The sequence below is a fragment of the Triticum urartu genome, chromosome 3 (genome assembly GCF_003073215.2).
Source record: "Triticum urartu cultivar G1812 chromosome 3, Tu2.1, whole genome shotgun sequence".
NCBI classification, from domain to species: Eukaryota; Viridiplantae; Streptophyta; class Magnoliopsida; order Poales; family Poaceae; genus Triticum; species Triticum urartu.
In genome coordinates this window covers 72327640-72398713 of record NC_053024.1, presented here as the reverse complement: position 1 = coordinate 72398713, position 71074 = coordinate 72327640, and the positions used below count along the sequence as shown (strand labels likewise).

General features: G+C 44.9%; 2 protein-coding genes, 1 long non-coding RNA gene and 5 other non-coding genes across 26 annotated transcripts; 2 read left to right on the top strand and 6 right to left on the bottom strand.

Annotated features, from left to right (window-relative positions):
• Positions 1–23447: 23447 nt before the first annotated feature.
• On the top strand, positions 23448–38271 carry LOC125542939 (ATP-dependent RNA helicase DEAH11, chloroplastic-like). Of its 2 annotated transcripts, XM_048706162.1 has the most exons (6): positions 23448–24401; positions 24811–27964; positions 31121–32669; positions 32765–32880; positions 36054–36194; positions 37144–38271. In XM_048706162.1, exons 1-3 carry the CDS (start codon positions 23595–23597, stop codon positions 32401–32403), a joined length of 5244 nt encoding a protein of 1747 aa, XP_048562119.1. In that variant the 5' UTR covers positions 23448–23594; the 3' UTR covers positions 32404–32669; positions 32765–32880; positions 36054–36194; positions 37144–38271. The 2 variants fall into 2 exon arrangements, with proteins under 2 accessions (XP_048562119.1, XP_048562120.1); XM_048706163.1 differs by lacking the exon at positions 32765–32880.
• An 828-nt stretch (positions 38272–39099) lies between these two features.
• Positions 39100–43666, top strand: LOC125542936. 16 transcript variants are annotated; one of them, XR_007298200.1, is made up of 8 exons: positions 39101–39437; positions 39665–40139; positions 40253–40513; positions 40618–40667; positions 40950–41106; positions 41182–41263; positions 41901–42730; positions 42820–43123. XR_007298200.1 is itself a non-coding variant. In XM_048706159.1 (7 exons), exons 2-6 carry the CDS (start codon positions 39766–39768, stop codon positions 41018–41020), a joined length of 558 nt encoding a protein of 185 aa, XP_048562116.1. In that variant the 5' UTR covers positions 39100–39437; positions 39665–39765; the 3' UTR covers positions 41021–41106; positions 43260–43666. The 16 variants fall into 16 exon arrangements, 5 of the variants coding, with proteins under 5 accessions (XP_048562116.1, XP_048562115.1, XP_048562117.1 ...); XR_007298198.1 differs by having other exon boundaries at positions 39100–39437; positions 39665–39697; positions 39765–40139; positions 40950–42730; XR_007298199.1 differs by having other exon boundaries at positions 39100–39437; positions 39665–39938; positions 40036–40139; positions 40950–42730.
• Positions 43667–56455: 12789 nt separating this feature from the next.
• LOC125542935 lies at positions 56456–60348 on the bottom strand. 3 transcript variants are annotated; one of them, XR_007298187.1, is made up of 3 exons: positions 59724–60348; positions 57950–58998; positions 56456–56875 (listed from the first exon to the last, which is right to left on the bottom strand). It is a non-coding gene; the product is annotated as an uncharacterized LOC125542935 (long non-coding RNA). The 3 variants fall into 3 exon arrangements; XR_007298188.1 differs by having other exon boundaries at positions 58167–58998; XR_007298189.1 differs by having other exon boundaries at positions 59729–60348.
• Positions 60349–69376: 9028 nt separating this feature from the next.
• LOC125549800 lies at positions 69377–69497 on the bottom strand. Its single transcript, XR_007301514.1, has one exon. It is a non-coding gene; the product is annotated as a small nucleolar RNA SNORD14 (small nucleolar RNA).
• A 43-nt stretch (positions 69498–69540) lies between these two features.
• On the bottom strand, positions 69541–69677 carry LOC125549773. The gene has a single exon (XR_007301494.1). It is a non-coding gene; the product is annotated as a small nucleolar RNA snoR2/U65 (small nucleolar RNA).
• A 45-nt stretch (positions 69678–69722) lies between these two features.
• Positions 69723–69902, bottom strand: LOC125549717. The gene has a single exon (XR_007301444.1). It is a non-coding gene; the product is annotated as a small nucleolar RNA Z112 (small nucleolar RNA).
• Positions 69903–69945: 43 nt separating this feature from the next.
• Positions 69946–70039, bottom strand: LOC125549726. Its single transcript, XR_007301452.1, has one exon. It is a non-coding gene; the product is annotated as a small nucleolar RNA Z152/R70/R12 (small nucleolar RNA).
• Positions 70040–70094: 55 nt separating this feature from the next.
• LOC125549725 lies at positions 70095–70193 on the bottom strand. Its single transcript, XR_007301451.1, has one exon. It is a non-coding gene; the product is annotated as a small nucleolar RNA R11/Z151 (small nucleolar RNA).
• Between the last annotated feature and the right edge of the window lie 881 nt (positions 70194–71074).

Genomic DNA, 71074 nt, shown 5'->3' with positions numbered 1-71074 from the left:
GTTGAAGCCAAAAGATGCAGAGTTGATAATGATAGTGCAACTTATTTGTGGCACTGCCGTTTAGGTCATATCGGTGTAAAGCGCATGAAGAAACTCCATACCGATGGACTTTTGGAACCTCTTGATTATGAATCACTTGGTACTTGCGAACCGTGCCTTATGGGCAAGATGACTAAAACACCGTTCTCCGGTACAATGGAGAGAGCAACAGATTTGTTGGAAATCATACATACAGATGTATGTGGTCCGATGAATGTTGAGGCTCGTGACGGATATCGTTATTTTCTCACCTTCACAGATGATTTAAGCAGATATGGGTATATCTACTTAATGAAGCATAAGTCTGAAACATTTGAAAAGTTCAAAGAATTTCAGACTGAAGTTGAAAATCATCGTAACAAGAAAATAAAGTTTCTGCGATCTGATCGTGGAGGAGAATATTTGAGTTACGAGTTTGGTCTACATCTAAAACAATGCGGAATAGTTTCGCAACTCACGCCACCCGGAACACCTCAGCGTAATGGTGTGTCCGAACGTCGTAATCGTACTTTACTTGACATGGTGCGATCTATGATGTCCCTTACAAATTTACCGCTATCATTTTGGGGTTATGCTTTAGAGACGGCCACATTCACGTTAAATAGGGCACCATCAAAATCCGTTGAGACGACACCTTATGAACTATGGTTTGGCAAGAAACCAAAGTTGTCGTTTCTTAAAGTTTGGGGCTGCGATGCTTATGTGAAAAAGCTTCAACCTGATAAGCTCGAACCCAAATCGGAGAAATGTGTGTTCATAGGATACCCAAAGGAGACTGTTGGGTACACCTTCTATCACAGATCCGAAGGCAAGACATTCGTTGCTAAGAATGGATCCTTTCTAGAGAAGGAGTTTCTCTCGAAAGAAGTGAGTGGGAGGAAAGTAGAACTTGACGAGGTAACTGTACCTGCTCCCTTATTGGAAAGTAGTACATCACAGAAACCTGTTTCTGCGACACCTACACCAATTAGTGAGGAAGCTAATGATAATGATCATGAAACTTCAGAACAAGATACTACTGAACCTCGTAGATCAACCAGAGTAAGATCTGCACCAGAGTGGTATGGTAATCTTGTTCTGGAAGTCACGCTACTAGATCATGATGAACCTACGAACTATGAAGAAGCGATGGTGAGCCCAGATTCCGAAAAATGGCTTGAAGCCATGAAATCTGAGATGGGATCCATGTATGAGAACAAAGTATGGACTTTGGTTGACTTGCCCGATGATCGGCAAGCAATTGAGAATAAATGGATCTTCAAGAAGAAGACTGACGCTGACGGTAATATTACTGTCTACAAAGCTCGACTTGTCGCAAAAGGTTTTCGAAAAGTTCAAGGGGTTGACTACGATGAGACCTTCTCACCCGTAGCGATGCTTAAGTCTGTCCGAATCATGTTAGCAATTGCCGCATTTTATGATTATGAAATTTGGCAGATGGATGTCAAAACTGCATTCCTGAATGGATTTCTGGAAGAAGAGTTGTATATGATGCAACCGGAAGGTTTTGTCGATCCAAAGGGATCTAACAAAGTGTGCAAGCTCCAGCGATCCATTTATGGACTGGTGCAAGCCTCTCGGAGTTGGAATAAACGCTTTGATAGTGTGATCAAAGCATTTGATTTTATACAGACCTTTGGAGAAGCCTGTATTTACAAGAAAGTGAGTGGGAGCTCTGTAGCATTTCTGATATTATATGTGGATGACATATTACTGATTGGAAATGATATAGAATTTCTGGATAGCATAAAGGGATACTTGAATAAGAGTTTTTCAATGAAAGACCTCGGTGAAGCTGCTTACATATTAGGCATAAAGATCTATAGAGATAGATCAAGACGCTTAATTGGACTTTCACAAAGCACATACCTTGACAAGATTTTGAAGAAGTTCAAAATGGATCAAGCAAAGAAAGGGTTCTTGCCTGTGTTACAAGGTGTGAAGTTGAGTCAGACTCAATGCCCGACCACTGCAGAAGATAGAGAGAAAATGAAAGATGTTCTGTATGCAATGCTGTGTACCAGACCTGATGTGTGCCTTGCTATAAGTCTAGCAGGGAGGTACCAAAGTAATCTAGGAGCGGTCAAGAACATCCTGAAGTACCTGAAAAAGACTAAGGATATGTTTCTCGTATATGGAGGTGACAAAGAGCTCATCGTAAACGGTTACGTTGATGCAAGCTTTGACACTGATCCGGATGATTCTAAATCGCAAACCGGATACGTGTTTACATTAAACGGTGGAGCTGTCAGTTGGTGCAGTTCTAAACAGAGCGTCGTGGCGGGATCTACGTGTGAAGCGGAATACATAGCTGCTTCGGAAGCAGCGAATGAAGGAGTTCATATCCGATCTAGGTGTCATACCTAGTGCATCGGGTCCAATGAAAATCTTTTGTGACAATACTGGTGCAATTGCCTTGGCAAAGGAATCCAGATTTCACAAGAGAACCAAGCACATCAAGAGACGCTTCAATTCCATCCGGGATCTAGTCCAGGTGGGAGACATAGAGATTTGCAAGATACATACGGATCTGAATGTAGCAGACCCGTTGACTAAGCCTCTTCCATGAGCCAAACATGATCAGCACCAAGGCTCCATGGGTGTTAGAATCATTACTGTGTAATCTAGATTATTGACTCTAGTGCAAGTGGGAGACTGAAGGAAATATGCCCTAGAGGCAATAATAAAGTTATTATTTATTTCCTTATATATCATGATAAAAGTTTATTATTCATGCTAGAATTGTATTAACGAGAAACATAATACATGTGTGAATACATAAACAAACAGAGTGTCACTAGTATGCCTCTACTAGACTAGCTTGTTAATCAAAGATGGTTGTGTTTCCTAACCATGGACAAAGAGTTGTCATTTGATTAACAGGATCACATCATTAGATGAATGATCTGATTGACATGACCCATTCCATTAGCTTAGCACCCGATCGTTTAGTATGTTGCTATTGCTTTCTTCATGACTTATACATGTTCCTATGACTATGAGATTATGCAACTCCCGTTTGCCGGAGGAACCCTTTATGTGCTACCAAACGTCACAACGTAACTGGGTGATTATAAAGGAGCTCTAAAGGTGTCTCCAAAGGTACATGTTGGGTTGGCGTATTTCAAGATTAGGATTTGTCACTCCGATTGTCGGAGAGGTATCTCTGGGCCCTCTCGGTAATGCACATCACATAAGCCTTGCAAGCATTGCAACTAATGAGTTAGTTGTGAGATGATGTATTACGGAACGAGTAAAGAGACTTGACGGTAACGAGATTGAACTAGGTATTGAGATACCGATGATCGAATCTCGGGCAAGTAACATACCGATGACAAAGGGAACAACGTATGTTGTTATGCGGTCTGACCGATAAAGATCTTCATAGAATATGTAGGAGCCAATATGAGCATCCAGGTTCCGCTATTGGTTATTGACCGGAGACGTGTCTCGGTCATGTCTACATTGTTCTCGAACCCGTAGGGTCCGCACGCTTAAGGTTTCGATGACAGTTATATTATGAGTTTATGAGTTTTGATGTACCGAAGTTAGTTCGGAGTCCCGGATATGATCATGGAAATGACGAGGAGTCTCGAAATGGTCGAGACATAAAGATTGATATATTAGACGGCTATATTCGGACACCGGAAATGTTCCGTGTGATTTCGGAGAAAACCGGAGAGCCGGAGGGTTACCGGAACCCTACCGGGAGAAGTAATGGGCCATATGGGCCTTAGTGGAGAGAGAGGGGCAGCCAGGGTGGGCCGCGCACCTCCTCCCCCCTGGTCCGAATTGGACTAGGAGAGGGGGGGCGGCGCCCCCCTTTCCCTCTCCCTCCCCACTTCTTTCCCCCTCCTAGTAGGAGTCCTACTCCTACTAGGAGGAGGACTCCTCCTTGGCGCGCCTATAGGGCCGGCCGGCCTCCTCCCCTTGCTCCTTTACATACGGGGGCAGGGGGCACCCCTAGACACACAAGTTGATCTTCGTGATCGTTCCTTAGCCGTGTGCGGTGCCCCCCTCCACCATATTCCACCTCGGTCATATTGTAGCGGTGCTTAGGCGAAGCCCTACGACGGTAGAACATCAAGATCGTCACCACGCCGTCGTGCTGACGGAACTCTTCCCCGACACTTTGCTGGATCGGAGTCCGGGGATCGTCATCGAGCTGAACGTGTGCTAGAACTCAGAGGTGCCGTAGTTTCGGTGCTTGATCGGTCGGGCTGTGGAGACGTACGACTACATCAACCAAACGCTTCTGTTGTCGATCTACAAGGGTACGTAGATCACACTCTCCCCTCTCGTTGCTATGCATCACCATGATCTTGCGTGTGCGTAGGAATTTTTTTGAAATTACTACGTTCCCCAACACCTCTTATGTTCACCTTGATGATTACATCAAGTGGAATCCACCGAGGATGGTTCCTCAGGGTTTCCCTTGGTGTTGGACACACAGTTACTATGGTTACTATGACTTTACAATGAACCATGTTACTAAAGACGGGTTGGCCCTGAGGGGTACCCGCGCGAGCATAATTGCGAGTGATGCGGAGTCAGGTTGACCCGGAAGGTGCCCGCGAGATACTTACGAGGCGTGGCCAGGCATTCTTAGTCCTTGCCGCAAGTACTCGAGACGGGGCGATGGGGTCACATCTTTTGTGAGTCTCTGCTCGTTACCACGTGCTCCTAATCCACTACGATTTGGATATTTGATCTGAGGGGCCTCTGGCCTGATAGCACTAACCATGGTGTGGGATAGTATGGGCGTTTTGCGTCGTATGCATCAGCCGAAGCTTAATAGACGTCATGCGACTAAGCGACACGCTCCAGGTTGGACTGCGTAAGCACCTGCCTTTTAAGGAGGTAGCTAGGTCTGCTCACAGGCCGCCCACACAACGTGCAGGACTTCCCGGGGTGATGGCCCAAGACCCCTGGGGGCATAGGTTTAGTCCGGCATGCTGACCTCTCTATTAAGCCTAGGTCGGGTTGCGGCGTATCATTTGGCCGAGGCCGGGCATGACCCAGTAAAGTGTGTCTAGCCGAAGTTAATCGAGCGTGGTGTGTAAGTTGGTGCACCCCTGCAAGGAAGAAAACATCTATCGATAGCCTGTCCTATGGTAACAGACACTTGGAGTTGTATCCCGATCAATACAACTAGAACTGGATAATTGTGATGAGAAATTGATAGTATGGCTCTAGGATTGCTTTCTCGCAGGGGGTCGAGGAAGGATCTCTGGGCGAGGTTGATATCACTACTACTTTACATTATGTTGATATGTACTCTTCTAAATGCTGCAAGATGCTTGAAGATGCTAGTCTTCGATAGGCTAGGCTTTCCCCTTCTCTTATGGCATTCTGCAGTTTAGTCCACAGATACAGCCCATTCCTTTGATACAGATGCATACTTAGTTTAGATCTGATGTAAGTCTTGCGAGTACTTTGGATGAGTACTCACGGTTGCTTTGCTACCTCTTTTTCTCCCATACCTGATTGTTGCGACCAGATGACGGATCCCAGGAGCCAAACGACACCACTGATGACTACTACTACCCCGAGGGTGCCTACTACTACGTGACGATCGCTGAGGACCTGGAGTATTTAGGAGGCTCCCAGGCAAGAGGCCTTGCCTTTTCGATCGATGTTGCTTTTTTCTAGCCTTCTTAAGGAAAACTTGTCTAACTTATGTCTGTACTCAGATTTTGTTGCTTCCGCTGACTCTTGGGTTTTCGAGCTTATGTATTCGAGCCCTCAAGGCCCCTGGCTTGTAATATAAAGCTTGTATTATTTTAATTTGTGTCTAGAGTTGTGTTGTGATATCTTCCTGTGAGTCCTTGATCTTGATCGTACACCTTTGCGTGTATGATAAGTGTACGATTGAATCGAGGGCATCACAAATACAATACGTGCCTTGCTGCCCCTAGTATCACTAGGAAAGGACACCGCAAGATTTAACCCAAAGCTAAGCACTTCTCCTATTGCAAGAAAGATCAATCTAGTAGGCCAAACTAAACTGATAATTCGAAGAGACTTGCAAAGATATAAAATCATGCATATAAGAATTCAGAGAAGAACCAAATAATATTCATAGATAATCTTGTTCGTAAACCCACAATTCATCGGATCTCGGCAAACACACCACAAAAGAGTATTACATCGAATAGATCTCCAAGAACATCGAGGAGAACTTCGTATTGAGAAACAAAGAGAGAGAAGAAGCCATCTAGCTAATAACTATGGACCCGAAGGTCTATGGTAAACTACTCACGCTTCATCGGAGAGGCTATGGTGTTGATGTAGAAGCCCTCCGTGATCGATTCCCCCTCCGGCAGATCGCCGGAAAAGGCCCCAAGATGGGATCTCACGGGTACAGAAGGTTGCGGCGGTGGAAAAGTGGTTCTGTGGCTCTCTGTGATCGATCTAGGGTATAAGAGTATATATAGGCGAAAGAAGTACGTCGGTGGAGCTTCGTGGGGCCCACGAGGGTGGGGGCGTGCCTACCCCCTGGGCGCACCCTCCTGCCTCATGGCCGCCTCACGGAGTTCCAGACTTCAACTCCAAGTCTTCTGGTTTGCTTTCGGTCCAAGAAAGATCATCGCGAAGGTTTCATTCCGTTTGGTATTCCTTTTCTGTGAAACTCTAAAATAGGCAAAAAAAACAGAAACTGGCACTGGGCCTCCAGTTAATAGGTTAGTCCCAAAAATAATATAAAAGAGCATATTAAAGCCCATTAAACATCCAAAACAGATAATATAATAGAATGGAACAATAAAAAATTGTAGATACGTTGGAGACATATCACAGTGCCACAAATAAGTTGCACTATCATTATTAAACTTATATCTTTTGGCTTCAATACTATGAATATGTGTATCACTACTATCAAGATTTATAAAAAATAGACCACTCATCAAGGGTGCATGACCATAAAAGATATTACTCATATAAATAGAACAACCATTATTCTCTGATTTAAATGAATAACCGTCTTGCATCAAACAAGATCCAGATATAATGTTCATGCTTAACGCTGGCACCAAATGACAATTATTCAGGTCTAAAACTAATCCCGAAGATAGATGTAGAGGTAGCGTGCCGACGGCGATCACATCGACTTTGGAACCATTTCTCATGCGCATCATCACCTCGTCCTTACCCAATCTTTGCTTAATCCGTAGCCCCTGTTTCGAGTTGCAAATATTAGCAACAGAACCAGTATCAAATACCCAGGCGCTACTGCGAGTATTAGTAAGGTACACATCAATAATATGTATATCAAATATACCTTTCACTTTGCCATCCTTCTTATCCACCAAATACTTAGGGCAGTTCCGCTTCCAGTGACCAGTCCCTTTACAGTAGAAGCACTCAGTCTCAGGCTTAGGTCCAAACTTGGGCTTCTTAACTTGAGCAACAACTTGCTTGTCGTTCTTTTTGAAGTTCCCCTTCTTCCCTTTGCCCTTCTTTTTTAAACTAGTGGTCTTGTTGACCATCAACACTTGATGCTCCTTCTTGATTTCTACCTCCGCAGCTTTTAGCATCGCGAAGAGCTCAGGAATTGTCTTATCAATCCCTTGCATATTATAGTTCATCACGAAGCTTTTGTAGCTTGCTGGCAGTGATTGAAGAACTCTGTCAATGACACTATCATTAGGAAGATTAACTCCCAGTTGAGTCAAGTGGTTGTGGTACCCAGACATTCTGAGTATATGTTCACTGACAGAACTATTCTCCTCCATCTTGCAGTTGTAGAACTTATTGGAGACTTCATATCTCCCAATCCGGGCATTTTCTTGAAATATTAACTTCAACTCCTGGAACATCTCATATGCTCCATGACGTTCAAAACGTCGTTGAAGTCCCGATTCTAAGCCGTAAAGCATGGCACACTAAACTATCGAGTAGTCATCAGCTTTGCTCTGTCAGACGTTCATAACATCTGGTGTTGCTCCTGCAACGGGCTTTGCACCTAGCGGTGCTTCCAGGACGTAATTCTTCTGTGTAGCAATGAGGATAATCCTCAAGCTACAGACCCAGTCCGTGTAGTTGCTACCATCATCTTTCAACTTATCTTTCTCTAGGAACGCATTAAAATTCAACGGAACAACAACACATGCCATTTATCTACAACAAAATAGACATGGAAAATACTATCAGGTACTAAGTTCATGATAAATTAAAGTTTAATTAATCATATTACTTAAGTACTTCCACTTAGATAGACATCCCTCTAGTCATCTAAATGATCACGTGATCCATATCAACTAAACCATGTCCGATCATCACGTGAGATGGAGTAGTTTTCAATGGTGAACATCACTATGTTGATCATATCTATTATATGATTCACGTTCGACCTTTCGCTCTCAGTGTTCCGAGGCCATATCTGCATATGTTAGGCTCGTCAAGTTTAACCCGAGTATTCTGCTTGTGCAAAACTAGATTGCACCCGTTGTATGTGAACGTAGAGCTTATCACACCCGATCATCACGTGGTGTCTCGGCACGACGAACTGTAGCAACGGTGCATACTCGGGGAGAACACTTATACCTTGAAATTTAGTGAGAGATCATCTTATAATGCTACCGTCGTACTAAGAAAAATAAGATGCATACAGGATAAACATCACATGCAATCAATATAAGTGATATGATATGGCCATCATCATCTTGTGCCTTTGATCTCCATCTCCAAAGCACCGTCATGATCACCATCGTCACCGGCTTGACACCTTGATCTCCATCGTAGCATCATTGTCATCTCACCAACTATTGCTTCTACGACTATCGCTTAGTGATAAAGTAAAGCAATTACATGGCGATTGCAATTCATACAATAAAGCGACAACCATATGGCTCCTGCCAGTTGCCGATAACTGTGTTACAAGACATGATCATATCATACAACAATTTATATAATCGCGTCTTGACTATATCAATCACAACATGCCATGCAAAAACAAGTTAGACGTCCTCTACTTTGTTGTTGCAAGTTTTACATGGCTGCTACGGGCTTTAGCAAGAACCGTTCTTACCTACGCATAAAAACCACAACATGGTATAGTGATTGCTTTTTGATCTTCAGAAAGAACCCTGTTCATTGAATACTATGCAACTAAAGTTGGAGAAACATACACCCGATAGCCACTTGTGTGCAAAGCACGTCGGTAGAAACCAGTCTCATGAACGCGGTCATGTAATGTCGGTCCAGGCCACTTCATTCAACAATATTGATAACCCACAAGTATAGGGGATCGCAAGAGTTTTCGATAAGTAAGAGTGTCGAACCCAATGAGGAGCTAAAGGTAGAACAAATATTCCCTCAAGTTCTATCGACCACCGATACAACTCTACGCACGCTTGATGTTCGCTTTACCTAGAACAAGTATGAAACTAGAAGTACTTTGTAGGTGTTGTTGGATAGGTTTACAAGGTAATAAAGATTATGTAAATAAAAAGTAGGGGCTGTTTAGGTAAAGACACAACTAAGTTAGTTTTAGTAAAGAGCTTTTTGTTACGAGAAAGTTATTTGTCCCTAGGCAATCGATAACTAGACCGGTAATCATTATTGCAATTTTATATGAGGGGGAGGCATAAGCTAACATACTTTCTCTACTTGGATCATATGCACTTATGATTGGAACTCTAGCAAGCATCCGCAACTACTAAAGATCATTAAGGTAAAACCCAACCATAGCATTAAAGCATCAAGTCCTCTTTATCCCATACGCAACAACCCCCTTACTCGGGTTTGTGTTTCAGTCACTCACGCAACCCACGATAAGCGAATCATGAACGTATTGCAACACCCTACAGCGGGGATCCCTCACGCTTGCGCGACACGGAGAGCACCATAGGACAGCACCAATAATAAAACATGCAACTCAAACCAATCACGATCATCAAATAACCATTAGGACAAAACGGATCTACTCAAACATCATAGGATAGCCATACATCATTGGGAAATAATATATAGCGTTGAGCACCATGTTTAAGTAGATATTACAGCGGGTAAGAGAGAGGTTACACCGATGCATAGAGGGGGGAGAGTTGGTGATGATGACGGTGAAGTTGTTGGTGAAGATTGCGGTGATGATGATGGCCACGGCAGCGTTCCGGCGCCACCGGAAGAGAAGGGGAGAGGGGGCCCCTCCGTCTTCTTCTTCCTTGACCTCCTCCCTGGATGGGAGAAGGGTTTCCCCTCTGGTCCTTGGCCTCCATGGCGTGGGAGGGGTGAGAGCCCCTCCGAGATTGGATCTGTCTCTTTGTCTCTCTCTGTTTCTGCTTTCTTAGATTATACCCTTTCACCGTTTCTTATATTCCCGGAGATCCGTAACTCTGATTGGGCTGAAATTTTAACACGATCTCTATCCGGATATTAGCTTTCTTGCGGCGAAAGGAGGGCATCAAACACCTTACGGGGTGGCCACGAGGGTCAGGGGCACGCCTGCCCCCCTAGGGCGCGCCCCCCTGCCTCGTGGCCCCCTCAGGCATCGTCTCGCGTGGATTTTTCTTCCCAAAAATCATATATATTCCAAAAAAAATCTCCGTCAGTTTTTATCCCGTTTGGACTCCGTTTGATATGGATATTCTGCGAAACAAAAAAACATGCAACAAACAAGAACTGGCACTGGGCACTGGATCAATATGTTAGTCCCAAAAATAGTATAAAAAGTTGCCAAAAGTATATGGAAGTTGTAGAATATTGGCATGGAACAATCAAAAATTATAGATACGACGGAGACGTATCAGCATCCCCAAGCTTAATTCCTGCTCGTCCTCGAGTAGGTAAATGATAAAAAGATAATTTTTGATGTGGAATGCTACCTAGCATAATCTTGATCACATATCTAATCATGGCATGAATATTAAGATACGAGTGATTCAAAGCAATAGTCTATCATTTGACATAAAAACAATAATACTTCAAGCCTACTAATAAAGCAATCATGTCTTTTCAAAATAACATGGCCAAAGAAAGTTATCCCTACAAAATCATATAGTCTGGCTATACTCCATCTTCACCACACAAAATATTCACATCATGCACAACCCCGATGACAAGCCAAGCAATTGTACTTTTTGACGTTCTCAAACCTTTTCAACTTTCACGCAATACATGAGCGTGAGCCATGGACATAGCACTATATGGTGGTTTTGGAGAAGACAAAAAGGAGAATATAGTCGCACATCAACTAGGCGTATCAACGGGCTATGGAGATGCCCATCAATAGATATCAATGTGAGTGAGTAGGGATTGCCATGCAACGGATGCACTAAGAGCTATAAGTGTATGAAAGCTCAGACTAAAAACTAAGTGGGTGTGCATCCAACTTGCTTGCTCATGAAGACCTCGGGCATTTGAGGAAGCCCATCATCGGAATATACAAGCCAAGTTCTATAATGAAAATTCCCACTAGTATATGAAAGTGATAACTCAAGAGACTCTCTATATGAAGAACATGGTGCTACTTTGAAGCACAAGTGTGGTAAAAGGATAGTAACATTGCCCCTTCTCTCTTTTTCTCTCATTTGGGGGGGGGGGGCTTCTCCTTTTTTTGGCCTTTCTCTTTTTTTCTTTTTCTTTTCTTTTTTCCGTCCGGAGTCTCATCCCGACTTGTGGGGGAATCATAGTCTCCATCATCCTTTCCTCACTGGGGTAATGCTCTAATAATGATGATCATCACACTTTTATTTACTTACAACTCGATACTAGAACAAAGATATGACTCTATATGAATGCCTCCGGCGGTGTACCGGGATGTGCAATGATCTAGCGTAGCAATGACGTCAAAAACGGACAAGCCATGAAAACATCATGCTAGCTATCTTACGATCATGCAAAGCAATATGACAATGAATGCTCAAGTCATGTATATGATGATGATGGAAGTTGCATGGCAATATATCTCGGAATGGCTATGTAAATACCATGATAGGTAGGTATGGTGGCTGTTTTGAGGAAGGTATATGGTGGGTTTAGGTACCGGCGAAAGTTGCGTGATACTAGAGAGGCTAGCAATGGTGGAAGGGTGAGAGTGTGTATAATCCATGGACTCAACATTAGTCATAAAGAACTCACATACTTATTGCAAAAATCTATTAGTCATCGAAACAAAGTACTACGCGCATGCTCCTAGGGGGGATAGATTGGTAGGAAAAGATCATTGCTCGTGCCCGACCGCCACTCATAAGGAAGACAATAAATAAATAAATCATGCTCCGACTTCGTTACATAACAGTTCACCATACGTGCATGCTACGGGAATCACAAACTTCAACACAAGTATTTCTACAATCCACAACTACCCACTAGCATGACTCTAATATCACCATCTTTATATCGCAAAACTATTACAAGGAATCAAACATATCATATTCAGTGATCTACAAGTTTTATGTAGGATTTTATGACTAACTATGTGAATGACCAATTCCTGTCATCTCTCTAAATAGATATGAGTGAAGCAAGAGAGTTTAATTCTTTCTACAAAAGATATGCTCGTGCGCTAACTAATATAAGTGAAGCACATGAAGCATTCTATAAAGCCATACTCAAAAGATATAAGTGAAGTGCATAGAGCATTATATAAATCAACTAAGGACTTCTCATACCATCATGGTGCATAAAAGAAAAGTGAAAACTAAGTGCAAAATACGCTCCAAGATTGCACATATCGCATGAACGAAACGAATCCGAAAACATACCGATACTTGTTGAAGAAAGAGGGGATGCCTTCCGGGGTATCCCCAAGCTTAGACGCTTGAGTCTCCTTGAATATTTACTTGGGGTGCCTCGGGCATATCCAAGCTTGAGCTCTTGCCTCTCTTCCTTCTTCTCACATCGATACCTTCTCGATCATCGAACACTTCATCCACACAAAACTTCAACAGAAAACTCGGTAAGATCCGTTAGTATAATAAAGCAAATCACTACTCTAAGTACTGTTGCAAACCAATTCATATTTTGTTTTTGCATTGTGTCTACTGTAATATAACTTTTTCATGTCTTAATCCACTGATATAAATTTGATAGTTTCATCAAAACAAGCAAACTATGTATCAAAAACAGAATCTGTCTAAAACAGAACAGTCTGTAATAATCTGAACATTCACCATACTTATGATACTTGAAAAATTCTGCCAAAATTAGGAAAAATAAAAAATTTCTATAGAAAGACATTTCAAAAAGAATCAGAACCATTTGACGTTTCAGCTAAAAATGTAAAATCGCGCACTACAGCCAAAGTTTCTGTCCTGCACCGTACAAACCATCAAGCAAATGTAAACATCCTAAAGGAAAACCTTGGCACATTATTTTTATAATACAATGGAATTGTACAAGGGGATAATTATTTTTGTTGAAAATTTTCTGTAATCAAGATTCACAAAGTTGCCGTGAGCATGAACAAAGTTCAAGGAGCTCTCCCACTTCAACAATGCTTGTCTTTCTCACTTTCACTTTCCTTTTTGAAAAAGTTTTGGGTTCCCCTCTTTATTTTATTTTGTTTTTAAACTATATAAAATCACTCAACAGAAATAAATGACTCTCTAAAACTTCCAGATTGTCTCCCTGGCAGCGCTTTCTTTAAAGCCATTAAGCTAGGCATATAGTGCTCAAGTAATGGATCCATCCGGATCCCAAGGTATATCAAAGCCAATTTGAATTAGCAATGATTTGGCATTTAGTAGTGAGCACAAAGCAACATATATCATGTAATGACGAAGTCTAACTCTCTTCCTATGCATCGGCATGTCATAAAAGAACAATTCATGCACACAAAGTAAAGGCCAATGCATAGTATAAACAGTTTCTTGCAATTTTATCATGTGGGAAACATAGAGAGGTGGAGATGTAGTTCCTCTCTCATAATAATTGCAAGTAGGAGCAGCAAGCACATGCATATTATATCTATCAAAATCATCATGTGTAATAGTAAAACACAACCCATCAATGTAATCCTTAATAAGTGCAAACTTCTCCGATATAGTGTAGTCGGGAGAATTCAAAAAGATAATAGGTCTATCATGCATGGGTGCAATAGCAACAATTTCATGTTTAACATAAGAAACTATAGCAATTTCATCTCCATAAGCATAATTCATATTGGCATCTTGCCCACAAGCATAGCAAGCATCATCAAAAAGGGATATTTCAAAAGAATCAACGGGATCATAGCAATTATCATAGCATTCATCCTTCGGTAAGCACAAAGGGAAATTAAACAATGTATGAGTTGAAGATTTACACTCATTAGAAGGTGGGCACGGGTGATCAATCCGCTCTTCCTCCTTTTGTTCTTCGCTCTCCTCCTCATCTTTTTCATCCAATGAGCTCACAGTTTCATCAACTTCTTCTTTCATAGATTCCTGCAAAATATTAGTCTCTTCTTGGACAGCGGAGACTTTCTCAATAAGTGCATTAATATCGGAATTGTATTCATAATTCTCGTAGCAAGATTTAAGGATAGCTAAATTTTCAGGTCTATAAACCGAATCATCAAAATCTTTAAACTCTTTAAACATAGATTCAATTTCATAAGCACCCATAAAAGCAACAAATTCTTCTACTTGTTCCACATCATAGTAATCATATATACCATTAGCATAAGAAGCTAAGGTTTTATTATCATTAAATTCGCATAAAAAGGGAAGGTGTGGAGCCTTCATCCTAGAGCAACAAGTATAATCATATCTCAAGCATAGTTGCCTAGCATACCAATTCAATATATGAATTTGATCCCATAATAGTTTCCCTTTTTGTGTCAAGCGATAATCCCTAAAGTATTTGCGTTGATCCAATGTTACTCCCATTACATAATTGAATGGGGTTTTCTCAGGATTATTAAAGTAGTACATAATATCTTTCACATAACCAGCATCGAGGGTTTTAGGAGGTTCCCCATCTCCATGAGCAGAAAGTACACCTAATTTTTTTGGTATTTCGTGTTCCATATCCATAACTAAAGATAAGGAACAACTAAGAACAGCAAATAAAAATTACTTAGTGATAAAGCAAACAAGCACACATGAGAATATTCACCCCACGCTATTGCTCCCCGGCAACGGCGCCAGAAAAAGGTCTTGATAACCCACAAGTATAGGGGATCGCAATAGTTTTCGATAAGTAAGAGTGTCGAACCCAACGAGGAGCTAAAGGTAGAACAAATATTCCCTCAAGTTCTATCGACCACCGATACAACTCTACGCACGCTTGATGTTCGCTTTACCTAGAACAAGTATGAAACTAGAAGTACTTTGTAGGTGTTGTTGGATAGGTTTGCAAAGTAATAAAGATTACGTAAATAAAAAGTAGGGGCTGTTTAGGTAAAGACACAACTAAGTTAGTTTTAGTAAAGAGCTTTTTGTTACGAGAAAGTTATTTGTCCCTAGGCAATCGATAACTAGATCGGTAATCATTATTGCAATTTTATATGAGGGAGAGGCATAAGCTAACATACTTTCTCTACTTGGATCATATGCACTTATGATTGGAACTCTAGCAAGCATCCGCAACTACTAAAGATCATTAAGGTAAAACCCAACCATAGCATTAAAAAGCATCAAGTCCTCTTTATCTCATACGCAACAACCCCCTTACTCGGGTTTGTGTTTCAGTCACTCACGCAACCCACTATAAGCGAATCATGAACGTATTGCAACACCCTACAGCGGGGATCCCTCATGCTTGCGCGACACGGAGAGCACCATAGGACAGCACCAATAATAAAACATGCAACTCAAACCAATCACGATCATCAAATAACCATTAGGACAAAACGGATCTACTCAAACATCATAGGATAGCCATACATCATTGGGAAATAATATATAGCGTTGAACACCATGATAAGTAGAGATTACAGCGGGTAAGAGAGAGGTTACACCGCTGCATAGAGGGGGGAAGAGTTGGTGATGATGGCGGTGAAGTTGTTGGTGAAGATTGCGGTGATGATGATGGCCACGGCAGCGTTCCGGCGCCACCAGAACAGAAGGTGAGGGGGGGCCCTTCGTATTCTTCTTCCTTGACCTCCTCCCTAGATGGGAGAAGGGTTTCCCCTCTGGTCCTTGGCCTCCATGGCGTGGGAGGGGCGAGAGCCCCTCCGAGATTGGATCTGTCTCTCTCTGTTTCTGCGTTCTCAGATTCTACCCTTTCACCGTTTCTTATATTCCCGGAGATCCGTAAATCCGATTGGGCTAAAATTTTAACATGATCTCTATCCGGATATTAGCTTTCTTGCGGCGAAAGAAGGGCATCAACCACCTTACGGGGTGGCCACGAGGGTCAGGGGGCGCCTACCCCCCTCGGGCGCGCCCCCTGCCTCGTGGCCCCCTCAGGCATCGTCTCGCGTGGATTTTTCTTCCCAAAAATCATATATATTCCAAAAAAAATATCCGCCAGTTTTTATCCCGTTTGGACTCCGTTTGATATGGATATTCCGCGAAACAAAAAAATGCAACAAACAGGAACTGACACTGGGCACTGGATCAATATGTTAGTCCCAAAAATAGTATAAAAAGTTGCCAAAAGTATATGGAAGTTGTAGAATATTGGCATGGAACAATAAAAAATTATAGATACGACAGAGACGTATCAAATATTGTCGAATCAATAAACAACTAGTGACGGCAAGCAATATGTATATACCCACGCCCACAACTCCTTTGTGTTCTACTCGTGCATATAACATCTACGCATAGACCTGGCTCTGATGTCACTGTTGGGGAACGCAGTATTTCAATTTTTTTCCTATGATCACGCAAGATCTATCTAGGAGATGCATAGCAACGAGAGGGGAGAGTGTGTCTACGTACCCTCATAGACCGAAAGCGGAAGCGTTGAGTAACGTTGTTGATGTAGTCGAACGTCTTCGCGATCCAATCGATCAAGTTCCGAACGTACGGCACCTCCGTGATCTGGTGACGTCCCTCGAACTCTAGATCTAGTTGAGGCCGAGGAAGAGTTTCGTCAGCACGACAGCATGGTGACGGTGATGATGAAGTTACCGACGCAGGGCTTCGTCTAAGCACTACGACAATATGACCGATGTGGAAAACTGTGGAGGAGGGCACCGCACACGGCTAAGACAAATCTTGGAGTGCCTTTGGGATGACCCCTTCCCACGTATATAAAGGAGGGGGGAAGAGGAGGCCGGCCTAGGAGGGGAGCGCCTATAGGGGGAGTCCAACTAGGATTCCCAATCCTAGTTGGAGTACCCTTCCTTTTCCAAGAGGGGAGAGAGGGAAGGAGTAGGAGAGGGAGAAGGAGAGGGGGGGCGCCGCCCCCTTCCTAGTCCAATTCGGACTTGCCATGGGGGGCGCGCGGCCACCCCTTGAGGCCCTTCTCTCATTTCCCATATGGCCCATTAAGGCCCACTACTTCCCCCGGCGAATTCCCGTAACTCTCTGGTACTCTGAAAAATACCCGAATCTATCGAAACCTTTCCGATGTCTGAATTGTAACACCCCGGATGTAACTTACCCAATATGTACTCCAACTCTTGCCATTTCCAACGTTAAGTTATTTTATTTTCTCGGGTTCGGGTTTTTGTCTCCATGTGTTGTTATCGTTGTCATGCATCTCATTTCATGTCTTCATGTGCATTGCATTTGCATATGTGTTCATCTCATGCATTCGAGCATTTTCCCCGTTGTCCGTTTTGCATTCCGGCGCTTCGTTCTCCTCCGGTGGTCAATTCTACCTTTCTTTCGTGTGTGGGGATTAAACATTTTCGGATTGGACCGAGACTTTCCAAGCGGCCTTGGTTTACTACCGGTAGACCGCCTGTCAAGTTTCGTATCATTTGGACTTCGTTTGATACTCCAACGGTTAACCGAGGGACCGAAAAGGCCTCGTGTGTGTTGCAGCCCAACACCCCTCCAAGTTGGCCCAAAACCCACCAAAACCCTCTCCATCATCTAGAGCGTTCGATCACGGTCGCGTGGCCTAAAACCGCACCTCATTTGGACTCTCCTAGCTCCCTCTATGCCTATATATAGAACCCCCCCTCCTCAAATTCCGGTTCAAGCCACCCCTAACCCTAGATCCACTGCTCCTCGCCGCACCGGACACGTCCGGCCCGGCCGGACAGCGTCCGCCGCCATCTCCGGCCAACCAGGGCACGCCACGCAGCAAGCCCGCGCCCCACTTCCCCGCCGACAGCCGCGGCCCGCCGAAGCCCGCCGCCGGCCTGCGCGGCCCGCGCGTCCCCGCGGTCGCCCGAGTCCCCCGCGCCTGGAGCCCGACGCCATCGCCTCGCTCTGGCGCCGCCGCGCCGCTGCGCCCGCCATCGACGCCCGATGCCGCCGCCTCGCTCCGGCACCGCCCCGCCGCGCCGCTCCCGCCGGCCGACGCCGCGGCTCCGTCCGCGCCCCCCTCCGCCGGCTGGATCCGGCGACCCGGTCCTCTCCGGCGTTCCCCACGCTCCGACCGACTCCTCCTCCGGCGAACCCAGCCGGCGAACCTCGGTTCGCGCGCCGCCCCGATCCGGATCTGGGAGGTTGACTTTTTCCCCTCGAGATTTCACTAAGTCCCCGAAATTTACTAGTTCATATGCTCCTGTTCATCGCATCGTAACTCCTCATCCGTAACTCCGTTTTGGGCATATAGCATATCAAAATGTTTGTCTCAGAGAGTACATCATTTCATTCCATTGCATCATTTTCATTTGGGTTCTTCTTGATGCCCGAAATGCTGTTAGAAGAGTGCTACTTGAGATAATTGTCAGATCTGCTACTCCATTTAGATATTTGTCATTTTTGCCATGATTATTGTGTGCATGATATGTCCCTGAGTTCTACATATGTTTTGTTAAGAGTTTTTCCATCTTTCCAGAGGTGCAACCCATGTATTTTTGTGATGTGTGTGGTGACTAGCACAAACTTGCAAAGTGAGGCACTTGGTAATGCTGATTTCAGGGACTTGGCATTTCCACTAAGTCCTTGACCTGTTTATCTCATATTGCCATATGTTCATGTTGTTTCCTAGTGATCCATGCCTTTTTTCAGGATGATCAGTAAGGGTGTTTTGTTAATCTTGTAGTGATCTATCCATCCATGTCTTTGTTTGCAATTATGGAGCACCCTAGCTTGAGTCAATCGAGCTCTACTTTTACTACTTCGTGAATCTGGGCAGATTGTCTACTTGTTAGCGATTTTGCCGAGGATGTTGTAGTTGATCCGTGCATGCTATGCTATTGTTATTGCCATTTCTAGCTTTCATTTTGTGTATTCTTGATGGATGTATGCTTAGTTTATCATGACATGCTTTCTAGTGAGTGCATCGAGCTCGTAAACATGCCTACTTGATATCTGTTTTCAGTATGCTCCAGTTTTCACTAAGTCTGAGAACTGATTATGTTTTTGCCATGTTCACATGCTTGCAATTGTATTTTCTGATCCCTTTTGGCTCAAGGTCACTAAGGGACTTTTGTTAAGATCTTTGAGTAGCTCCATGCCATACTTTACTTTGCCCTGTTCAGGTCCTGTAGCATATAGTTTTGTTGCTCCGAAGAGTGCTATCTGATCTGAAATTCCAGACAAGTGTTAATTTCACTAAGTCTGAAATCTGTTTGTCATATGCATTTTTGACATACTTGTTTGAACCTGTTAATGGATGAATTGGCCGTAGCTCAGTGCTAGACTTTTGTTAAGCATCATGAATACATCCCTTCCATGTATTTTTTTGCCATGTTTGGATGCTGTAGTATGTTCATCTTATTGCATTTAGATGGCTACTTGCTGTAAATCGCAGAACGTGGTCATATTTGAATTGCTTGCCATTTCCAAACCGTAACTCCGATTCCGGCGTTCTTTATATCGTTTTTAAGCGATTTCATCTCATCTCTCCAGTGGCACACTTGGATTTCCAAGTTGAGTCCAGGTTCATGTATCCCTTGTCAAATCTTGCATATGCATCCCGCATCGCATCCCGCATAGCATACCATCATTGCATCATATTGTTTGAGCTTTGCACATGGTTGATTGTGTTCCGTTTGCTTGTTTGTATTGTTTGGGTAGAGCCGGGAGACAAGTTCTCTAACGAGTATCCCGTTGAGTTTGCTTTCGAGGATCCAGTCAACTCTGACAACTTTGCAGGCAAGATGATCATACCCTCGAAATCACTACTATCTTTGCTATGATAGATTGCTCGCTCTTTTGCTATGCCAATGCTACGATGCCTACCACTTGCTTTCAAGCCTCCTAAATTGCCATGTCAAACCTCTAACCCACCATGTCCTAGCAAACCGTTGTTTGGCTATGTTACCGCTTTGCTCAGCCCCTCTTATAGTGTTGCTAGTTGCAGGTGAAGATTGGAGGCCGATCCTTGTTGGAACATTTATTTACTTGTTGGGATATCATTATATTGCCATGTTATCTTAATGCATCTATACACTTGGTAAAGGGTGGAAGGCTCGGCCTCTCGCCTAGTGTTTTGTTCCACTCTTGCCGCCCTAGTTTCCGTCATATCGGTGTTATGTTCCCGGATTTTGCGTTCCTTACGCGGTTGGGTTATAATGGGAACCCCTTGATAGTTCACCTTGATTAAAGCTTTTCCAGCAATGCCCAACCTTGGTTTTACCATTTGCCACCTAGCCTCTTTTCCCTTGGGTTTCCGGAGCCCGAGGGTCATCTTATTTTAACACCCCCCCCCCGGGCCAGTGCTCCTCTGAGTGTTGGTCCGAACCAGGCAGCCTGCGGGGCCACCTCGGGGAAACTCGAGGGTTGGTTTTACTCGTAGCTTGACCTATCTGAGTGTGCCCTGAGAACGAGATATGTGCAGCTCCTATCGGGATTTGTCGGCACATTCGGGCGGTGTTGTTGGTTTTGTTTTAACCTGTCGAAGTGTCTTGAAGAACCGAGATACCGAGTCTGATCGGAACGTCTCGGGAGGAGGTCTATTCCTTTGTTGTCCGTGAGAGCTTGTCATGGGCTAAGTTGGGACTCCCCCGCAGGGATTTGAACTTTCGAAAGCCGTGCCTGCGGTTATGGGCAGATGGGAATTTGTTAATGTCCGGTTGTAGATAACTTGAACATTAACTTAATTAAAATGAATCAACAGTGGGAGTTACCGTGATGGCCTCTTCTCGGCGGAGTCCGGGAAGTGGACACGGTGTTGGAGTAATGCTTGCGCAGGTTGTCCTCTAGTTTCTTGCCCGCGCTTTGCCTCCTCTTCTCGCTCTCTTTTGCGAACAGGATAGCCACCATATATGCTAGTCGCTTGCTGCATCTCCACACATATTTATCTTGCCTTACCTATAATCTTAAATAGTCTTGATCGCGAGGGTGCGAGATTGCTGAGTCCCTGTGGCTCACAGATTACTATTACACCAGATGCAGGGCCTGATGATTCCACTCCAGGTGACGCGCTTGAGCTCAAGTGGGAGTTCAACGAGGACTCTCAACGTTACTATGTTTCCTTTCCTGATGATCAGTAGTGGTGCCCAGTTGGGGGTGATCGGGACCGTGTCGCATGTGGGTATCTTTTATTTTGGCGCCGTAGTCGGGCCATGAGTGTTTGAATGATATAATGTTATTTATGTACTTGATTGACGTGGCGAGTGTAAGCCAACTATGTTATCTCCCCTTTTATTATCTATATATTACATGGGATGTTGTGAAGATTGCCTAACTTGTGACATATGCCTTCAATGCGATTATGCCTCTAAGTCGTGCCTCGACACATGGGAGATATAGTCGCATCGAGGGTGTTACACGAATATAGCCTTCCAATATATCGATCTTTACGTCTCGACCATTTCGAGACTCCTCGTCATGTCCGTAATCTCATCCGGGACTCCGAACAACCTTCGGTGCATCAAATCACATAACTCATAATACAAATCGTTATCGAACGTTAAGCGTGCGGACCCTACGGGTTCGAGAACTATGTAGACATAACCGAGACTCATCTCCGGTCAATAACCAATAGCGGAACCTGGATGCTCATATTGGCTCCTACATATTCTACGAAGATCTTTAACGGTCAAACCGCATAACAACATACGTTGTTCCCTTTGTCATCGGTATATTACTTGCTCGAGATTCGATCAACGGTATCATCATACCTAGTTCAATCTCGTTACCGGCAAGTCTCTTTACTCGTTCCGTAATGCATCATCCCGTAATTAACTCATTAATTACATTGTTTGCAAGGCTTATAGTGATGTTCATTACCGAGAGGGCCCAGAGATACCTCTCCGAAACACTGAGTGACAAATCCTGATCTCGATCTATGCCAACTCAACAAACACCATCAGAGACACTTGTGGAGCATCTTTATAATCACTCAGTTATGTTGTGATGTTTAATAGCACACAAGTTGTTCCTCCGGTATTCGGGAGTTGCATAATCTCATAGTCGTAGGAACATGTATAAGTCATGAAAAAGGCAATAGCAATAAACTAAACGATTATAGTGCTAAGCTAACGGATGGGTCTTGCCCATCACATCATTCTCTAATGATGTGATCCCGTTCATCAAATGACAACACATGTCCATGGTTAGGAAATTTAACCATCTTTGATTAACAAGTTAGTCAAATAGAGGCATACTAGGAACACTTTATTTGTCTATGTATCCACACATATACTAAGTTTCCAGTTAATACAATTCTAGCATGAATAATAAACATTTATCATGATATAAGAAAATATAAATAACAACTTTATTATTGCCTCTAGAGCATATTTTCTTCAGTAGTCACTTGTTAAAATCTCTAGAAAGACAAATATTTAGGAAAACGCAGAGAGTATATACTTTTAAAACTTCCCATATACCTAAATAAATTTTCGCATAATATCTTTGCCATCTAGTAGTAAAATAGAAAAAAAGAACTAGGATTCAAACTCAGGTCAGTCATGTGGACGCTTGAGGTGCTAGCTAGTGCAGTGGGCAGGTGTATTTGGACAGAGAAGCGTTTATGTCATTTTCGTTCTCGGCAAACGAGTTTCCAAAGCTGATGTGTCTTCTCTCTGTGCTTCAAGATCCGTGCGACACATCTGATGGCAACGAGCAGGTTCGCCGGAAGGGACGAAAATTCTGACGTTCGCCGGATATGATTTCTATTTTTTTCTTTTTCTTTTGAAGTATATATAAAATAATCTCAATGTACTCCCTCTCTCTTAGTTTACCGGGCGTGCGTGTACTTCTAGGTTGTCAATTTGACCAACCTAATACAAGTTATATATTATAAAAAATATACCAATATAAACTTTTGATATTCTATTTTCAAACGGTATAATTTTTGTGTTATATACATTATATTAAGATGATAAAATTGACAATCTAGATATACGCATAAGACTTGTAAACTGAAACGAAGATGATAAGATCAATGACATAGGACTTAAATGTGCAATACTTATGATCTAGATGTGTTTTAGCATAACTGTCGAAGCGGAGGAGACGAGGAGTAGTCGAGTTCGAACCAGAATCTCGCCCCGTCCCCTGGAAGAGCGACCGCACCGACTCCGGCGACCCAGGGCAGGGCTCCCCCCGCGACCTCGATTCTAACCATCGCCGAAACCCTCCAAAACCCTCGGAGCGCACGCCGACGCCATGCGTCCGTCTCAGGACCGCCGCCCCTTCCGCCCGCCGGACCGAGTCTCGCCGCCTCCCCACCTGCACCGCCAGCAGCGGCCCCGCCAGCCGCCCCCGCACGCGCGGCAGTTCGCGGTGATCCTCCTCCGCGCGGGCCCCAGCTCCTCCTCCCCGCCGGCCACGGAGGTCGACGCCCTCGTCGCGGGCCTCCAGTCGCCGCCCCCCGACAGCCTATCCGCCTGCTCCTCCGGCCGCCAGGCCGCCCGACTCCTCTTCCGCTCCCTCCCCGCCGCCGCGGCCGCCGCGCGCGAGCTCTGGTCGCTCCGCCTCGACGGCCTCCACCTCCTCACCCCGCACCTCCCCGACGCCGCCCTCGCCTCCCACGCCTACCCCCTCGTCGCCTCCCTCTTCGCCTCCCACGCGTCCCGCCTCCTCGACTCCGGCCTCGTCTCCCGCTCCGCTGAGCTCGCGGTCTCCATCCAGTCTGTGAAACGCCGCCTGCGCGGTCACAATAACTTCCGCGACTTCGATCAGTTCAATCTCCAGAAGAGAACACTGGAGGCTGAGAAGGAATTGATAGATGCCAAAATTGCCGAGTACAAAGCAGCCATGAGTTCGATAAGGCGTGCCATGTTACATGGGACGGATGACGAGGAGGAAGTGAATGAGGAAGAAGGGGTGGATGTGTTTGGGATTGGGGAAGGAGAGGATGTGGACTTTGTGAGGTTGCACATGATGATGCTGCGTGAGTGCAGGAGGCTCAACGAGGGGCTACCAATCTACGCATACCGCAGAAAGATTCTCAATCACATTTTCAATAATCAGGTGACTTATCTGCAGTTCTATTTGTGATGGCATTGCAAATTTGCAATGCAGTGCGAGCCATTTGACAATTTATGATTATTCACAAAGTTAAAGAAAACGCTAGGCGTTTGTGCGTTTTGCCACCGCCTTGTGCTTTTCTGACTGTAGCGCACGCTTAATTAGCGTAATAAAGCGCCAGAAGTTTTTCTATAATGTAGGCACGCTTAAGCGCCTGCCTCAGTGTGCATTTTCAGCTATGGATTTGCATGCTTAGAATCAAGGAGAAAGAGCCGTGCCTGTGGAGCTTTGTCATGTGCATGTTATTATATTGCAGTGCACCATTTAGTTTCACTTGTTTATTTGAATTTGTCGGCCGTAACATGCTGATGCAAAAGTCAAGGTTTAATTATACGAGCTTTCTTCTCTACAGGTTATGATCTTAATTGGGGAAACTGGTTCTGGGAAAAGCACACAACTAGTTCAGTTTCTTGCTGACTCGGGTCTTTCTGGTAATGATTCAATTGTCTGTACGCAACCTCGGAAAATTGCTGCTTTATCATTGGCACACAGAGTAGATGAAGAAAGCAAGGGCTGCTATGCGGACAATTTTGTGTCGTCATATTCAAGCTTTTGGAATGATCAAAATTTCAGTTCGAAGATTATATTTTGCACAGATAGTTGTCTTTTATATCACTGTATGAATGATGCGGACCTGAATGGCATTTCCTATATCATTGTTGATGAAGCTCATGAAAGAAGCTTGAACACCGATCTTCTCTTAGCTTTGATCAAAAAGAAGCTGCTTGATAGGTTGGATTTGCGACTCATTATAATGTCTGCCACTGCTGATGCTAATAGACTTGCTGAATACTTTTATGGCTGCCAAACATTCCATGTGAAAGGGAGAAATTTTCCTGTTGAAATTAAATATGTACCTGATGTATCAGTTGATGCTTCTTTCAATATTGTGCCAAACTCTTTGCGTGGTCCTTGTGCTGCTGCTTCTTATGTCAATGATGTTATAAGGCAGGTAAGCATCATCCACAAGAATGAAGAAGAGGGTGCCATCCTTGCTTTCTTGACATCCCAGCTAGAAGTTGAATGGGCCTGTGAAAATTTCACCGATGCAAGTGCGGTGGTACTTCCTATGCATGGAAAGCTTTCCCCTGTGGAACAGAGTCGTGTTTTCAAAAGCTATTCTGGAATGAGAAAAATTATCTTCTGCACCAATATAGCTGAAACATCACTTACTATAAAAGAAGTGAAGTATGTTGTTGATTCTGGACTGGTCAAGGACAGCAGATTTGTGCCTAGCAGTGGTCTTAATGTTCTGAAAGTCAATTGGATTTCCCAAAGTTCAGCTAATCAACGCGCTGGCCGGGCAGGTCGAACGGGAGTGGGGAAGTGTTATAGGCTTTACTCCGAAGCCGACTTCAGTATGATGGAACTGCATCAAGAACCTGAAATCCAAAAAGTTCATCTTGGCACTGCTGTTCTAAGAATACTTGCTTTGGGTGTTAAAGATGCACAGAATTTTGAGTTTGTTGATGCCCCAAATCCAGAAGCGATCAATATGGCTGTGAAGAACCTTGAACAGTTGGGTGCTGTCAAATGTAATTGTAATTGCTATGAGCTGACTGATACTGGACGCCACTTGGTCAAATTGGGAATTGAGCCAAGGCTTGGAAAAATTATGCTTGATTGCTTTGGTTTTGGTTTGAGGAAGGAAGGTGTAGTTTTAGCTGCTGTTATGGCAAATTCTAGCAGCATCTTTTGTAGAGTGGGCACTGATGAGGAGAAACACAAAGCTGACCTTCAGAAAGTCCGTTTGTGTCACCAAGATGGAGATCTGTTCACTCTACTCGCTGTTTATAAGAAATGGGAGGATGGGCATGAGAACAGGAATATGTGGTGTTGGCAGAACAGCATCAATGCCAAAACCATGAGGAGGTGCCAGGAAACTATATCAGAACTTGAAAATTGTCTAAAGCATGAGTTGAAAATTATAATCCCAAGTTATTGGTGTTGGAATCCTGAGGCTCCCAGCGAGCATGATAAGTTGCTAAAAAGAATTATCTTGTCATCTCTTGCAGGTAATCTTGATATGTTTTTAGGACATGAAAGGTTTGGTTACCAGGTGATTTCAACAGATCAGATTGTGAACCTTCATCCCTCATGCTCATTGCTCAATTATGGTACCAAGCCAGATTGGGTGGTCTTTTCAGAAATCTTATCCGTCCCAAATCAATATCTGGTATGCGTAACTGCTGTTGATCATGATGCTTTGTATGCAATTCACCCAATGTCTTCCATTCAGCAACTGGAGAAACATAAATTACAGATAAAGGTGATTAGTGGGCTTGGTAATAACTTGCTGGCAAAATTTGTTGGCAAATCTGGCCAAAATCAGCAGAAGATCATCTCACATCTCAAGGAAGATTGCAAGGATGACCGAGTAACTGTTGAAGTTAACTTTAACAATAACGAAGTCGTGTTATTTGCTACCGCACAGCACATGGAAAAGGTCTTTTGCATTGTTAACAATGCTATGGAATGTGAAGGTAAGTTGATGAGGAACGAGTGCCTTGAGAGAAGTTTATTTCCCGAGAGGTCAGGCAGCTCTCCTATTGCACTATTTGGCTCAGGTGCTGAGGTCAAACATTTAGAACTTGGGAAGAGATATCTGACAGTAGAGGTTCTACATCAAAATGCAAGTGACATCAATGACAAGGAGCTTATTAGCTTGGTGGATAGTCTTGTCTCCGGTATTGCTAATTTTCATAAATCCAGTGGAAATTTCAGGCTAGGCTCAGATGAAACTAAATGGGGGAAGATTACATTCCTCAAACCTGAAAATGCTGAAGATGCTGTGTCAAAATTGAACGGGGTAGAATTTCATGGTTCCTCTCTAAAAATAGTTCCTGTATGTTCTCCTGATAATCAAGGTTTACGATTTCCTTCAGTAAGAGCTAAATTATGTTGGCCACGTAAGGAAAGCAGGGGCCTTGCACTTGTAACATGTGCCAGTGGGGAAGCTCAATCTGTTGTAGATGACTGCTTTGCCTTAGGAATCGATGGAAGGTATATCAGTTGTAGGGTTAGTACGAAGGAGGAGAACTGTGTATTTGTCGAAAGAATTCCATTGCATGTCTCGGAGCGGGAACTATATGATGCTTTTCGCAGCGCAACAACAAGGAGAATCCTTAATATCCGCCTGCTCAGGGTCAAGGAAGCCACTATAGCTAGCCCCTCTGTTTCTGTATGCGAAGAAGTGCTGATTAGAGAAATTTCTCCATTCATGCCAAACAAGAGTTTTCCTGGAAAAAGTTTCCGTGTTGAAGTGTTCCCTCCCGAGGAAAATGACTCGATGATGAGAGCAACTTTAACTTTTGATGGAAATCTTCATCGAGAAGCTGCAAGAGCACTGGACCATCTTGAAGGAAGTATTCTTCCTTGTTGTCAACCTTGGCAGATAATACAGTGCAAGCATGTATTTCATAGCACTATGTCCTGTTCAGTGCGTGTTTACAATGTTATCAGCCAGGAAGTGACTTCTCTGCTTGAGAGCTTCCGAAGCCAAAAAGGTGTGCCTGCATTCCTCATTCGCTAAATGCATTGATTTTTTTCACTGTTCTATTGGTTGAACCTCTCATTCCTCAGTTGCGGTTGCTTTCATATTCCTTTTTGTCTTTCTTTTTTCACTTAGTTTAGTTTTATATGAGGTAGCCAGACTTTGTGAGCCATCTTTTCCGGAAACTCATCTAGGACCCTCATCTCCCTAGGGAGCAACTTACTGCTACTGGTGTTGCAGTGTTTTCTTTTTTGTGAAACTTCAAGATTTTTCATGCCTTTAGTACCTTTCCTTATTTGACACTAGGATAGTGATGACTTCCCTGTTTGACCCTGGAAAAAACTTTTTTTCCCTATTTGGCACCAGATCTTATTTTCATGCCTTTCGTGGCACCGTCAGCCACCCCTAGTATATAAGGTCTAAGACCTGTCATTTTTTGTTGCATGGACGAAACTACCGCTGGCTGTACAGTACTAGAAAGGAAGAAAAAAACAGGCCATCGCGTCCAAGTTGCTCTCTCCCTCCCACTCTTTGTCCACTGATCCATCCCCTTCAATTTCTCCCCCAATCCCCACCCAAGATGGACTGAAGCGGTCATTGGTACTGCTGGAAGCAGCCGCCCGTGCCCTACGGCGCAGTGCCTGCACAGCCTCTGCAACCGCCTCCTCTGCCTCTGCGTGCACACACGACCCTGCCCCTGCCCCTGTGTGTCCTTGTCCTTGCTGTCCTCCTCTGCCTCCAGCACGGTCGTCCGCCAGGTGTGCAAACTCATTGAGCGGGAGTGCCAGATCGACAAACAGGAGGTGCAGGTATCGCCGGTCGCGGTCCGTGGCCGTTGGCGGAGGCAGCGGTACTGGTGAAGAGAGGTGGAGGTCCAGGGTCTGGGGGTGGGTGGTGTTGCGTGGAACGGCAGCGCGCTGGTGGTGGTGGTGGTGGTGGTGTGTGGGTGTGTGTGGGTGTGGGGGCGGTGTCGAATGGCTGTCGGTGAGCTCATCTGTGTGGTCGGTCTACGGCGCTGCAGTGTCACAGCGCAGATGTAGGGGACAGCTAGGGCGTCAAGCACGGAGGTGTGCTGTTCCTGGAATGCCAGCTCCGGGTGCTGGTGGATACGCTGCCACGAATCCCAGCGTGTGCCTCCTCCAGCAGCTGTGCCGCCACCGTGACCATCGTTCTTGCCGGAAGCGCACGTGTGGGAGATGGAGGAATTAAGCTGCCACCTTATGGCACGCCTTTGTGCGGACGTTGCAGTCTGGTCGGGGCGTGTAGTCGTGTACTGCTATTAGTGGCCGGCATATAATGTTTGCGTGTACTACCTTTTTTTTAGGGGATGTGTGTGTGTACTACCTAATGTGTGTCGAATGGCTGTCGGTGAGAGGGGGGGAGGGGGGGTGTCAAATTGCTGTCGGTGAGCTCATCTGCGTGGTTGGTCTACGGCGCTGCAGTGCCACAGCGCGGATGTAGGGGACAGCTAGAGAGCGTCAAGCACGGAGGTGTGCTGTTCCTGGAATGCCAGCTCCGGGTGCTGGTTGATACGCTGCCACGAACCCCAGCGTGTGCCTCCTCCAGCAGCTGTGCCACCACCGTGACCATCGTTCTTGCCGGAAGCGCACGTGTGGGAGATGGAGGAGGAATTAAGCTTCCGCCTTATGGCGCACCTTTGTGCGCACGTTGCAGTCTGGTCGGGGCGTGTAGTCGTGTACTGCTACTAGTGGCCGCCTGGCTGGCATGTAATGTTTGTGTGTACTACCTTTTTTTAGGGGATGTGTGCGTGTACTACCTAATGTATGTATGTATCATCTGTCCATGTAACCATGAAAAAATCTAAAGGTCCTCCAAAATTCATCACAGTGCTTTAGTCAAAATTTTGGTCACATACTACATTAGAGGCAAAAGCGTCTTTTCAGGTGTTATTAACACCGTTAGTGGCCAAAATAGACGACAGTGTCATAAAAGGCATACAAGTTAGAGGCAGTGTGAAATAGGAAAGAATTTTCTTTCCTGGCCCAAATAGGGAAGCACATTTTAATGTAGTGCCAAATAAGGAATTTCCTCATTAGGCCCCTTAGCTTGAATTCCTTTTACCTGTCCTTTAAGAGTGACAGGATTGATTTTTCTTGTACCGTAATAGACAAGCTCAAAAGAAAGACTAATTATATAAAAACATGACCATTCTTCAAAGAATTTATATTAGCTAATAAAGAATCTATATTAGGGGCAAAGCCATTTTTCTCAATTACATTTTTTCTAAGTCTTCGCTTGCTCCAGGGAGAAAACCATTATGAGTTGTGGCTCATATAAATTTGAACCGGGGAACATGAGTAGTTATATAACTCATTGTCTATTTTATCTCAATATCTTCATGAGAAGCATAAAATCCAGTGGCAGCGCCAGTGACCATTCTTCAAAGAATTTATATTAGCTAATAAAGAATCTATATTAGGGGCAAAGCCATTTTTCTCAATTACATTTTTTCTAAGTCTTCGCTTGCTCCAGGGAGAAAACCATTATGAGTTGTGGCTCATATAAATTTGAACCGGGGAACATGAGTAGTTATATAACTCATTGTCTATTTTATCTCAATATCTTCATGAGAAGCATAAAATCCAGTGGCAGCGCCAGTGACCATTCTTCAAAGAATTTATATTAGCTAATAAAGAATCTATATTAGGGGCAAAGCCATTTTTCTCAATTACATTTTTTCTAAGTCTTCGCTTGCTCCAGGGAGAAAACCATTATGAGTTGTGGCTCATATAAATTTGAACCGGGGAACATGAGTAGTTATATAACTCATTGTCTATTTTATCTCAATATCTTCATGAGAGCATAAAATCCAGTGGCAGCGCCAGTGACAAAAAGGCTGTGGGTTCAAGTGCATTAATCTCTCTGAAATTTTCTACTTTTTTGCACACATCTGAATGAAACTAAGAAAAAGCTGTGGGGTCAGCTGATCCCTCAGCTAACATGTGAATCTCCACTGATAAAATCATAACATCATCTGTTTCCGAATATCAATGTAAATTTTGTACCGAATTAATGTGTGTGCTACTTCATTGATGTTTTCAAAACCAGCAAACTCATCAGGTTCCAACTTATGTACAAGAAGAATGTTTAGCACATAATTTTATACCAGCTGGCAAGTTCGAAGTCTTAATCAGTGTACTTTATGCAGGTGTGTCTTACAATTATGAGAAGACCGAGAATGGTATTTTCCGAGTAAAGCTCACTGCAAATGCCACAAAAACAATAGCAGATCTGAGAAGGCCGCTTGAGATTTTGATGAAAGGGAAAACCATAGACCACCCTGATCTGACATTAAGTGCAGTTCAGATGCTCTTATCCCGTGATGGTGTAGCACATTTGAAATCAATTGAACAAGAAACTGGTACTTACATTTTGTATGACAGGCAAAGTCTAAATATTAAAGTCTTTGGACACCAGCATCACATGGCTGAAGCTGAAGCTAAATTGGTCCATGCACTTCCACAGCTCCTTGAGAAGCGGCCTCTTGAAATTTGTCTTCGTGGGCATAACCTCCCTCCAGACTTGATGAAGAAAACAGTAGAAAATTTTGGAGTTGATCTGGAAGGATTCAAGACTGTGATGCCCTCGGTAAAGGTTGAGTTACATAAACACCGCCACATACTTAAAGTTTGGGGCAGTAAAGAGGATAAGCGAAGGGTGGAGGGGATGATCTCTGAGCTGATAACCTCAGTTAAACACAATGTCCCGGTTCACCTTCCGTCAGAGAATGTTGGAGGCAGTAAAGATGATAATCAAAGGGTGGCTGACAATGAGCTTTCAATGGATGCATGCGCTATTTGCTTGTGTGAGACGGAAGATCCTTTTAAGCTTGAATCGTGTGGGCACATATTTTGTCGGGCTTGCTTGGTGGATCAGTGTGAAGTTGCCACAAAATCGTATGATGGGTTCCCTGTTTGTTGCCTCAAAACTGGGTGCAAGAAGCCATTCCTCATTGTTGATCTGAAGCACCTCGTGTCAAATGAGAAGCTGGAGGACCTATTCAGTGCTTCCTTAAGGGCATTTGTTGCATCTAGGGCAGGAATATACCGTTTCTGCCCAACACCGGATTGCCGATCCATCTACCAGGTGGCAGCTCCAGATGCAGAGACCAAACCTTTTGTCTGTGGGGCTTGCTATGTGGAGATCTGCACCAAGTGCCATCTTGAGTATCATCCTTTCATATCCTGTGAGGCTTACAAAGAATACAAGGAAGACCCAGACGCAACACTTCTTGAATGGCGCAAAGGGAAGGAGAATGTGAAGAACTGCCCTTCCTGTGGATACACGATCGAAAAAGCTGAAGGCTGCAACCATGTTGAGTGCAGATGCGGCTGCCACATTTGTTGGGCATGCTTGGCGAACTTCAAGAGCAGCGAAGAGTGTTATGGCCATCTCAGATCTGCGCACCAATCCTTTGTGGACATTGTGTAGAACCTAGGTGTATATTTGTACTGATGGCAGTCCTGCCTCCTGGAAAATCTGTATGTTAGCAAACTGTTGCCAAACCTTGGACATTGACACATTAGGCAAAATACGTGAATTGTTGGTGCTGAAGCATACAGTAATCCTCAAGCTGCGAAGGTATTGCGATTATTAAAACCATAAACTGTGCATGTAGGGGTGCATCCAGGAGGTATCCACGTCTCGCTGAATGCTTCTCTCCTGATTCCCTGCTGATCCACTCTAAGCTGCAAAGGGTGAGTGTTTGTTCCCCAGATGGCTTTGTTGTTTGATGCCATGGTACCATTTTTGGATTCATGCTTATTTCATAGTTCATACAATTTTTGGCTAGTTTGAAGAAAATGTGTGAATGGGAGATGAACGCTCTGAAGAAATAAGGGCACAGTTCCTTTTCAAAACCAGTGAAGCCCTCTTCCAGTATCCCAGCAATGCATAAGCGTTCTAGAGGTTGGATATGTGATTTTGCTTCTGCGAATTCTTTGTTTTTGTTGCTTTGGTGGTGCTTAGGGATGAGCATGCTGGTTTTCTTTTGTGTGGTTTCTGGAATGGTAGCTATCAAGGATACAAATTCTAAAGATGCACTGAGCTCTTCACAGAGAGCATGTAATCAACCCAAATTTGGAATTGTGCAACCTGCTGATTAGTTTGCATTTAATTATTCTGTACTGAAGTTTCTGAATTTAAGTAGGTGCTTTTACCTTTTAAAAAAATCCACCTTAGTATTTATTGCAGCATAGATTTTTTTAAAATGTGTTGCAGAGCGCATTGGAAATAAAAAAGGCAAGTTGTTGAGTTACTTGGTAAATGCTTAGCATTTTTTATTTGATCTTACGTTGAGTGTACAGGTTCTAGATTTTGTGTTTTGAACTAGCAAAGTTTTTTGTGTTTTTAACTAGCAAAGTTGTGCACAGGTCTTGGTGCATCTCCAATTACAATTTAATTTAGTTTATTATTTACCGAAGGAGGGCCCTTGGGAGGAAGGAGGGGATGCGGACAATGTGTGGATGAAGATGGCGACTTGCATTCGTAAGGTGGCCTCGGAGGAGTTTGGAGTGTCCAGGGGAAGGAGAAGCGAAGATAAGGATACCTGGTGGTGGAATGATGACGTCCAGAAGGCGATTAAAGAGAAGAAAGATTGCTTCAGACGCCTATACCTGGATAGGAGTGCAGACAACATAGAGAAGTATAAGATGGCGAAGAAGGCCGCAAAGCGAGCTGTTGGTGAAGCAAGGGGTCGGGCATATGAGGACCTCTACCAACGGTTAGGCACGAAGGAAGGTGAAAGGGACATCTATAAGATGGCCAAGATCCGAGAGAGGAAGACGAGGGACATTGGCCAAGTCAAATGCATCAAGGACGGAGCAGGCCAACTCTTGGTGAAGGACGAGGAGATTAAGCATAGATGGCGGGAGTACTTCGACAAGCTGTTCAATGGGGAGAATGAGAGTTCTACCATTGGACTAGACGACTCCTTTGATGAGACCAGCATGCGTTTTGTGCGGCGAATCCAGGAGTCTGAGGTGAAGGAGGCTTTAAAAAGGATGAAAGGAGGCAAGGCGATGGGCCCTGATTGCATCCCCATTGAGGTGTGGAAAGGCCTCGGGGACATAGCAATAGTATGGCTAACCAAGCTTTTCAACCTCATTTTTCAGGCAAACAAGATGCCAGAAGAATGGAGACGGAGTATATTAGTACCAATCTTCAAGAACAAGGGGGATGTTCAGAGTTGTACTAATTACCGTGGAATTAAGCTGATGAGCCATACAATGAAGCTATGGGAGAGAGTCATTGAGCACCGCTTAAGAAGAACGACAAGCGTGACCAAAAATCAGTTTGATTTCATGCCTGGGAGGTCGACCATGGAAGCCATTTTCTTGGTACGACAACTTATGGAGAGATATAGGGAGCAAAAGAAGGACTTGCATATGGTGTTCATTGACTTGGAGAAGGCCTATGATAAGATACCGCGGAATGTCATGTGGTGGGCCTTGGAGAAACACAAAGTCCCAGCAAAGTACATTACCCTCATCAAGGACATGTACGATAATGTTGTGACAAGTGTTCGAACAAGTGATGTCGACACCGATGACTTCCCGATTGAGATAGGACTGCATCAGGGGTCAGCTTTGAGCCCTTATCTTTTTACGTTGGTGATGGATGAGGTCACAAGGGATATACAAGGAGATATCCATGGTGTATGCTCTTTGCGGATGATGTGGTGCTAGTTGACGATAGTCGGACGGGGGTAAATAGGAAGTTAGAGTTATGGAGACAAACCTTGGAATCGGAAGGGTTTAGGCTTAGTAGAACTAAAACCGAGTACATGATGTGTGGTTTCAGTACTACTAGGTGTGAGGAGGAGGAGGTTAGCCTTGATGGCCAGGTGGTACCTCGAAAGGACACCTTTCGGTATTTGGGGTCAATGTTGCAGGAGGATGGGGGTATTGATGAAGATGTGAACCATCGAATCAAAGCCGGATGGATGAAGTGGCGCCAAGCTTCTGGCATTCTCTGTGACAAGAGAGTGCCACAAAAGCTAAAAGGCAAGTTCTACAGGACGGCGGTTCGACCCGCAATGTTGTATGGCGCGGAGTGTTGGCCGACTAAAAGGCGACATGTTCAACAATTAGGTGTGGCGGAGATGCGTATGTTGAGATGGATGTGTGGCCACACGAGGAAGGATCGAGTCCGGAATGATAATATACGAGATAGAGTTGGGGTAGCACCAATTGAGGAGAAGCTTGTCCAACATCGTCTGAGATGGTTTGGGCATATTCAGCGCAGGCCTCCAAAAGCTCCAGTGCATAGCGGACGGCTAAAGCGTGCGGAGAATGTCAAGAGAGGGCGGGGTAGACCGAATTTGACATGGGAGGAGTCCGTTAAGAGAGACCTGAAGGATTGGAGTATCACAAAGAGCTAGCTATGGACAGGGGTGCGTGGAAGCTTGCTATCCATGTGCCAGAGCCATGAGTTGGTTGCGAGATCTTATGGGTTTCACCTCTAGCCTACCCCAACTTGTTTGGGACTAAAGGCTTTGTTGTTGTTGTTGATTTACCGAAGTATAGGGATTGAAAAGAAGCCAAGCCTAGACCCGGGCATCCTTCCGTTTAAGTATGGTGTTCTTGTATTATGTACATTAGTTATTTTCCCTGACTTCTCCCATTAATTGCTGACTTGATCATATGAACAAGGGGCACATTACAACTTGACCAGTAATATATAGATTACAGGCTTAAAGCTTGGGAGATTAGTCAAATGTTGGTGGATTAGAAAATAGAGATAATGTTAAATACGTAGGGGTTGGTTTCACCTTTTTCTGTCAGTTCTTAGAAACAGTAGTCAAGTTTCTGGCAAGTAAAAGATGGTTAGCTAGTCTTTGGAGTTGCATCTTATGGTATTGTTAAATTGCGTGGTGCTTATTTGATGGACGTGTCTACATATTGGTAGGTTGGGCATTTCTATGTTGATCGGTAGATTCCCCTCAGGTGAACTCAACAGACAATCTTATTTTGCTCATTAGTTCGGAATCTCATGGCCTGCTTTATAGATTGTGGTAATAGATACCCAGAAAGCAGCTTCATATATGATCTAAAGTAAATAGTTTTGGTACTGTTTTGCAGCCCTAACAGATAAAGGGATTTCAACCGGTCGCTCAAAGATTGAGAACGGGCAGAATGACAGATACAGAATGTATCATCTCTTGGCTCTTATAACTCTGATGCTCTATATCCAGGAAGCAGTTCAGGTGTTAGAAACGTGAGGTGAGATCTAAACGTTCTGTAATGTTTATTTTTTTTGCTTGCTATTGGCAGATTTTTTTAATTAAATGTTGAGCAAGGTCACTAGAACTATGCTGTATTGTGTAGACGTAGGAACGAGGTGTTATGCCCATTCCTCTGATCCTCATTTTCATTGCTGCTATGTTCTTCCCAATTATGTTGTTACTGTTTGAATTGTGTGCTGGATGAATATCCCATCTCATTATTTCTGATAGTTAATTTGTCAATATATAGTTATATACTATAGCTGTGCATATGCATAGTCGTGTGTTGAGATTGCATCATGTACTGAAGAAACTTCTAGGAAATCTGTTAGCTGATTGTCTGCTTGTATGTAGGATTAAGGTAGAGTTATGGCCTGCCTAGCAAATCTGCTAGCTTATACTCTGCTTGTATGTAGGATTCATATTGCAATCCCATTTATACCAATGGATTACTGCATGTTTATGTTCTTTCACATCAATACTTTGTTTTAGACCATTTGAATGAAAGGACCACAGAATTCTCTTTGACAATCTATGGCAAATTCTGTACTCTCCTGTCCTTTTTACTCTGCATATACTCCCTCCGTTCCTAAATATTTGTCTTTCTAGAGATTTCAAATGGTCACCACATACGGATGTATATAGACATATTTTAGAGTGTAGATTCACTCATTTTGCTCCGTATGTAGTCACCATCTGAAACCTCTAAAAAACAAATATTTAGGAATGGAGGGAGTACTAAGGTTTGTGTGAAGTCAAACTTTGTAAAGTTTGACCAACTTTATAGAAAAAATACCAACATTCAGAATATGAAATCCATATCATTAGATGTGTGATGAATTTAATTTTCATATTGTATAACTTTAGTATTGTAGATGTTGATATTTTTTTCATATAAATATGGTCAAACTTTATGAAGTTTGACTTCGGACAATTCTTATATACAGAGTAAAAAGGACAGGAGGGAGTACCACAGTTTTGCAGTTCTAATTTGCAGTTCTAAGTCAGGCCTTTTCCCTGGCATGCTTGACTGCTTGATGGCTTGAGGGTGCATGCAGTTGCGGGGATGGAGTCTGTGGCAATGATTCACGCTGCAGGTTTTGTTTGCTAGATGGTAAGATTAAATTTGCTCTTCTACAAATGTGGATTATAACAATTTATTTCTGAAGTGAACATTAAATTGTGCTCTCCTTTGACTGTGGGTTATACACATTTGTTTGCTGATCACATTGAAATAAGAAATAAAAACATCACCCCTTCTACAAATTTGTTATTCAGCTCTCTAATACTGATTTTATAATTGAATTTAACTACAATAGTTAAAATTAAGTTTCTAGTTTTGTATGTGTTATACTACCTCCGTTCCTTTATATAAGGTGTATTTGTTTTTTGAAAAGTCAAACAAGTGCAAGTTTGACCGAGTTTTTAGAAAAATATATCAACATTCACATTACGAAATTTATATCATTTCATCCATCATAAGTAGTTTCAGATTTTACTATCTACTAGGCATTGCAGATATTGTTATTTTATTCTATAATCTTGGTCAAACATTCACATGGTTGACTTGCACGGAAACCAATACACCTTATATTCTGGAACGGAGGGAGTAATTATAAAGGAGCGTGCAAAGTGACTACACGTTGCACAAAGAGAACTTTTCTGGATCCAGTAAGAAAAGGCTAACGGAAGGTGAATTCTTCAATATATATGATACCAGGGCAATTGTCTTCTTTCATGAAAAGAAAAAAGAAATGAAACGTCAATTAGCATTCCTTCCTAATCTTTCCATACAGTTTTCAGTCATATACCTAGTGCAATTGTCTTCTTTCCTGAAAACGGCTGCTCAGTTACAAATGCAATCATGTTATATTTTCCTTTCTTTTCACTGCTGCCAGCCGCTTACATTACTTCCTTTTGGTAGTAAGCAGAGTGCTGTTTTGGGATTATTGAAGTTGATGAGAAGAGGCTGACTTTACTTTACTGTGTTTATTATTATTAAAAGTTATCATGATCAGATTATTGTCATGTTAATTTGTTCTCCATTTTTGATACATCTCCGGTCCATTGTCGTTCTGTTTTTTTAACGAAAACTTCCATATCTGGTAGGTTCTTTCTAATTTCCGAATCTTTTCTCTCCCTAATAATAAACCATCGACTGCTTCTGGTCGTACATCATCGGGCATTTTGCAAAAAAGTCACTATACTTTTTGATAATAAAACCGCAGTCCTTTCTTAAGTGAAAAAAACGTTTCGTTTTGGAATTGTGCGAGAAAGACCCTATATTTTCCAGTATTCAATGCGCGGTCCTTTTTAAGTGAGAAAACATTCTGTTGCGCGAGGAAGACGGGCGAATCTGGCCGCGGCGTCGTGGGATCTGCGGCTTGCTCCGGTGGCGATGGCGGCGGCGGCGTCCTGCTCATCCCGAGAGAGAGAGAGAGAGAGAGAGAGGGAGGGAGGGAGGGAGGGAGTACATCATCGGGCATTTTGCAAAAAAGTCGCTATACTTTTTGATAATAAAACCGCAGTCCTTTCTTAAGTGAAAAAACGTTTCGTTTTGGAATTGTGCGAGAGAGACCCTATATTTTCCAGTATTCAATGCGCGGTCCTTTTTAAGTGAGAAAACATTCTGTTGCGCGAGGAAGACGGGCGAATCTGGCCGCGGCGTCGTGGGATCTGCGGCTTGCTCCGGTGGCGATGGCGGCGGCGGCGTCCTGCTCATCCCGAGAGAGAGAGAGGAGAGAGAGGGAGGGAGGAGTCGGGGGGGCGGGAGGGGAAGGCGGAACGGAAGAGGAGGAGGGTAGAAAAGGGGAGGGGAAGAGGAATAAGAATGGTGCGTTTAAGGGGAGGAGAGGAGGGAGGTTGAGGGAGGGAGAGGGGAAGGGGAAGGGGAAGGGAGGGAGGGGAAGGGGAAGGGGAAGGGGAAGGGGAAGGGAGGGAGGGAGGGAGGGAGGGGGAAGGGGAAGGAGCGCCAGGTGAGAGAGGCGGTCGCCGGCTCTGTTGAGGCGGTGGTACAGGCGCCGTCGCTGTGACCAGAGACCAATTCATCCTGAAAAAAGGGGCTCCAACAGACCAGATTTAGCGCTCGCGGTCGTCCCCCGAGGTTGAGGCGGCTGAATCTGACGGGGGCCACCATCTCCCTCTGCCGCCCCTGCCGAAGAAACCGGGCCGCGGACGCCCCGGCGAAGTGGCTCGCCTCCCCACCGCCACTTTGGATTGGTTCCCTCTTTGGCCGCCCACGGTGAGTCTTCTTCCCCTGAAACCTGATTGGTAAATTGAAATCTGTGAGTTAAGGTTGTGGTGTCAACAGTGAGTCATCTGAAATTTGCATCTGTTCATGACAAAGTAGGATACATGGTGCAGGTAAATTAGGATAGTTTGAGTATGAAAAATTAGGATCCATTCAGCCATGTCTTGAGCTAACATTGTGATATAAATACTCACTTCTTGATCATTGGATGATGATAGGTTGTGACATCATGCACTTGGAGATGTACACATGTATGTATCATATCATATGAAGCCAACTTCTTGAACAATTTTTTAAAATTCATGTAAACACTTGAAGAATGCCAGGATCGAGCAAGGTACCTGGTGCTGTAGAGCAAGGGCATAATCCAGGTCGAGAAAGATGGCATCAAGGTGCAACTATCGCTGGGACGGCCTTGAGGGTGCAGTTGCCAGCGACATGTACGCTGATGATGTACATGGATTTTGGATTGAGAAGGACCCTATGTAGAAGGTAGTGGCCCGGTCTACTGGTTGCAGTAAGATGATATCTTACATGTTAGATACTTTTTCTCAGTTGTTGTGTCCAGTGAAACTACTTTTGTGAGCAGTGGCTATCATCCCTACATGACTTGAAGCTGATGGATTTGTTCCTTTGTGCAAAACTGTTTGGTGATGCTATATGATTCCTCATATGAGAAGGAAAATGATGATGGTGGGTACAGTAGATTTATCCTTGATTAGCTCTGACAATTAGTAATTGTTAAAAAGACACTGGTGCGGCCTGTGACTAGCAAGATTAACCTTTTCCCCTGTTCAAATTGTCAGATGATGGCTACAGATATGGACACCTGCATACATATGGGATGTTTCCTCCGTCAATGCCGTCCTTTAATCCAGTTAATGATGCTGAAGTTTTCAATGGCTTTGGCACTGCATACATATGGGATGTTTCCTCCGTCAATGCTGTCCTCTAATCCAGTTAATGATGCTGAAGTTTTTAATGGCTTTGGCATGCAAAGCCATCCAAATGTGGAAAATAGATCTCTTGGTTGCAATGAGGGAGTTGTATATGAAGAAGCTCTACAGGTATATAATGTTACGAGTCACTGTAGAGATAGTATGTAGAGATAGTATATGCTTAATTGCCTGGTTACTTTGTTCGAAATCTAATTACTATGGATGGTAAACAGAACTTTTATGCAGCATATCAGTCAAGAAACAAAGGAAGATCTGTCTCAAGGTGCGTCGGGTCGGCGATGGGTCTCTGTTAGGCATGAACTGAGCTATCAATAATTTGTATATGTTTAGTCTGTTTGTACAATTTGCCAGGTTATTTGGAGAAGGGAAACCAGTAGAAACAATTATAATTGATAAAAAATGCATGGTTGCATGTGCTTTCTCTTTACACTAAGCAATGGATAAATATTCCAGCTTTATTTTTCCTTTTGTATTTGCCTTTTTTTTCTTGGTGGCTAATCTATAACTATCCTGTAGTAATCACATTCTCTTTTTACATCAGCAGGATTTAATCGATGGAGTTCCGCTGCTAAAGGACGTGAGAGGCAGTCCCATCATTGGAAGTTTACTGTTTGAATCGCAAGGATCTGGGATTACATAAGCACATACTTTACTGAATTCTATAGTTCTATTCGTTGGCACATCGGTTGATCAATTTTGAGGTAAAGCGAAGTTGTTATCCGAAAAATACTTACCTACTTAAAAAAGGTCCAAATAGAAAAAATGTTGATTTTCAGGTATGCTAGCATTCAAATCTACTTCGGACACCAGATCACACATCAAAATTTTGATACCTGAAATGATAGCTTCAGAAGAAGGGTATCAAAATAGATTCATGGTCTCTTTGCTTAGTTCTATGCTTCTCAAAATGCTTTAGTATATGCCCATAGTATCATAGTACGAATTGTTCTGTGAGCAGTTTCCTTTGTCTACCATCAGGGATAGTAATTCATTCGGTAATCTGATACGTATATGTTCTGCATTTCTGACTGAAATAATGGTAAGTTTGGCTTTGGCAATTGGTGTGTGTAGTTTTTTCAGTTGATATAATTTGATCATGCTGAAGGCAAGATATACATCATGGTTGCTTCACGTAGCTTAAAGGTCCTGGGTCAGTGTTAAATGTGAAATAGCTTCACCGGGCAAGTTGTTTCACTTCTTTACATTCAAGAGTTAAAACCAGGGACGAAGCACAATCAGACACTCTGTTTTTGCAAAATATTTTCTACCTTCCTCTGTCGTTGAAGTGTATTGGCTTTCTTTCTTACAATACAAAACTGAAAAGTATTGTTTAATAAACTATAATAGAATTTTTCTAAGGTGGAGATGAGAAAATTTGTGAACAAGATAGAACACAGTCAGTATGGTATCTGTGTTTCTTAATCAAGGTCCTGAATTTAGCTTGATGAACTATCAATTCAAATAGATCAAAGAACAATGGTTATAACTTTTGTAGGGCATTCTGTCCTGGAAATACAATTGTTGATAGATCTGCTTTCCTGCGATCAAGAGACAAAGAAAACTGGAACGAAGCAATCCTGTTACTGAATTTTCGTATATATACGTGCGTCATCCCTCAAGAGGAGAACTCTTAGTCAGAGTCGAACTCTGCATCCTCTCCGCCTTCCCTAACCCCTCTCATAAATATCGTCTTCGGTGGCTTGGGGGAGAGGAGCGGAGTGGGGTGTGGATCCCGTGGATGCGGACGAGAGAAGCAAAACATTGATGTCGGCGGCAAGGGCCTTTCCGAGACTCCGAACGTGCTGCTTGACAGAACCTGGGCATGTGCAACGAAGGCTCGCCGCCGTCGGGATCCGGCCACCACGGGCTCCCAGCGTCAGATCCGTAGGTACCGGAACCAATCTTGCAGGCTCCGTTGGTTTCTCTCGGAGCAAGTGACGCCATTGGGATCCGGCTACCACGAGCTCCCCAGGGTTGGATCCGTCTGTCCTGGAGCCGACCCTGCACCCTGTGCTCCTTTCTCTAGGAGCAAGCAAGCGATTGCCGCTGTGCTCCTTTCTCTAGGAGCAAGCAAGCGATTGCCGCAGCAGCGGCGCGAGGGAGCGAGCTCTGCCTTGAGGTGCCACTGGGGCAGACAACCACGAGCTCCTCCACCACCATCTGATCCCCTACCCGGGTTCATCTGCTCATCTGCACCGTTATGGCGGCTAGCATCAGTACCTCTCTATCCTCCTCACCAGTTACGTCACACACCGATATCAATAGGGACTGTACCTAGCTTCGTTCCGACGCGTGGAGGCCCACCCCGTACTGCACTGTTGCAAGGTCTGCATTGCTCAAAATTCTCTCTCTACACCTGCTCTCCCTCTATACCTATAGCATCAATAACCTAAACTTCCTTTTCATAATGGCAGGACAAACCAACCCAGGAGGAGGCAAATAATGTTGTCAAGCAAACGCACATAGTACTATAGGGTCTGATCACTTCCTGTGTGTACATTGGTACTGAGTTCAGAATGCATGCCATCCAACTCATGCATCATATATAAGTGATGGCATGCTGTTGCCGAATTGTGAACCATACATCTACAAAGAAAATCATGGGAAACTTCCTTCCGTGTAAATTGTGTTTGTACAGATCGACTGCAGCTGTGGTATGTATTGCAGAGGGTTGTACATACATATTTTCAAGGGGAGTAAAAGGGCAGTTGTTGTCAACCTGCTTGTGCTCTATAACAGACTTGCTTACTAATTATGTTGGAGGATGCCGATGCTGCCATAAACATGTCTATGATTTAATGTTGCATCCCAGCTCAAATCTTGTGCCTTAATTGATTTTGTTGTTTTTGCATAGCTTCTGAAGGTCAATGTAGCCAGTGAGTGTGCCCTCGAAATCAACGTCCTTCATATTAGCATCGTCGAAGGTTGGTCCTGGCAAGACGACGTTCTTAAAGATTGCAGCTTTGACATCAGCTTTTCAAAAAGAATTGAGGGCTTTCGGCTTTTCCAAAATTGGCAGCGTTTGTGAAGTTCGTGCCTGAAAGTATTTCGAAGAGAAGTGTTTATCTTCATGTTCATAATGAAACATGCTTGGAGCAAAATTATATCTCAAAGGGTTTGTATTTGGGAGAAATCACAACAATACACTGGTGAATAAACAAGCATTTTATGTCTGTCTATGATCAATGTAAGGGTACATATGAAAGGGTCAGTATTTGGAAGCAATGAAAACAATGAACAAAACAGTGTGGTATAAAACCAATTAACATGTGTAGTTATGTTTCTGTTACCTTTGAAACATGCACCAACAGCATAGGCCTTTAAAAATGACAACTTCTATCAAGTTCGCACCATCAAACTTTGCGTCCAACATCAAAGCCGTAGATGGAGTCTTGCCTTTCAGATTATCTTTATCGTTTGCGAAATTATAAAAACCGGAGATGGTGCTACACACCTACACCCCAGTTGCCTGACCAACCGTGTGACCACAAGATCCAGCCTCACATCTCTTTGGATTGGTTGATGGTAGAGGCAACCTCCAACAACCATAGCAATCAGGGAATAATGTTGCATCAGAAAAGATTTTCTACTTGACAAACTCATGATCTTTCATATAGTAGCTTGGATGGTTAAATTGGAGCCACAAATTGCTGCCCATCAACTTCAGGTACAACTGTTGTTCAATATCCAGTAGTCTGTATGCATGTTGGTTAAGAAACTGCAGGTTTGATATTTTGTTAGTTTTCTTTCAAATATTACGTGACCAAGTGAAAATAAAACACAATTATACATTTTAATTGGACTCTAGCATTTGCTCAGTAGCGTGTGATACATTTACTGTATTCTCCCGTTGCAACGCACGGGCACTTTTCCTAATTTATATCCAAAAGGCGGATCGACGGTCTAGCATTCTGCAGCGAGCAGCACCGGCGTTGCAAGGTAAGCCAGAGAAAGAAACAATATTCGAGGGCACAGGATTTTGTGGCCTGGAGAAGATGGTGTGATGTACGCATTCTAGAGACTAGAGCCAACCAGGGGTGGTGCCTCGATATTGAGCGTTATTGTACCCACTTCACTTGTGTTGTCAAGAAAATGGAATAGTGCACTCTTGCTCACAGATATCTAGCGGATTTGTGATGACGGCTCACGCTGATCATGTTGTGCTTCGTAGCTGATACTAAAGACTGAAAGGCTATTTGTTCAGGCAATCAGAATTACTAGATAATCTTAAATGTACACTTAGGCCCTGTTCGGGAATCGTCCAACTCCATAGAATACGGGAGCCGATGGAGCACCACTTTCACAACTCCCAGAAAATACACCGCAGGCCGCTCCGCTCCGGCCGCTTCAGGAGCGGAGCTGCGGAGCCGGAGAGCTGCCGAACAGGCTATTAATCATAACCCGGTGTTACCAGAACAATTTTTATTCTAGTTTTCACATTTACTGGCAGGAGTTGTGCCGTTGCATTTTATTATAGATTCGAAAAAAAGATGTAACCCCGCAGAAAAAAATGTTTGGGCTGGTGCCAAAACACAAGAGCAAATACAGAAAAAGAACAAAAGCCCTGGCTATACAAGGGATGAGTGAAAGGGCCATGTTTGCGCGATGGACACAACAGATGGTGAATGTTCGCCGGGAAGGATGGTATTTGCGAGTGCATTCACTGGAAGTTCCTTCTCAGTGAACTTTTAAAAAAATTCTCTTCGACAAATACATTACCAAATACAATAGCGTTATGACATAACCAGACGTGCCGAGAAAACCACAGTAACCCTAAACAAATTACCGGGTGTAATGACTTGTAAAGCCTCCTAGTCCGAGTCTAAAATTATGTAATATACGACTTGGTGGCATAAGTTTAGACAATGCATGTACATCACGCCCATGCATTGTCTAAAATTAACACATCAAAGTAAATAGGTAAGATCTAAGTAAGCGTCTATCATTTGGTATTGCGGCCAAAGTAGTAACCCATATTATCTATACAAAAGTAGTAACCCAATGTAGTAACCCAAATTGGTATTGCGGCCAAAGTAGTAACCCATATTATCGTGCTGTGCTTGTTGTATGCTGATACCAGGAGCGAAAGACATGTTCAAGAAATCCGAATTAGATCATCTAAGCTATGCACTTCATCACCCGGCGTTACCAGGACATTATTTTTACGTGAATTGGCAGGAGTTGTGCTGTTGCATTATACTCCCTTCGTCCGGAAATACTTGTCGGAGAAATGGATGAATCTAAACGTATTTTAGTTATAGATACATCCAATGTTATTCATTTCTTCGACAAGTATTTTATCTATTTCTCCGATAAGTATTTCGGGACGGAAGGAGTACTACCTTCGTCCCAAAATAGTTGCATTAGATTTGTCTAGAGACAAATTTAAAGGCGGCTGCTACAAATAAGCCGACTGATTTCTCGCAGAAATCAGCCGCCTCGCTGGCCGTTCATTCTATTTCGATCTCGCCGTGTTCAACCGTTGGATAAGTGTACCCACTGACTGCTTCGTTCTCCTTGCCTCGCGAGTCGCGACCAAAAGCAGAGAGAAATCCCTTGCAGCTCACTCCCATCACGGCCACGCGGAAAAGTTTAACCCGAGGGCAGCGAGCTCCGGCGAAAATTTCGCAGTGTCCCACGATAGCCTACAGTGCAGCTCGAAGAGCCGCCGGCAATCGCTGCATCACAGACCAGGAGACACGGGGGTGCTGCTCCATGGCAACAGCAAGCGCCACAAAGAAGCTTCAAACGAAGCACAGACGACCCCTCCGGCGGCGAGTGCAGCTCCGACGACGCTTCAGTCCAGCTCCAGCGGCGCTCCATTGCAGCCCCGGACGGCGCTCCAGTGCAATTTGCGTCGGCGGCGAGCAGCGCTGCGTGCTGCACCGCATCACCGGCGGCGAGCGACGCTCCATTGCAACTCCGTCGGCGGCGAGCGGCGCTTCAGTGCAGCTCCGCGTGCTGCACCGCATCACCGGCGGCGAGCGGCGCTCAACTGCACTCCGGCCTCTATGCTGCCTTGCAACACCGGCGGCGTTCAGCCCAACCTCTCATGCGTGCTGCGTTGCAGCACCGGCGCCAACGAGCTTCGCGTTGCAACGACGGCAGCATCGCCGAGTCGTCGGGTCGCAGCACGACGAGGGCTGCGTTACTGCGTCACGGCGCAGGCGTGTGGGTCTTGAGGAGTAGCAAGTGAAGATTGGGAAGCAGGCCATGGCGGTTGGGACTTGGACGGGAGGCCATGGGAAAGGGGATCGAGCTCGTTGGATTTTGACTGGTTCGTGTTCCAGCTGAAGAGATAAGGCCGGGCAGGTGGTGGGCGGCCCCCCACCAGGACGCGTGGCGTCCGTAGAGCGCGGCTTAAGAGAGGGAAAATTCATCCGGTAGAAAATAAACGTTTCCCAATTTAAAAGGTTTGTCTACGACACATCTAGATGTATCTTGGTTATTGCACATCTAAGTGACACAAGCAAGCATATAAATGAAAAAAAAGGAAAATATCCACATGAATCTTCGCGTAAGATCAATGATATAGAATTTAAATGTGCAATATTTATCACACATCTAGATGTGCTTTAACAAAACTGAATTTAAAATGATAATTTGGGATAGAGGGAGTACTAATTATAAGGGGAGACACTTTGCGCGGAAGCACAGGAGCAAAACAGAGAAAAGTGCTGGCTATACAAGCAACGGATGAGTGAAAGGCCACGTTTGCGCGATGGACCAGATGCAGATCAGTTTTCTTTTGTCTTCAGCCAATTGGGAGTAGAACAAACCTAAAACTTCAAATATTTGAAACAAAGGGAGTATAACCAAACGAGCCAGGAAAAAAACATGGTGACCCCAACCAGATTACCGAGCGTGGTGACTTGTTCACCTGCTAGCCAAGCTCTAAAAATATGCGATTTACAGCGTGGTGGCACAATTTTAGACAATGCATGGACATCGCCCCGAGCAACCCGTGCTTGGTTGCTCTCGCATGAACCTAAATTTGTGTAACGTGCAAAAGCCCCTTTCATGATGAACCTTGCAATATATTGGTGATGAGTATATAAAGCAGCTTGAGTAGTAAAGTCTTGTGCTATGAATGCATAAGGAGGTAAAGAGTACATATGTTGAGCTACTAAGGAAGTAATAAACCCTAAAGAAGCTAGAGCAAGACTTAACTGAAAATGAATTGAATTCTTGATTGTGTCATAAAGGCCCTTATGCCCACGCCCTAATCAACCCCTCGGAGGAGTATGCGCTTCTAAAAGATCTTTAATATCGTGCCCAATTTCGAAGTTAGTTCGACACATGTGACCAGCAATGAGAAAAATAAATGCAATAGCTAAATGATGGTGAGCCATATCGGTCAGGCGCTCTACTTTTATAAAAAGAGTTGATTACAGCACATGTGTCTGAACTTGGCAAGAAAAGTCAGTTTGATGATAAAACTTACGGTATACATTGAACTGGTGACAAATTTGATTTGGGTGTGCATCTATGGTACTTATCACGTTTGTATACGCTCCAAGGTGATGACGAGGCGCGCCGACGTGACTTGGGGACCGGAAGGCAGGGACAAGGGTTTGTGGCCTGTTTTTTGTGAAAAACACCTTGGAATTTCTTTCATCGCGAAAAAGCACCTTCATTTTTTTCCTTAAAAGATCCGTGCTTGGAGAGCCAAACAATAAGCGTTGAATTTCCTGTTCAAAATAGAAGTTGCAACGTGTGTGCCCTAACAGTCCTACTTAATCAAATTATTATTTTGAATATGACACCCTGGTACGAGAAATTTCTTTGATTTAATCAGTAATTTTAGTTTTCATAATTACTCTCGCCTGAACCTAAACTTGTGTATGTATCCTCACATGGAGTGTACTTTTTTTATAAAAAAGGGAGAGTAAATACTGGCCGATGGGTCTTTCTAACAGTAGTACACCATCCATCCTTTTTTTACTTCACAAATTAGCTTCGTTTTAAGTCAAACTTCTTTGTAGTTTGACCAGAAAAATTATCAACATTCCCAACAACAAATCAAACTGTTATAGAACACGTCAAAAGAAATCCATCATAGAATACTTTTTCATAGTGTATTGTAATATACACTGGTCAAACTTTACTAAGTGTGACTTAAGGCAAAACAAAAGAAGCGGGGAAGTACGTAAATATCATTTGATCATAAATCAGATGGACCCCTAAAAACACATCGAAGTAAAGATAAGATCTAGGTAGCATCTATGATACTGTATGATATACCTACTTGGCATTGTGAGTTTGTGACCCAAACAGTAACCCAAATTGGTGCTGATTCAAGCTGTGGAGCAGAGTTATACCTCAGCCAGACAGAAAGTACGCCCAAACACGAGTTAATGCATTTCTTTTGAGCCAATACACGATATAATGCATGCATTAATTCTCCTGGCCTATTCAGATTTACATCACCAAAAGACGTACAAGTTGAAAGAAAAAGGCCACGACTAGGCAGACACAACAGAAAAGAAGAACAGGATTACACGAAGCAGCCTCTTGACGCACAAATGGACGGCCATCCATATCCCTTGAGTATATCCCGTGTTGGAATAAGCCACGGTATGGGTGGTGATCATGTGCGTATGTGCGCGATGATTGAGCCAGTCGCCGGTCCGTTGCCGTGTCGCGGCCGTGGCAAGGTGTACGTATGGGCGTACGTGTGTATCGTGTGTGCGTGCGCGCGCATGCATGGGGCATGTAGGTGCACGAGTACGTGCTTGTGTTTGCGTCAAGGTCTAGATCGAGTCCGGACGTTGGTTTGGCCATGTTCGAGGATAGATTAGAGTCAAGCCAGGTTTGTAGCTAGCTCCGTTGTGTAACAACGGCGGGCGCGTGATGGCATCCAGGTCAAGCGGAGGAGTGGGCAGCTCACGTTGGATGACCGGATCGCCAGGAAGCGTACGTGGGGTGAGCGCGGCGTGCGTGGGCGCTACGTTCCAGTTAGCTACAAATACAGCTGTATATCGAGTCAGTTGTAACAGTTCGAGCTGGAAAAAATCGTTGTTTGGCAGCGAGGCGTTCGTCGCCACAAAATCTCTATGTGCTCACTTCTTCTTCTACCTCCGTCCCTAGAGAGCTAGCTAGGGTTAGACCCAACATTTGGTATTCAGAGCCTCGTTGCAGGAGGTGATCGCCGGTGATGTCGATCGTGCCATACGCCGGCGGGTCGGGGAGCTCGCTACCGACGCCCGTTCCCATGCTCACTGGTGACAATTACACCACGTGGGCAATCAAGGTAGAGGCCAACCTGGACGCGGCCGGGCTGTGGAAGGCAGCGGTCGTGCCGGAGGACGCGGCGGCGGCCGTCATCGCTAAGAAGGACAAGCCCGCGCGCGCCTACCTGCTCGGCGCACTCGCCGAGGACCTGCTGCTGTAGGTATCGTCGAAGAAGACCGCGGCGGAGGTGTGGAGCAGCCTCAAGGCCCGGTTCGTCGGGGCCGATCGCGTCAGGGCGGCGCGGCTGGGCACGTTGCGCAGCGAGTTCGAGCTCTTGCGGATGGACGGCGGTGAGTCGCTGGACGCCTTCGCGGGCAAGGTCAGTGGCATGGCGGCGCGCTACGCCGGGCTGGGATCGACCCTCGACGACACGGCGATGGTGAAGAAGCTGCTGGACTGCGTCCCGGATTGCTTGTACGCGGCGGTCGCCGGGATGGAGCAGTTTTGCGACCTCTCGACGCTGCTGTTCGAGGACGCGCTGGGACGCCTGAAGGTGTTCGACGAGCGGCTGCGTCGGCGTGGGCAGGCGGGCGGCGAGCGGGCAGGCGGCGAGCTGATGTTCACGGCAGCGCAGTGACGGGCGCGGAAGCGGCAGCAGGGCGGCACACGGGACGACGACGACGGCAGGAGCGTGGCGTCGGGAGGAGGAAGACGCCACGGCCGGTGCTACAATTGCGGCATGCGCGGCCACTTCTCGAGGGAGTGCACGAAGCCAAAGAAGGAGAAGAACGAGCAGGCTCTCCTCGCCGACATCGACGCCGAGGGGCCAGCCCTCCTGTAGTTCGTGGCTTAGGAGGAGAGTGTTGGAATAAGCCACGGTATGGGTGGTGATCATGTGCATATGTGCGTGATGATCGAGCCAGTCGCCGGTCCGTTGCCGTGTCGCGGCCGTGGCAAGGTGTACGTATGGGCGTACGTGTGTATCGTGTGTGCGTGCGTGCGCATGCATGGGGCGTGTAGGTGCATGAGTACGTGCTTGTGTTTGCGTCAAGGTCTAGATCGAGTCCGGACGTTGGTTTGGCCACGTTCGAGAATAAATTAGAACCAAGCCAGGTTTGTAGCTAGCTCCGTTGTGTAACAACGGCGGGCGCGTGATGTCATCCAGGTCAAGCGGAGGAGTGGGCAGCTCACGTTGGATGACCGGATCGCCAGGAAGCGTACGTGGGGTGACCGCGGTGAGCGTGGGCGCTACGTTCCGATTAGCTATAAATATGGCTGTATATCGAGTCAGTTGTAACAGTTCGAGCTGGAAAAAATCGTTGTTTGGCAGCGAGGCGTTCGTCGCCACAAAATCTCTGTGTGCTCACTTCTTCTTCTACCTCCGTCCCTAGAGAGCTAGCTAGGGTTAGACCCAACATCCCGAGCGGTTGTTTCTCACCCAAAGTCCATGGATGCTCGGGCCTCCTCCCGACGAAGTTAGGAGCACGACGTACGGACTCACGGCAACGAAGATTCTCTCCGGGAATCGACCGAGAGGGTTCAAGGACGTTCCCAGCGAAGACGATGGCGCCCGACTCCTCCTCGATTACAAAGAAGGCAAACGGATGGTCAGCGACGAAATCCACGAGAACCGGCGGTGTTTTCGGTGGAGGACCGCAGCCGCACATTAGATCAGCGGTGACGGCCGCCGCCTCGGTACCGTCCTCGTTCACTTCGATGACAGCCTTGTGGACGACCCCGTTCAGAGCCAACGGCCTGCCAGTGCCGTCGTCCTCCATCATGTTGGACATGTCGGCTTCCGCCATATGGAGTCCCAACCGCTGGAGAATGCCAGATATGTCGGCCGAAAAGGTGAGCTTGAATCTAGGCAGCTTGAAGTCGCCCACCGAGACGAGGCTCGTCGGAAGGTGCGCGCGGATGAAGTTCGGGCTGGACGCGATCCTCTGGACAAGGCCTCAGAGCCCGTCGCGCTCGTCTGGGAGGAAGATGCACATGGAGAAGGACGCCGGCGGCGAAGACCACACGTGCCCTTGCCTGTAGTCGAGCTTGAGCACCTTGAACCCTTGGTGGCAGGCGATGTACTGCTCCTTGCCGCTCGCATGAAGGCGACATCAAAGGCGGTGCCGTCGAGGCGGTAGAACTTCTCGTCCTCGGTGTTGTGGCCGCTAAGGGGGAGTCCCACATGGCCTTGAAGTAGACGGTGTTGGCGACGATGACATCCGTCTCGGTGGACACCTGCTGCTCGGTGAGCACCGAGTCGATGAGGTTGTTCGTCGCCGCCGCCGCCCAGGCGTTGATCTGCTTCACGGCTTCTCCTGGCTGCAGCGTCGAACACCCACGCGTGATTGGTTAGAACTCAGAAAATAACAGTTTTACTAAAGCACATCTAAATTCTATATCATTGATCTTACATAGAGATTCGTGTGGATATTTTTTTTACTTTTAATGCTTAATTAAATCACTTAAATGCGCAATAATTAGAGCAGATGTGCCCTAGACATTCCCAATAAATAGTTACCACTGCGTGTAAGAAAAAAACATGGCATAGGAAGAAGAAGGCACCGACCTTTTCACGGAAGTTGACGGTGCCGGTTTCCGTCTTGTAGGACTGGGCGGCGGCTTCGCGGAAGGATGGCCTAAGCTTCCGGGTCTCGTCGTGCCACACGCCGCACGCGAAGGAGACGCGCGGCCCGCCGCCCAGCGTGCGGTCGGCGAGGGCCTGCTCCGCCAGGCTGCGGACGATCTTGGCGAGGTCCTTGCGGGACTTGGCGCCAAGAAGGGCGAGCAGCTGCTGGAGAGTCGCGCCCCGGGCGCCGACGGACGTGAGGGCGAGCGCCGCGTAGATGGACATCGGCGAGAAGACGAGGTTGCCGGTGCCGGTCGCGCTCGTCGAGGAGAGCTTGCTGATGAGGCGCAGGGCGAACGCCGTCAGGCCGGGGCACGCGAGCGCGGTGGTGCGGGCCTTCATCGTGATTCGGGAGATCGAGATCGCGGTATCTTTGTGCGCTGACCTAGGTTACGATCGGTGCCAGGGTGCTCTACTATTTATACTAGCAAAATGCCCGTGCGTTGTCATGGGTTTTTTAATTTGTTTTCATCCGATTGCACCTATGAATATAATGCATATTTTATCTCGTTCCCCACTCTGTCTACCATCCTCCATCTCTATCCCTACCCTTCTATTTCCCACCCCCGCTCCCTCTTTTTTCTAGACCCCTCTATTTCTCCATGACACAATCCCCTAATGACGAAAACGCCCCCTGCTTTATATTATAAAGCAACAATCACTGTATACATCCGATAAGACCGATACAAACACACACCACCACCGCACTCAACACACACCCAAAGCAAGATACAAAGGTGCCGACAAACCACCCCAGCGACTACCAAGCATACTACGAATGAGCAAAGAAGAACCGCTTCTAGCCGACGGACCACCACATGAGTGATCCACCAAGAAGAGGTGAGGCAGCCAATGCCGGAGCGGGGACTCCAAAATGGTGCCTCCAAGAAGGGCAGGACCACTGATAGCCGCCATCATCTGATCCCGTGGATCAAGTTTTCACTCGGAGTAACACAAAGGGACTGAGAGCACCATGGTGGACCCTGCAAGGGGGAAACAACGTCTGCGGACGCCACCGCCGATGGCTAGTACAAAGATTGGGCAAGTGATGTACCCCGGTGCTCCGACCCCCTCCATCGCACCCCCGCTCCGCCAACCACCCGCATCCATGCCGCCCGAGCAGCCTTGTCTGCTCTCCCGCTCCTGAGCCGCGCAAATCCGCCCAAGATCAACGCGCCTCCCACTGCCAGGGCCGCCACCTTGTACCCAGACCACCCTGAGAACATCAAAGGGGGTGGCTTTCAATAGCTTCTCCAAATCCAACCACCGCCGGAACCGACAACGACCGTCCAACCTCAAGCATCGCCAGAAAGCACCAGGCTAACGAAAAGGGGAAGGGGAAGGACCGGCACACGACCATGACCGGCACCCCCTACGTCGGCGACAGGCGACTCAACAACAGCAGAGCCCCATCCCTCCTACCGACTTTCCCCTCCCCCCGAAGCACCCCTGCTTTGCCCCACCACGGCTACTGGCGCGGACTGGCAAGAGGCCACCAACAGCCACATGTTCGCCGAAGAGGGGGTAGATCCTGTTGGGTTTCGTAGTAATTTCAAAAAAATTCCTACGCACACGCAAGATCATGGTGATGCATAGCAACAAGAGGGGAGAGTGTTGTCTACGTACCCTCGTAGACCGAAGCGGAAGCGTTGACGCAACGTAGAGGAAGTAGTCGTACGTCTTCCCGATCCGACCGATCCAAGCACCGTTACTCCGGCACCTCCGAGTTCTTGGCACACGTTCAGCTCGATGACGATCCCCGGGCTCCGATCCAGCAAAGCATCGGGGAGGAGTTCTGTCAGCACGACGGCGTGGTGACGATCTTGACGTACTACTGCTGCAGGGCTTCGCCTAAGCACCGCTACAATATTATCGAGGACTATGGTGGCTGGGGGCGCCGCACACGGCTAAGGAATAGATCACGTGGATCAACTTGTGTGTCTCTGGGGTGCTCCTGCCTCCGTATATAAAGGACTAGAGGGGGGAGGCTGGCCGGCCAAGGAGGGCGCACCAGGAGAGTCCTACTCCCTCTGGGAGTAGGATCCCCCCCCCCAATCCTAGTTGGAATAGGATTTGCGGAGGGGGGAAAAGAGAGAGAGGGGCCGGCCCCCTCTCCTTGTCCTATTCGGACCAAGGGAGGGGAGGGGCGCGCGGCCCATGTAGGGCTGCCTCTTCTCTTTTCCACTAAGGCCCATCATGGCCCATATAGCTCCCGGGGGGTTCCCGTAACCTCCCGGTACTCCGATAAAATCCCGATTTCACCCGGAACACTTCCGGTATCCAAACATAGGCTTCCACTATATCAATCTTTATGTCTCGACCATTCGAGACTCCTCGTCATGTCCGTGATCACATCCGGGACACCGAACAACCTTCGGTACATCAAAATGCATAAACTCATAATATAACAGTCATCGTAACCTTAAGCGTGCGGACCCTACGGGTTCGAGAACAATGTAGACATGACCGAGACACATCTCCGATCAATAACCAATAGCGGGACCTGGATGCCCATATTGGCTCCTACATATTCTACGAAGATCTTTATCGGTCAGACCGCATAACAACATACGTCGTTCCCTTTGTCATCGGTATGTTACTTGCCCGAGATTCGATCGTCGGTATTCTAATACCTAGTTCAATCTCGTTGCCGGCAAGTCTCTTTACTCGTTCTATAATACATCATCCCGCAACTAACTCATTTAGTTGCAATGCTTGCAAGGCTTAAGTGATGTGCATTACCGAGAGGGCCCAGAGATACCTCTCCGACAATCGGAGTGACAAAACCTAATCTCGAAATACGCCAACCCAACATGTACCTTTGGAGACACCTGTAGTACTCTTTTATAATCACCCAGTTACGTTGTGACGTTTGGTAGTACCCAAAGTGTTCCTTCGGTAAACGGGAGTTGCATAATCTCATAGTCATAGGAACATGTATAAGTCATGAAGAAAGCAATAGCAACATACTAAACGATCGGGTGCTAAGCTAATGGAATGGGTCATGTTAATCAGATCATTCACCTAATGATATGATCCCGTTAATCAAATAACAACTCTTTGTCTATGGTTAGGAAACATAACCATCTTTGATTAACGAGCTAGTCAAGTAGAGGCATACTAGTGACACTCTGTTTGTCTATGTATTCACACATGTATTATGTTTCCGGTTAATACAATTCTAGCATGAATAATAAACATTTATCATGATATAAGGAAATAAATAATAACTTTATTATTGCCTCTAGGGCATATTTCCTTCAGATCCACCGCCATCACCATCAAAGATGGGCACAAGAGAAGCCCGCCCGCGCTGCACGCTGTCGTCCAGAAGCCGGGGAGGAAGGCCCAACCGGACTCCAGGACGTGCACGCACCTCCACCACCTCAGCCACGCCACCAGCACTGCCCACCGATCCACGCCAGCGCCGGCCGCACACGGCCCCTGTTGGCCTCAGCCCTCGCCGCCGGACGGGCTGCCAGCGCCAGATCTGTCTGGATCAGACCAGATCCATGTTGCACGATTTGCCTGAAGGACGAAGCCCCACCTCCACCGCACAACCACCACTGCACTAATATAGCATCGACTGAGAGTATCAGTCGTGAGATTGGAGACTATATCACAATCCCCTAATTACTTCCAAGAAAGAAAAACAAAAAATCAGCATGCAATCCCCTAATGCCGTCGATTTGATTTGATTGAAGCATGAAATCAAAAGAGAAGCGCGCTACAGATAGGAAAGAAATAGAGCAAACAGCTACCGACGACATTACAGTAGAAGAAAATGAAGATATATGCGAAAAGCAGTACAGAGATGCTTGTGCAACTTATCATACGTACCTAGAAGAATATTGTGATCCGCTACAGCACGCCACACTGAGACATACATGCTGAAATGCATTGTTCTCTCTCTTTTTTATAGGAGCCGAGACATACATGCTGAAATGCATTGTTCTCTCTCTTTTTTTATAGGAACACATACGTAATTTGGTTACAATTACGAATTTTAATGCTGGTTAGTCAATTCTAGCAGAATAAAAGAATAGATTTCATGCTATCCTGAGAATTGCTGAATCAATATCGATATATGAGCAGGCTCACACAACTTGTAAATTAAGCTAAGGGGTAGATCCTAAATATACTGTTTTTTTGCTTTAGCACATGTGTCTTCCCGTCCTCTTCACCTTTTGAGGAATATGGTACGCAGGGTTTGCTTAAGAACATGACAAAATCAACGTCGACCGAGAGAATTTGGCTGCTGCATATTACCTTCTGATAATTATTGTAGGCAAACCAGCATAGGCTGTACAACAAATATATACATGCAGAAATGTGGGCTCTTGGAAAGACGATAGTATAGAATGCCTGGCCATCCAGTGGCTTTATATTTTCAAGATACTCTTAACAACAAACTGACATAATACATGCAGGTTTAGACCAGCAAGCATAATATCATCAGTAACTCATCATTTTCTTACCACCCCATGTCTATCTCCAGCGTATCCTCGTCTTTCCAACAAAGGAAAACATCCTTTGTAAGTGTCAGCGGAGCCTTCTCCAAATTGTCATCAATGAAGCAATTCAGGACAGATCTGGGCAACCCAGTGGAGACTTCGCTGACAATGAAGCTCGAGTAGCTGATCAAGTTCTCAAAGGCACCTCCTGCAGACCTGCACAACCATGTTGGCATTTAGTTTCTCACCCTGGCTCCCAGCAAGGCTGTGACTGTAGAAGCTAGTTTTTTTAAACGGAGGCATAAGCATAAGTTGTGAATCTAGAAGATAGTTTTGATGCTTACAACGACAACATTTAATTAGAAAACTAATGCATGTAAAACTAAGGTTGTTATCAAAGTGGTGACATGTTAGTTCTTGATAAATATCCGCCGATAAAAGTATTTTAGTAACACAATTGAGTTGAACACATCGTAAATGGAAATAACACAAACTTTAGGCAAAGTAATTACTACAGTTCCTCTGGAATCAAGGACAGAAGAAACACAATAGATGATAACACGAGAAAAGTAATCGCTATTTTTGTTTTAACACTACCGATACACTATAAGATGTTAAGAGTTTTGAGAATCAACATCTTATCGACATAAGTACTTCACTTTTCTCAGGAACATGTGCAATAAGGAGAGCAAAAATATCCAATAGGAAGGAGTTATAGAGCACACACTTCATGCCCAAACAGTCCTAGTCAAGTAACTCAGACAACCATTAATGGTTTCAACCAAATAAAACCAACACATCATAATTCCTGAAACTCCTCGGGGTGCATGCTATGTAACCAGATCATCTATTCAAGTGTATATACCCAGCCAATGTTTATTGTTGCAAAATTGTGCACATTGTAAGAAAACAATTGTGAGGAAGCCCATAAGATAAGAGAAATAAAGATGGCACCTTCCAACATGTGCCATCAAGAAAATACTAAACCCCCTTCTCTTGTAGGCTAACTACCTTCCGAACCCAAACTCTCCACACCTTGTATTGGTGCAACTGAATAAATTAGTACAGTAAAACGAGTTGTAACACATACAATTAAGAAAAGTCACAGTTTAGGCCTTAGAGAACCTAAATACAACGACCCAAGATTAATGTAGAAGCACACAACGACAAAAAAACACATGTCAGAGGGAAGTGCTACTGCCAGCAGAAGTAGCTGCCCCAGTGGTGGTGATCGAGACTATGCACGGGATTTATGTAGAAGCACCTAAACACAGGATTCATTATTGGCACCTGGAACATGGGTGCAGGCATTCCGGCGAAGTCAGCGATAATGGAAGCTTCGGGTATGGCAAGAACTTGCAAAATTTTAATGAGTGATAAAAGGATCTTATGGAGAAAAAACAGTAAAGGAATGCATATTTCTATTATGCATCATCGATCAAAACGATGGTTAATTGAATGAAGAAAACAAAAGATCACTTTTACTGGGAAAAATTGGTACTGCTACCTATTTTAATGTTATTAACTCGTTGGTGAGAGAGCTGCTCACTTGCAGATCACATAACTCCACGTATTTTCTGTACAAAGGTAATTTAATTTGGTAGTGACATTCAGCTATTTCCTTGGAGCTTAAAGGATTAGCTACAAATAAAATTAGAGGAAATGCTTGTATTGCTAAATCTCATCAAGTGGTAGCTATCATTTTCATCAAGAAAAAACAACTTGCTCTCGTTGGTCATTATGTCAGGCGAACCTTCTCTGCATATTACTGAAAAACACACAATTAGCATTATGTTATGTACTGTTTAAGAACCGTGAAATGATTGATTTGGCTCACCTGCTAGCTTGGTTTCAGACAGAACCAACCCTAAAATCACCTGTCTTGTTGGTGTGGCCGCGGGTGGAGATGGCGGCCAGCACGCGACTCCCCAGAAGACGGCCTTCTTCGGCCACCATGCCATCACTGCGTGCATGGGTGATAGCATCCTCACGGCGGCGCCCAGCCCCTGCCAGCAGAAGTAGCTGCCTCGGTGGTGGTGATCGAGACTATGCACGAGATTGATGTAAGCACCTAAACACGAGATTGAAAATTGGCACTCTCTTTGGATTGTCAGTCAACTTCCCAATTGTGGCCATTGATTTTCTTGAGTTGAAGCAACGCCTTACAAACCTACTTCACTAAGGAGCTCAAATTGCCGTTGATGGTCTAGACATGCTGCACCGAAATCATTGAAGGCCGAACACTGATAACACTACCATTGTATATCTAGTCATAGTATTCCATTCCAACTATCCCAAGGAAAGAAAGATATCTGAAAGCTGCACTCCAACCTGCAAGGCTGCAACAGTAAGGGGAGAAAATTAGAATACACATAGGCTAGCAAAAATGATTACCATGATCTTAAATAAGCAAGCGATAGAGCAGTGTCGTTCTCACTAAGGAAAACGACAGAGTACAATAGATCGACCATGGATACAAGAAAGGAATTATATTCAATATTTAATAATCTCCTCACTCATCTCTGGTGCTCTGCAAGAAAGGAATTAAACTCAATATTGAATAGTTCTCCATTTTTCATCTTGACTTGATTCTGTTGTTAACTGCATTCCCAAAAAATAATGCTCGTGTTCTGAAATTTGAGTCATCTAGCAAAACGTAGTTCAACCTATAAAGTTGGTGCAGGCATCCACTCTGCCTCTAAACCTCCATTTATCTTTCTGTCATGGTCATATTTGCAGAATTTAGTTTGGACCATCAAGTTAGCATTAATTAACTCACAAGCTTATATGCATCTAGACATTTAAGTTTTACTCAAATCTCTACAGAAAGGTGGAAAAAGATGCAGGAACTAAAACCAGATCGTGAACTTCTAAGATATCTCAAAACTGGCACATGAGGGGACATATCCTAATATTAAACGTAAGTCGACATGAAGATATCCCCTAGATACAAACTTTCTGTAATTTATCATGAAAATTGTCACTGATATAGTCTAAAGTCCAAAATTTCATCATTCTTGATTATTATCAAAAACTTTTGTTTTGATTGATTAAATATACATACCAGACCTGAAGACAATGGTGCATCCCTTGCCGTTTTGAAGTTATAAGAAATTTTCCTGGCCTGAAGTGGAACTTGGTACCCAAATGATAGTTCTTCGTTACATGGACAAGCAACAATGAAATGATTCAGTTGCCTAGTTTACAAAGGTTATTCTGATCTGATCTTATTCCATTAAGTTCAACGAAGCGGGGTGACACTCTGGGAGGCATGGTGAACTTATCTTCAGAGGTGGCTTTACGTTTCTTGCTTTTCAGCTCTGCATTTTGAGCACCACCCAAATATATTTGATAAGAAAATAGTTACAGTACTAAACCTGACCATTCCTTGAGAATACACAACAGGAATCATCAATATGTTCAATAACGATCCGGTTGCCTCTAATCAGAATCACGCATGTTGAGTTTACTTATTGTAGGGGCCCAAGATAAGGGGCCTACAAAATAAATTCCAAACTAAGGTACAGTACGGAAACAAAATATCCAAAATCATATGAAAAAAATACGCTATAAAGCAGCGAGTGCAAACATCAGGAAACAACTTGATCAATGTACCCTTTTTTCAAGGATGCATCTGACCGATGTGCCCTTGATAAGAGGAGCAAACAATGTAAGAAATGAAGTGCGGTTGTAAGAAATGACCGATGTTCACCTTGCTCAGGAGCCACGCCATCACCCCTGTTCGCCTTTCCTCTGCTTGTCCTCCGGTCAAACAGAGCTCGGCTCGGGGTGCGGACATCCTGACAATGATGAGAAGACCATAAAAAACGTTAATGCAGAGGAGTCAAGACTGCAAACTACATAATCTGAAGCACATATAGAGGCCTAGTAAAAATTCACAAAAGGTGTGCACAGTTCAGACGTGCCCAGGCTTGCCCATTGATCTGGAGTAGAAGATGGGGGGCAAATGAGGTTTACCTTGTGCACAGCCATGAGAGAGACGAGGAAGGTGATGAATTGTGGCTCGCCTCCTCCTCGTCACAGATGTGCCCAGTGCACCATAGCAGCAAGGGGTTGAGGGTCGCCGTCTCCAAGGCATGGGGTCACCCTGCCCGCTCGTCGAGCTCCTCTCCTCAAGGCCGCCGGCTAGATCCATCATAATGTTAATACATGGGGTTGAAACCGCTATGCTATACTTATGATTGAAACAGCCCTGCGTTTGAGTTTTCTCCTATCCATACCTCTGGTTGAAACCGCCCTGCGACGGAGATCCAGAACCGTGGCCCCGACGCAAGATCCGGCGGGGTCTTCCGGAGGGGATCGACGGGGTTTTCTGGAGGGGATTGGCGGCGGCGGCTTTATGGAGTTACGGCGGCAGCGAGATCCGGTGGGATCTTCGCAAGGAGATCGACGGCGGTGAGATCCGGCAGGGTCTTCTCTAGGAGATCGGCGACGGTGAGATCCGACAGGGTCTTCTCGAGGAGATCGGCGGCGGTGAGATCCAGCGGGGTCTTGGCGGCGGCGAAGGGATGGAGGGCGGCTGCGAACGAGGGCAGTGAGTCGGGTGTGAGTGGAGGGCAGGAGAGTCGGGCGTGCGAGTGGAGGGCAGGAGAGTCGTGCGTGCGATTGGTTTAGGTTTTTTTGCTGGTTAATTTTCGTAGGTTTTTTTCATTGGTTAATTTTCATAGGTTTTTTTCCTTTGCTTTGTAGATGGGTGCGTGGGGGCGGGTGGGAGCCTCAGTACGAGGTTTTTTTGGTTCATGGCGGCTCAGTGTGAGGTGGGAGGAAGTATCAAAGAAGTATCAAAAAAGACCGGGTGATGTGGGACGAAAATTAAACCCGAAACGCGACCTACCAACTGAGACATTAGGAATAGAGATGTCGAATCCAATATGGCGACGTAACGGATTGTTTTCTTTTCCGAGTTTTTCACGCGTACGTTCTCCCGCGTGCCCATCGGTGTAAAGCACAGCTGATGTGGAAGAAAGAAAAAAAACACAAGCACAGCTACGGAGCTACCTAACGGAAGTTTTTTTTTAAAGAAGACCTAGCAAAACTAACACCATCCATTTTTCCTCCCGGATTGTGCAAGTGGCAATTAGATCATCACCAGCACATTTCCCATTTCTTTTTGGCAAGTTTCTTTGCATTAGTCAAATTATTGTACTTGTTCACCTGCAAAAAAAAATATTATACTTGCACATGTATGCACAATTGTAGAATGTCCTTACTTGTGCTTATCATTTCCAAGATCACGCAAATGCGGTCATGGAGAAGATTGCCAAGAAGTTTGTCCACGACATAGACTATGAGAGGTGGATCCAGTGTGTAGTCAAGTTTTACGCGGAAGGGGGCGTCAAGTTCTTCGGCTGGCTTGTTCTTTGCAACCGTTGTTGGACCTCTGACATGCTGCGTCGAAGGGGGCTGCCTCATCAGCCCTGCTATCCACTTTGCTTGCAAGAGCCCAAATGCACTGGTCATCTACTCCTACAATGCTCGTTCGTGAGGTCTGTCTGTTTGAAGTTCTTCGATCAAATGCATTGGAGTGCCACTGCCCAGAACAACATGCCATGTTGGTAGAATGCTGGACAGTGGCAACTTCTTCAGCCACAACCCCGATCACAAAGCAATCAACTCTCTAATCATCCTCACATTGCACGAAATAGGAGATCTTCAATGCGATCGCTGCTCTTGTCAGCGTGGTCGCAAACATCATCAAGGGAGAATGGCGCCTTTGGTTGTTCGCCTAGCGGCTCAAGCACGACAATGGTACTCCTATCATGCGAGTTGTAGGTGTATTAAGTAGATGCTCCGTGATATTGGATGCCTTCGGTGTAACCATACTGTACTTTGGTTCTCCTTTCTCTCAATGCAACGACGCACAATTCTCTTTGAGTTCCAAAAAATATACTGCAAAATAAAGCTCCGCAAAAAGGATGCTTACTATTGCCTAGATGACCGCCACTTAGTTTCTTTCATATGATGTATTTGTGCACTTAGGTGATTCCTAGGTGGTACTGTTATATCATGAAAGTCTTCAAAACAGACTCTGGTGGCAACATTTACCAATTATTTCGAAATAATTTCATTATTTGAAGCATTAGGTGAATGTGTATGACTTCGCAGAATGATAAACCACATACAACAGTCATGTGGAATTGGTTCGATAGAGTCGCCCACCATTATGTACGAGGATAATGCGGCCTGTGTTGCACAAATGCAAACAAGATATAAAGAGTAATATCACTAAACATATTTCTCCTAAGTGCCCCCCCCCCCCAATCTTCAGAAAAGCAGGAAATAAACATCTTGCAAGTTAAATCACGCGACAATCTTGTTGATTATTTACCAAGTCTCTACCAAATTCTACATTCTAAAAATATGTTCATGGATTGGTATGTGACAACTTAAGGACTTGCAGGTTTCGGGGGGGGGGGGGGGGGGGGGGTCTCTTCTTGAGATATATTTGTTCAAGACATCACATTATGCTGTCTCTTTGTGAGTTTATATTTCAGGTTCTCATCGAAGATTTCATGAAGAATTTTTTGGAGGAGAATCCTTTGAGATGGTAGCACTACCCGGACAATCGAGAGATGATTCTACATGGTGTCGGGGATATACCCCGCGGTATGACCCGACCAGAGATATGATCCGGCTGGGACTTGGCGTTTCATCGATAACCCGCCTTAAGATTGGCGACTCACTGATGACCCGGTCGGGCCTGGTGACTCATTGGTGACCCGGCAGGCGGGTCAAAGGAGCGACAAGACCCAGTGGCCCAGAAGGCGGCTCATGGGGAGGGCCGACTCATGTTATTGTGGGCCGGCTTAAGAGAAAAGGCGTAAGGAATATTTATCTTACAAGGGAAGCAAGAAGCAAGACTAGGATTCCACTTGTAATAGACTAGTCCTAATCCTACTAGGACTCCATATGTAACCCACTCCTCCAACTTATATAAGGAGGGGCAGGGCATCCCAAGAGGGACAAGTTTGACAAGTTTTCAGGCAGATAAACAAGTTTTCAGGCAGATAAACAAGTTAAGACAAACCATGATTAATATCAATGAAGCAGGATGTAGGCTTTTACTTCGGCCGTGAAGGGCCGAACCTGGGTAAAAAGATCGCGTCTCTCGTCCCACTCAACCCCTCTCAAGCTACTATGTAGATTCGTTGGCCTCATGACTAAGTCCTCACGCTAGGATATGTGTAGTGACTAATCCATGACAGTTGGCCCCATCGTGGACAAAACTTCATTAAATATTGAATACTTGCATCTTTCACCTAATCGCTTGCATGGGCAGTTTCCGGCGGCATGATCCTTTCAGGTCCTGCGTTAAAAAATTCATAGAAAGAAATTGAACCGATTCCATCCGATAGAGTATTTTTATTTTTGAAACTAGGCAAAAGATTTGTCATTTTCATTAAGAGAGGAATTTAGAGTTCGTGGCCCAAGACCAAATTACAAATGCTTTGCGCCCGCCAGGCTTCAAAGTGAGCATTCATCCTTTATCTTGGCGACCAACACTCCCACCGGAACCGTGCTGTTACGAAAAACCCGGGCGTTTTGCTCCTTTCAAATTTTCCAAGAGACAAGCAACATCAAAGATATAAGTGGTCGACGTGATTGGGTCATGTGTAGCATTACGTCTCCACCAAACCTTAACTAACACCATTGCTATCCAATCCGTTGGTTGGACATCGTGTAGCCCAAGCCAACTCTTAAGCATGCCCCAAACCCTTACGATGTACCTGCATTGGAAATGGAGGTGGGCCGCCGATTCCTGTACTTGCTTGCATTGCGGGCATAAGTGGCAGTTGGGCCATCCACAACATTGCAGTCTATCGACCGTCCAAATCCTGTTGTTGATGACCAACCAACCTGAGGGAGTATATAAATTCCTACTATCAACTAAGAAATGATCGTCATCGGACAATCCGATATTACATGCATTTTTATGCATCATCGGCAGCCAATCAAACATGGGAGTAAAAAGGTGTACTACATATTCGTTTTGGCTTAGAAAACAAAAAGGAAAACAAAGCTGGATGGAAACAAATAGGCGGCCCTTGCGGGCAGTTTTTTTTTCTGTTAGCCAACCTTATCCTCTGTCTCTCCCTTGTCTCCTTGGCAATTTTATCCTCTACCTCTCTCCCTAGTCCTCTCATTCTCTTTTACCTGTTCTTCCCCAATTGCTCCCTTCATGAACTCATCCTCACTGACCTCCACTTTTCCCTTCGTTAATGCTCCATGGCTGCCCGCACACGCCCTCCTCTCCGATAGTGTCGTCGGGGGTGCGGGAGTTGCAACCTGCTGTAGGTTGTTCCGCGAGACCAAGCTAAAGCCGCAACCAGCCTTCACAAACGCTGCAACCCGTCAGTGCCCTGCTACAACGGGCGTTGGGTTATGCTACAATTATGGATCGGGTGCGAAGGGCAGACTACGGTGGCACTGTTTTTGCTGCACCAACATAGGGAAAAGCTACAATGGAAGTTGCGATTTGCTACAACCATGGCACCGATGCGAAGAGACGCCAAACTTTGTTTGCTGCAATCGCATAGCAGAAAGCTACAACGAGCGCCACATATTTGGTACAACAAAAAATGTTGCTTTTGGCTTCAATCGTTTTCATTTTTCTAACCTGTGACCCACAACGATGACGCTGATCTTTTTTTGCTAAAACCGTAGTAGATTTTGCTAGGTCCGGCAATAAATTTTGCTACATCCATTTTAGACACAAAATGTTGCAACCTAAAACAGCAAGATACAACCACAGGCTTTCTCGTTGCAACTGTTGTCTCTGTTTCACTACAATCAACAACAAAATTTTCTACCAGGGAAGGCGAGCAAGATTTGCAACCAGCGAGTGCATCAATGAATGACTTCCGGCGAAGTGATAGCAGGAGACGGTGAGAGCGGTTGTATCCAACACGGCGCTAATGAGCCAAAAATAGCAGTCACCAAACAGAAAACAGTCAGAGATTCTGTTCATCTTCAACTTCCAATATGCCCTACTTGGTACCGTACCAATTACTCCCTCCATCCCAAAATCAACGTCTCAACTTTATACTAACCCTCCATCCCAAAATCGGAGTACATGGTTCTGATGTAGAGATCACCTGCTTCCCTTGATTCCAAGCCAAGATCTAACAACTACCATCTGCAAGCATCAATGGAGAAAACAGTCTTACAAACTGCAACAACTCAATCCCATTGTTACATTCTGAGCATGTATGAAGCCTTCTCAGGGCATGTACACTCTGGACCGTTCGATCGCGCGTCCAAAATACTTTCAGCCGTGCAATTTCTTAATGAGGCGATCCTGGCCGTCGGATCAAACTTGATGTGACAATCAATAATAGTGCCTGAAGTTTTACCCCCTTTATGTCACCCTCACTCCATGATAGGCGGGGCCCAGTCAGGGTGGGCCGTTGTTGTCAGCGATAGTGGAGGTGAGCGTGACCAGTGCTGGTTCTTTTGAGCGCGGGAGGCGTGCCACCGCCTGTAATTTTCGGTGGTCGTCGAGGGTAGTTCAAGGATTTCACTTGGTTGGCCTTGCGTGGCTTGCCTTGGATGGCTAGGGGACAGACAAGGGTGTGGACTGGAGGGCTCCCGATTGGTGAGAACCCTAACTCCCCCTCTCTTCTCTCTCGCTTCCTCCCGTCGCTCGCGCCGCCACCCTACATCCGCCTCTACCGTCGACCATCCTTCCCATCCCATGTATTCTCCTCTCAATCGCTGACTTGCCTCAGCCTCCTCCTCCTCCTGTCCCTCGTACGTGCTCCGTGCAAGTTAAGGTGGTGAGATCCAGCCATGGCGTCCGGGATCCAGCTCGCTGACGCGATCCTCTGCCCTTCCTAGTCCGGCAACGAAGGGGGTGGGCGGACATCCCTCTCAACACGGCGACACAGTGGTGAACGAAGGAGGTGCACATATACGGCGAGGTCAACATGCCTCCGGCAATGGCCGTGCAGCAAGGATGCAGTGAATCTCTTGTCGGGTACAACCTGGATGTGATGGCCATTACTAGGTTTGAAGGTGGATGAGGTGACTTTCTGATCCATTGGTCCTCCCTGATGCACTCATCCATTTTGTGTGTTTTCCTCTCTCTTCAATCTGCCTCTTCTGACTACGCTCAGCCAGCATCGCTTCTTCCATGACCGTCTGACATGCTGTCTCACCCTATTGTTCTCGCAGGTTGTTGTCCGTGATTGGTTCCCTGGGATCCATCTTACGTGTGGCTGTGTGCAGGCATCACATAATCGGGGTATAGAAGGGCTCTCGCACCAGGAGGCATCACGGTCTGTACTATATACGTCTCATGAAATCTCATAATATTCATCAGTTTGCTGAAGCTAAACAACTAAGCATGTTAAAAGGAGATATCCTTGCAATTCTGTTGCTTTATGGTGAGATAACCTAGAAGTATCGATGTGTATCTGCAGTTCATAGTTGTCCTGTTAGTTACTACAAACCTGAAAGCTAGAAATACAGGAGGTTCTTCTGACATGAAAGATTAGTCTCTCTTTTCATTTATTTTAATTCCCATTTCTGCCAGAAACCAAATAATGTACTGAACTGAAGTGTTGTACTGCTAATCTATTAGTTCATCAAGCAGTGGTGTGCATTGGCATGCAGTGATGCTTGATTTAAGATGGAAGAAGCAGCGTGTTTATTTAAGTGGATAAATAAACAACTGGAAAGGCAGCCTTTTCTCCTGCCAAAGGTTTAGTTGATATATCATCTACCGAACTATCATTTTTTGTGCACCTTATTTTGTTACCTCTGTTTCTGAATCAAGTGAGTGTGTGTAGTTAGGTTTAACATTTTATTCTGTTGCTTAGATGCCTCCATGTTTTGGTTCGGTTCTACCGTTATAGACATGATACATTTTATTAATACACCACCCTTTATGGTATGTGCAGTTCATTCGCTTTGGATGACGGAAAATATGAGAATGAAAATATGCTCCCAAACAATGCTTCAGATCCTAAACAGGTGCAGGTGCATACTTTTTTGTTGGAACCAAATTGCAAAACATTATTGCATGCACTAGCAGTTTGTTTGAGTCCTTTAGAACATTCCTTGATGTACTTAATCTGCTGTATTAGGTTCTTCAACCAATTTACGATGTCAAAGAAGCAACAACACATGCGTTACAGAGGGTGAACGGCTATGGCTTAAGTTTCCTTTACTTATTTGTCAGGATTGGTCATTTGATCTAATGAAGTACTCCCTCCGTCCCGTATTATAAGAGTGGTTTTGACACTAATATAGTGTCAAGAACATTCTTATATTATATTTCAGAGCTTTGCCAATGACTGAATTGGTAAAATTGATAAATCAGAGCTGCGCTGTGCTCTTCTCAGTCTGGGTTATTCAGCTTCTAAATTCGACAGGACTGGGGGCATGACCAAAGTGTCGAATATGATAACTTTATTGAGTAAGATTACTCCTTGAATTTAATTTGGTCAGCTATTTGAAATATTACAGTACATCCTTTAATAATATCCTATCCGTTAAAACTTAGTTAGATTTAAGTTTCTATGTTAAAAATATGTGTTGATTCTCAGTTTTTCTTCTCGTTTGAGATTGAACTTGGAGAAGACTTCCTGTTCAAAGTTAGTTTTGTCAGATGGTGTGTAGGAACTTTAGCTTTATTTGTTAATATATGATTGTGTTCATGTCCAAAGCTTAGCTCTACCTGATATCATGTAGGGACTTCAACTTTATTTAGGGACTTCAAACAGATTATAGTTTGGTGCGCTATTGCTATGTCTGCCTCTCCTTTCTCCTCGGCAACATATTGGTAAAAAAAGGTACCATGTTTACTGCTGGCCTCTTTCAAAATTATTCTAGCTTGCTATTGGTTGGATCCTCTTGCAGTTGTGTTGTATTGTTTCATAAATAAGTTCCGTGTGCTGAAAACAGATCAATATTTATGAAAGGACCAGAGCGGCGTTTCGGTGCCCGGGTGCATCTGCACCCCGCAAAACAAATTCGTAAAAACTTCAGAAAAATTCAAAAATTTCCCAAAAAAAATTAGGGTGGTAGACAATCTGATGCATGAGGTACACTCCAATTTTCAAAACATTTGGACTTCTGTGCAGCTCTCAGCAAAAAAGACAAATCGTTTGTTTTGAAATTTTTTGAATTTTTCTAGTATTTATTTTGATTTTTTTCGTGAGCGGTGCAGATGAGCTCGGGCTCAGATTCGAATTTTCACAATACATTGATAATACACATGCCAGCCTTGATGTTTTGATGGGTTAGTCACTTATGCGTTGTGAGTCCCCTTTGTTCAATATTTGATCGTCTTTTGCTTAATAAGTTATTATGGTTCACTGGCTTAGTAACTGATCTCCTCATGCTGCATTGGCAAAAAAATTGTTGCTTCAGTAGATGATATCTTCATCGTTTCTTTCCTTTCATGGTTCATCAGAGCTTCATATTAATTTTTTATAAAATGAACCTCATATTTCAAGCAATGTCAGTATGGAACAAAAGGAATCACCACCTTGATGATTGTACATTCTGAAGATCTGAATTGTTTCTGACTGTTTTCACTACCTATGGGCACAACTAAATTAAATCTTGAATGCACCCATCTTTCAATCAGCTTTAGCACCGTACAACCTAATCTACTAAGAGAATGAAAAACGTCAAAGGAGAGAAAAGTAAAGAGGCGGCAAAAATAAGATAAAAACTGGGAAATAAGCATGGCTCAGACATCCAAGGAAGGAATTAGCAGCATTAGCTCTCAAGCCTGGCAGGGCGAAAGCTCTTAGGCGGCGTCTGCGAATGTTTTGAGAAACAAGCCTTAGTTCTATCATCATCGCCATTGATTTCCCAAAGAAACTACAAAAAATATTACAATGAAGCAGAAGTGTAATCACAAAAAACGGCTCTGTGTACCGACTGAATCACAGCCACAGGTTCCTATCAAATGTGAAAATCTTTGTTGGCGCAATGTAGCATCTCCGGTCAAGGCTTGTGGCTACCTGAGACGTGGCATCGGGCCCAAGAAAACAAAAAAAAATTGCAAGAGAACTGACATCATAGCCAAGTCCCTCAGAGACCCATTTCAAATCACGCACACAGCTGAATCAAGCCGGTGCAAATGGTATTCCACACCAGAGCAAACCACAGAGGTTATGCAACAGGGATGGACACTTGCAGCAGCACAGAAGCAGCTGCTGTTTACAGTGTCATACGGCACTTCCTGGTCTGAGATCTTCACCGAGACAAGATGATATATTGAAAAAAACTAAAGAACAGCAAAATTAGGCAATGCTCAGTGGAAAGAGAAGTCGTTTTTGGTTTGGAGGCTCACGGTGACAGATGCCACCACTGCCAAAAACCTATATGAATCATCATCGCATCACAAGAACACAAGAGGAAACAGCAACAAAATCGACAGAAGATGATGGAAAGGTAAAGGCTTCAGTGTGTGTAACAACATAATCGATCAACGGCGGACGAATCCGCCTCACCGAAATCCGCTAAGATCCTTTCGGACCTGAATCATCACCAGCCAACCAAATCCAATCCTCTTCACACGAACGAACGAAATAACTAAAACTACTTGCAGTCGAGAAGGAAATGTCTCCAAAACACCTCCACGAGATCACAAGAGCACCTCCCTCGCGGAGGAGATGTTCGGGTTAAATCCATCTCGCAAACGAAGAAATTGCCTCAAAACACGGAAAAGCTTTGGGACAGAGTGAGTTTGCTTTTCTTACACATAGAACTGGCAGAAATTTACACACTGTGCCGACGGAAAGGGCCCGGAAAATCATTGAGTAATCAGATCCAGGTGAGTTGAAAGCCGGCTTGGTGTTCGATCTAGCAAGATGGCAGGACGATTTGCCGATTGGCTGGTACCGTGGGTAACGAGATCCAGACAAGAAGCTGACCTTGCAAAACCGCACAACCGAAAAAACATAAATCAAATCGAGAAAAACTACGCAGCGAGAAAGAAATCGAAAGAAGATCGACGAACGCCAAAGAGGGGATTGAGCAAGCTGCGGCGGCGGTGAGGAGGCGGTGCGCCCACGATGGATGGGATTATGTTGTGCGAGGGTCTGGTTATATATAGCCACCGCCCCCGCAGGGTTCGTTGTTAGGGTTTCGGCTTCCGCCGGGCTGACCTGGGCCATGAGATGGGGAACGTGACCGGACCCAGTTCGGCCCAGGTGTGAAGCCTGAATCGGGCTTCGACCGGGGGAATATTGTGAGGTTTTTAAGCAATTCCATTCTCAAATGATTCTCAAAAATAATAATTCCCAAGTTTGTCTAAAAACAAAAGGTGAGTTTTTAAGAACCCCTCAAAAAAGTTGTGAGTTTTTAAGATTGTTTAAAATTATGTAGCAGTTTTGCAGAGATCTGGAAATAATGCAACACATAGATGATAATAGT

Coding starts and splice junctions, on each gene's coding strand:
- LOC125542936 (XM_048706159.1), top strand. CDS start 39,766: ATGCCAGGATCGAGCAAGGTACCTGGTGCTGTAGAGCAAGGGCATAAT. Junction 40,514..40,630: donor TATATGAAGAAGCTCTACAG/GTATATAATGTT, acceptor ACTTTTATGCAG/CATATCAGTCAAGAAACAAA. Junction 40,668..40,946: donor AAAGGAAGATCTGTCTCAAG/GTGCGTCGGGTC, acceptor TTTTTACATCAG/CAGGATTTAATCGATGGAGT.
- LOC125542939 (XM_048706163.1), top strand. CDS start 23,595: ATGCGTCCGTCTCAGGACCGCCGCCCCTTCCGCCCGCCGGACCGAGTC. Junction 24,402..24,810: donor ATCACATTTTCAATAATCAG/GTGACTTATCTG, acceptor TCTTCTCTACAG/GTTATGATCTTAATTGGGGA. Junction 27,965..31,120: donor GAGCTTCCGAAGCCAAAAAG/GTGTGCCTGCAT, acceptor TACTTTATGCAG/GTGTGTCTTACAATTATGAG.